The sequence below is a fragment of the Furipterus horrens genome, unplaced genomic scaffold, assembly GCF_987537825.1.
Source record: "Furipterus horrens unplaced genomic scaffold, mFurHor1.1.pri manual_scaffold_7, whole genome shotgun sequence".
NCBI classification, from domain to species: domain Eukaryota; kingdom Metazoa; phylum Chordata; class Mammalia; order Chiroptera; family Furipteridae; genus Furipterus; species Furipterus horrens.
The window spans coordinates 55,706,596-55,778,684 of NW_028327177.1; the positions used below are offsets into that span (position 1 = coordinate 55,706,596).

The following is a 72,089-nucleotide window of genomic DNA, read 5'->3' on the forward strand; positions in this document are numbered from 1 at the left end:
TTTTTTGATCCACTCATCTACAGATGGGCACTTAGGTTGTTTCCAGCACTTAGCTATTGTAAACAGTGCTGCTATGAACATAGGGGTGCATAAGTTCTTTTGAATTGGTGTTTCAAGATTCTTCGGGTATAATCCTAGTAGTGGAGTCGCTGGTTCAAACGGCAGTTCCATTTTTAATCTTTTGAGGTAATTCCATACTGTTCTCCATAGTGGCTGCACCAGTCTGCATTCCCACCAACAGTGCAGTAGGGTTCCCGTTTCTCCACATCCTCGCCAGCACTTGTTGCTTGTTGATTTGTTGATGATGGCCATTCTGACTGGTGTAAGGTGGTATCTCATTGTGGTTTTTATTTGCATCTCCCTGATGGCTAATGATGTTGAGCATTTTTTCATGTGTCTATGGACCTTCTGTATGTCCTCTTCGGAGAAGTGTTTGTTCAGGTCCCTTGCCCATTTTTTAATTGCGTTGTTTGTTTTCTTGATGTTGAGTCGTATCAGCTCTTTATATATTTTGGAAATCAGTCCCCTGTCTGTGATGTCATTGGCAAATATGTTTTCCCATATGGTTGGTTTCCTTTTCAATTTGCTGTTGTTTTCTTTTGCTGAGCAGAAACTCTTCAGTTTGATGTAATCCCATTTATTTATTTTTTCCTTTATTTCTCTTGCTTTAGGAGATGTATCCGTGAAGAGATTGTTACGTGAGATATCTGATATTTTCTTGCCTATGTTTTCCTCTAGGACTTTTATGGTGTCACGGCTTACATTTAAGTCTTTGATCCATCTTGAGTTTATTCTCGTGTGTGGTGTAAGTTGGTGGTCTAGTTTCATTTTTTTGCAGGTCCCTATCCAGTTCTCCCAGCACCATTTGTTAAAGAGGCTCTTCTCATTCCATTTTATGTTCCTTCCTCCTTTATCAAAGATTAGTTGACCATAGAGGCCTGGGTTTATTTCTGGACTCTCTATTCTGTTCCACTGATCTATATGTCTGTTCTTATGCCAGTACCAGACTGTTTTGATTACAGTGGCTTTGTAGTATTGTTTGATATCTGGTGTTGTGATTCCTCCTGCTGTGTTCTTCTGTCTCAAGATTGCTTTTGCTATTCGGGGTCTTTTTTGGTTCCATATGAATTTATGGAGTATTTGTTCTAGGTCTGTGAAATATGTCATTGGTATTTTAATAGGGATTGCATTGAATTTGTAAATTGCTTTGGGTAGTATGGCCATTTTGATGATGTTGATTCTTCCCATCCAAGAACATGGTATTTGCTTCCATTTATTTGTTTCTTCCTTAATTTCTTACTTCAATGTTATGTAATTTTCAGAGTACAGGTCTTTTATCTCTTTGGTTAAGTTTACTCCTAGGTACTTTATTTTTCTTGTTGCTATAGTAAATGGTATTTTCTTTTTTGTCTCTGTCTCTGCTATTTTATTGTTGGTGTACAGAAATGCCTTGGATTTCTGTATATTTATTTTGTACCCTGCGATTTTGCCAAATTCACTTATTATATTGAGTAGTCTTTTAGTGGAGTTTATAGGATTTTCTAGGTATACTATCATATCATCTGCATATAATGAAAGTTTCACTTCCTCTTTACCAATTTGGATTCCTTTTATTTCTTTTTCTTGTCTGATTGCTGTGGCTAGGACTTCCAACACTATGTTGAAAAGGATTGGAGAGAGTGGACAACCTTGTCTCGTTCCTGAGTTCAGGGGGAATGCTTTCAGTTTTTGTCCATTGAGTATGATGTTGGCCTCAGGCCTCTCATATATAGCCTTAATTATGTTAAGATATGCTCCCTTTATTCCCATTTTGCTGAGTGTTTTCATCATAAATGGGTGTTGAACTTTATCAAATGCTTTTTCTGCATCTATTGATATGATCATGTGATTTTTGTCTTTCATTCTGTTTAGGTGATGTATTACATTTATTGATTTGTGAATATTAAACCATCCTTGCATCCCTGGAATGAAGCCCACTTGATCATGATGTATGATCTTTTTGATGTGTTGCTGGATCCTGTTTGCCAATATTTTATTGAGGATTTTAGCATCGATGTTCATCAGTGATATTGGCCTGTAGTTTTCTTTCTTTGTTGTGTCTTGACCTGGTTTGGGGATTAGGATAATACTGGCTTCATAGAAAGAGTTTGGGATTTTCCCTTCTTCTTGGATTTTTTGGAACAGTTTGAGGAGGATAGGAGTTAGTTCTTCCCTGAATGTTTTGTAGAATTCGCCTGTGAAGCCATCCGGTCCAGGGCTTTTGTGTGCCGGGAGATTTTGGATTACTGTTTCAATTTCCTTCTTTGTTATTGGTCTGTTGAGACTTTCCACTTCTTCTTGATTCAGTTTTGGAAGGTTGTATGTTTCTAGAAATTTGTCCATTTCTTCTAGATTGTCAAATTTCTTGTCATACAGTTGTCTGAAGTAATTTCTAACTATCATTTGTATTTCTGAGGTATCAGTCGTGATTTCTCCTCTTTCATTTCTGATTTTGTTTATTTGGGTCTTCTCTCTTTTTTTCTTGATTAGACTGGCTAGAGGCTTGTCGATTTTGTTGATTTTTTCGAAGAACCAGCTCCTAGTTTCGTTGATCTTTTGGATTGTTTGTTTAGTCTCTATGTCATTTAGTTCTGCTCTGATCTTGATGATTTCATTCCTTCTTCTTGCCCTAGGCTTTGTTTGTTGTTGTTGTTCTAGTTCTTGTAGCATTGTGGTTAGGTTTTTTATTTGAGATTCTTCTAGCCTTTTCAGATATGCCTGTATTGCTATAAACTTCCCTCTCAGGACTGCTTTTGCTGTGTCCCACAGGTTTTGGGTTGTTGTGTGCTCATTATCATTAGTTTCTAGAAATTTCTTGATTGCTTCTTTGATGTCATTGTTAACCCATTCATTATTTAATAGCATGTTATTCAATCTCCATGAGTTTGGGTGTCTTTGATTTTTTCCTCTGAGGTTGATTTCTAGTTTCAAGGCATTGTGATCTGAAAAGATGCTTGATATGATTTCAATTTTCTTGAATTTGTTGAGGCTTGTTTTGTGACCTATCATGTGGTCTATCTTTGAAAATGTCCCATGTGCACTTGAAAAGAATGTATATTTTGCTTCTTTGGGGTGAAAAGTTCTATATATATCAGTTAGATCCATGTGGTTTAGTGTGTTTTTCAATGCCTGTATATCCTTGGTGTTTCTTTGCTTTGATGATCTGTCTATTGTTGATAATGGAGTGTTGAAGTCCCCTACTATGAGTGTGTTGTTGTTGATATCCTTTTTGTGGTCTTCTAGTATTTGCTTTATGTATTTGGGTGCTCCTATGTTGGGTGCATATATGTTTATCAAAGTCATATCTTCTTGATGGATTGTTCCTTTAAGTATTATGAAATGTCCTTCTTTGTCTCTTTTTATTGTCCTTGCTTTGAAATCCATTTTGTCTGATATGAGAACTGCTACCCCGGCTTTTTTTTCCGGTCCGTTTGCTTGGAATATTTTTTTATATCCCTTTACTTTCAGTCTGTGTAAATCTTTTGTTTTGAGGTGTGTTTCTTGTAGACAGCAAATATGTGGGTCCTGTTTTCTTATCCATTCCATTACCCTATGTCTTTTAATTGGAGCATTTAATCCATTTACATTTAAGGTTATTATTGACGTGTATTTATTCATTTCCCTTTGTACCTCTGTTCCTCTCCTCTCTTGTTTTTTCCTTCTTTTTTCTTAGAACAGTCCCTTTAGCATCTCTTGCAATGCTGGTTTGGTGGAGATGTATTCTTTCAGTCTTCCTTTGTCTGAGAAACTCCTTATTTCACCTTCTATTTTGAATGAGAGCCTTGCTGGGTAGAGTATTCTTGGTTGTAGGCCTTTGTTTTTCATTGCTTGAAATATTTTTGACCATTCCCTTCTGGCTTGTAATGTTTCTGTTGAGAAATCAGTTGATAGCCTTATCGGAGCTCCCTTGTATGTTATTTGCTGCTTTTCTCTTGCTGCTTTTAGGATTCTCTCTTTGTCTTGGAATGTTGCCATTTTAACTATGATGTGCCTTGGAGTGGGTTTTTGGGGGTTCCTCTTGATTGGAACTCTCAGTGCTTCTTGGACTTGCATAGCTTTTCCTCTCATCAGGTTCGGAAAATTTTCTGTCACTATTTCTCCTATCAGATTTTCAATTCCATGTTCCTTTTCTTCTTCCTCTCATATTCCGATGATCCTTAAATTATTTTTCCTAATGCTATCCTGTAATTCCCTTACATCTTGTTCATATTTTTTCAATCGTTTTTCATTTTGCTGTATTGTCTGGGAGTTTTTCTCTACATTATCTTCTAACTCACTAATCCGATCTTCTGCTTCGTTTAGTCTGCTTTTGACTGATTCTACTGTGTTTTTCAGTTCAGAGATTGTATTCTTAAGTTCTTCCTGGTTCTTGTTAACGATTTCTATGTCTTTTTTTATGCTGGTGTAGTTCTCTGCCAGTTCCCTGTAATTTTCTTGGAGCTGCTGGTAACTTCCTTGAAGGTTGTCATAGTTGATTTTAAGGATGTCGAGTAGATTGAGCTTCTTTACCACCATTGTTTTGAATTCCATGTCTGACATTTGGGCTATGTCTATTTCGTCTATCTCTCTTTCTGAGGATTCCTCTTTTCTTTTCATTGAGGGGTTATTTTTGCGTCTTACCATGTTGGATTCTTTTTGTTTTTGTTTATTTATTTATTTATTTATTTATTTATTGGGGGGGTAGTTTGCTTTGACTTCCCTCCTTTGTGGTGTAATATTCTTTATCGAAGGTCTGGGAGTTTCAGTGGTGCAGTCTCTTTGATATCCTGAGCCTGATGGTCTTGAGTTACCCTTTATGTCGTTTGTTTATGCTGTTCGGTTATATTTCAGATGTTCTTTGATAGGATCTTCCTTCTGGCTACTTGGTTCAGAGTCACTCTATCTGCTTTGTCTTGAGTTCTTTTGTGGATATGCTGTTAAAGACATAAACACACAGCCCAGGCAGGAGACCCACACCCTCAGAAAGTATCCCCCACTCTATCTTGCTATCGTTAGCCAACTAGCCCGTATTAATATAAATGTAAAGAGATTTGAGCTTTTATACTATAAGAAGAATAGATACGAGTTGTTTTTGGGGAGGAAAAATATAATTTTTGATAGAGGGGTTGATAGATTAATAATAGTTGAGACTGTGCAAGCCAGTTAGTAATAATTTACATTGTATGTTAAGAAAAATAGAAGAAAAGGATAGAAAAATACTTAGTATAGTAAGAAAGTGGGATTGTGTTGTATTTGGGTTTATATAGTAATTATATTGTATTATTTAAAGTAATAGGGGGGCTAAGCTAGACACACAAACGAATAAACCACTATTAAAGAGAAAGGATGAGAAGGAGAGGTTATATGCAACACGTTAGAGATAAAGTTTGTTATTATTGGAAGAGGTGGAGGAAAAACACTCCCCCAAAAAATCCCCAAGAAAATAGAAGAAAGAAAAGAAGAAAGAGAGAAAGAGAAGAAAATAAAAAATTTACCACAACCCCCCCAAAAAAACCCCAAAAGGTTAGCAAGAAAGGAACAAAGAAAGATAGAAAAGAAAGAATACAGAAGAAAGAAAAAAGAGAGAGAAAAAAAAATTGAACCAAAATATATATATATATATATATACCCCCCAAACCCCCCCCCCAAAAAAACCCCAGGAAAAGAATAAAGAAAGAAGGAAAGAAAAGAAATTATTAAGAAGAAAGAAAGAGCAAGGGAGAAAAAATTTGGGAGAAAAAATTTGGAGAAAAAAAAAAAAAAACGATGTTTTTACTCCGTTTTAGCCTTGGTGTGTTGCCTTCTTTTTCTGGGTCTGCAGCTGGTCTAGTGTGGCAGGTCAGAGGTTCTTGTTCTGTTGCCGGACTGGTGTGCGCACCCGGTTGCCGCTATGGTGCGCGCCCGCGGTTGCCGGCACGGCGCGCTACCTTGCTGCCCGCTGTAGCCAGTTGAGGTGCCCTTGCGCGCAAGCCCCTGCGCGCTCTGACGGCCCGAGAGTTTGCCCCGTGGTTGGAGCCCACTGCTGCCGGGCCGCGGTGGTTCCCCGTTCGTGCCAAGGTGTCTCTGTCCACGCGGGCGGCCCGAGCGCTTTCCCCGGGATTGGCTCCTTCTTTCGCTGGGGCGCGGCAGTTCCCCGTTCGCACTGAGGTGACCCTGCCCGCGCGGACGGCCCGAGCGCTTTCCCCGGGATTGGCTCCTTCTTTCGCTGGGGCGCGGCAGTTCCCCGTTCGCGCCGAGGTGACCCTGCCCGCGCGGACGGCCCGAGCGCTTTCCCCGGGATTGGCTGCTGCTTTCGCTGGGCCGCGGCGGTTCCCCGTTTGCGCCAAGGTGACCCTGCCCGCACAGGCGGCCCGAGAGCTCCCACTGACCCCGGGCTGAGGTGCTTTCACGCTCGCACGCTGCCCCGTGCCCTCAGTCCCGCTGAGCCGAGCTCCGGGAGTTGGTCTCTCGCCTCTTAGGGCAGGGCCAGGGACACTTGCGCTCAGTGGAATCGAGCGTCCGTGGGTCGCCGCCTCTCGCTGTTCCCGTGCTGCAGCCGCCTGCCTTCCCTCACCCGTCTGGGCGGGCACAAACAGAGCCTGCGCTAGTGGTCTGCTTTCCGGCCTGGGGCCCTGCGCCCACGGGAGCTGTCTAGGGGTGTCTGTGCACAGTCCTCTGCGTGTTCAGTGGGCCCTCCCTGTGCCCGTTGGGGCACTGATCTTATGTCCATTGGGGAATGTCCGAGGGACGCCTGGACTCACGGCCCCGCGCACCTGGGCCAGTGAATGAGAGCACTTCCCTATGTGCGCCCCCGCGACCCAATGGTAGGGTTGAGGAGTGGATTAGCGCGCCCCTGCGCCTGGGCTCCTCCAGAACGGCCTACCACACCCAAACTTTCCTCCCGTCTCCACCATCCACTAGAGAAAAATATAAAGGAGAATTATGTTCTCACTTGCCCGGCAGCACGCTGTCTCCTGTCCTTCAGCGCCAATGCCACTTGGTCGAGTCCCGTCTCTGCCAGTGGGCAGAGATCCGCTCTCCGCCTGACTCCTCTCTGGGGTAGCCTGTGGTCGCCAAAAATCCTTTGTGTGCTTCCCGCCACAGCTCGGGCAGCCGCCCCAGTCAGGAATCCCGTTTCGTCCCCTTTTTCTCCGCTATCCTCACTAAACAGGTTGTTCCCAGATGGATTTTCTCTAATCCAGCAGTGCCTTGGCTCAACTCCCGCCAATGTCCAGCTGCTCACTGAGATGTTCTGTCTGCAATTAGACCAAACTGTAGACGGGTCTCCGGAGCCTAAAACCGCAACCTCTCCTCACTCCTCCGCCATCTTACCTCTCCCTCCCTCATCTTCTTAAAGCAGGCTCTTTAGCATCTCTTGCAATGCTGGTTTGGTGGAGATACATTCTTTTAGCCTTCTTTTGTCTTGGAAACTCCTTATTTCACCATCCATTTTGAAAGAGAGCCTTTCTAGGTAGAATATTCTTGGTTGTGGGCCTTTGTTCTTCATTGCTTGGAATATTTTTTGTCATTCCCTTCTGGCTTGTAGTGTTTCTGTTGAGAAATCTGATGGTAGACTGATTGGCGCTCCCTTGTATGTTATTAGCTGTTTCTCTCTTGCTGCTTTTATGGTTTTCTCTTTTGTTTTTCAATGTTGCCATTTAATTATGATATGTCTTGAAGTGGGCCTGTTTTGGTTCATCTTCGTTGGGACCCTCTGTGCTTCCTGGACTTGCATGACTTTTTCTCTCATCAAGTTAGGGAAATTTTCTGTCATTACTTTTTCAAATAGGTTTTCTATCCGTCACTCCTCTTCTCCTTCTGGTACTCCTATGATATGGATATTATTATATTTCATACTGTCCTACAGCTCTCTTAAAACCTCTTCATTCTTTTTCAGTCTTTTTTGCTTTGTTGTACTGTCTGGAAATTTTTTTCTATGTTGTCCTCCAGCTGGCTGATTTGATATTCTGCTTCCTCTAGCCTCCTTTTAATTCCTTCTATTGCGTTCTTCAATTCAGAAATTTTATTCTTCATTTTCTCTTGGCTTTTATCAATAGCTTCTATGTCCTTTCTGATGCTGGTATAATTCTCAGTAAGTTCCTTGTAGTTTCCCGGGAATTCTTTGTAGTTTTCTTTGAGCTCTGAGCTCATTGAACTTCCCTATAATCCATGTTTTGATTTCCATATCTGATAGTTTGCTTTCCTCTATTTAATTTAGCACTCTTTCTGGGGATTCTTCCTTTCCTTTCGATGGGGGGTTGTTTCTCTGTCTCCCCATTATTGTGACTCTTCTTATTTTTTGCTACTTCTTAGATTGATCTGCACTTCCTGGATCTGCCCCTGGTGACATCAGACCATGTACCATTCTGGGCCTAGGCAGCCTGTTGGAGTCTACCAGAGATCTACTGCCTTTGTCTGTCTCCTTTAGTTGTTAATCTATTCAATCTGTGATTAGCCGTCAGGCTTAAGGACCAAGGGTGTGGCAGCTTAATTCCTTTAGGTGGGGCTTTTGCTTCCCCTCAGGGTGACACCACTTGGAGGGGAATTGTCTGCCTGTAGTATTGGGAATGAGTCAGCACTGGGACCCAGTCAGCTCCTCCCCCAGTTCTCCCCCAAAAGCCACTTCACCAAATTCTCCCCAAATGTCTCTAGTCCTCTCTGTCTTCCCTCTGCTTGAGCCCAGGGTAAGTGGGGGGAAAATATATTTTTACATGTTTTGTTTAGGAGTTCTTTGTCTCTAGCTGTTTCTTTCAGGTGAGCAAAAATCCCTGTGGCTTTTTGCTTTTCACAGCTGGATGGTATTTTACTTCCTGCTCTGTTGCTGTAGGCTGAGAAGCCCAGCTGGGGGTTTAGACACCCTTTATCAGGTGGAACCCCCAGCTGCTGCGATGTTTCTACATCCCTTCAGCTGCCATGCTTGGAAGTCCAGCCAATCCTCTCACGTCTCTGCACCTCCTATCAGTTGCATTGTGATGAGGCAGCCTTTTCTGTCTGTCCATAGTTCTAAGGCTTCTCTCCAGCTAATGTTCAGTTGGTTATTCCAGATGATTTCTCCACAATTAAGTTGTAATTCCAGATTTGTACTCGGAGGAGTTTAGTGTAGCTTTCACTTACTCCTCTCCCATCTTGAAAACTCATCCATATTCTTTATTAAGTTTAATCCTAGGTGTTATATTCTTTTTCTGTTGTTGTTGCAATTGCAAATAGAAATGGTTTGTTTTTCCTTTTTTTTTTTTTGCTGAAATTTCATTGGTAGTACATTGTAACAAAATGGGTATTTGTACATTGATACTGTATGCTGCAACTTTACTGTATTTGCTTATTGCTTCTAATAGTTTGTTGTTGTTGTTTTTGTATAGCCTTTACTGTTTTCTATATAAAAAATCATCTTATCTGCAAAAAGTGGTCATTTTACTTCTTCATTCCCAATTGACTGCCTTTTTTGCTTTCTCTTGCCTGATTGCTCTGGCTAGATATTCTCATACTGTGTTGAATAACATTAGAGAGAGTAGACTTCCTTTTGTTATTCCTGATCTTAGATGAAAGGCTTTCAACTTTTTACTATTGAATATATTAGCTACGGGTTTGTCCTATATGGCCTTTATTATGTTGAGGTACTTTCCTTCTATACACATTTTATTGAATGTTTTAATCATAAAGGGATGTTGTATCTTGTTAAATTCTTTTTCTGCATCTACTGATATGATCATATGATTTTTATTCTTTTTTTTTAAATGTGGTGTATCACATGGATTGATTTGCATATGTTGAACCACCTTTGTTACCCTGGAATGAGCCCCACTTGATCATGATGTATTATTTTTTAATGTATAGTATTTACTAGTATTTTATTTATATTTATAGAATCAGTGTTTATCAGTGATATTGATCTGTAATTTTTTTTTAGTGTGTTGACCTTGCCAGGTTTCTGTTTCAGGTTACTGTTGGCCTCATAAAGTGACTTAGAAATGACATCCAAGGTGGCGGAGGAGTAAGTGGAAGCTGCATTAACCTCCTCTCAGGAACAATCTGGAATTATACTTAATTGTAGAGAAATCATCTGAAATAACACACTGAACACTAGCTGGAGAGAAGCCTTATAACCAAGGACCGACAGAAAATACCACTTTATCACAACACAACTGGTAGGAAGTGCAGAGATGCAAAAGGACTGGCTGGGCTCCCATGGGTGTCAGCTGAAGGGAATAAGAAACAGCTCAGAAGTGGAGGGCTCCCCCTGAGAAGGGCATGGTCTAAATCCCTAGCTGGGCTTGGGGAGAATTGGGAATAGTGGCTTTGAGGAAAGAACTGAGGAGCAGCTGATCAGGTCCCAGTGCTGACTCATTCCCCATACTACAGGAGGACCATTACCTTCTAAGTGGCATCAGCCTGGGGAGAAGCAAAAGCCCTGCCCACAGGAACTTATCTGCCCAACTTCAGTGCTTAAACCTGATGGCTGATCACAGATTGAATAGATTAACAACTAAAGGAGACAGACAAAGGCAGTAGATCTCTGGTAGTCTCCAACAGACTGCCTAAGCCCAGACTGGTACATGATCTGATGTCACCAGGGGCAGATCCAGGAAGTGCAGATCAATCTAAGAAGTAGCAAAAAACAAGAAGAGTCACAAAAATGGGGAGACAAAGAAACAACGCCTCATTGAAAGGAAAGGAAGAATCCCCAGAAAGAGTGCTAAATGAAATAGAGGAAAGCAAACTATCAGACATGCAATTCAAAGTATGGATTATAGGTCGATTCCCAGTCAAGGCACATAACTAGGTTGCACAACAGGTCCCCAGTTGGGGGCGCATGAGAAGCAGCCACACAATGATGTTTCTCTCCCTCTCTTTCTCTTTTCCCCTCTCTCTATTAATTAATTAATTAATTAATTGTTTTTAAAAAGAATGTTTATAATGTTTTTTAAAAAAACATGGATTATAGGGAAGTTCCATGAGCTCAGTGAGCTCAAAGAAAACTACAGAAAACTCCCAGGAAACTACAAGGAACTTACTGAGAATTACACCAGCATCAGAGGAGACATAGAAGCTATCAATAAGAGCCAGGAAGAAATGAAGAATACAACTTATGAATTGAAGAACACAGTAGAAGGAATTAAAAAGAGACTAGAGGAAGCAGAATATCAAATCAGCCAGCTGGAGGACAACATAGAAAAAAATTTCCAGACAATGCAACAAAACGAAAAAAAAAACTGAAAAAGAATAAACAGGTTTTAAGAGAGCTGCGGGATAGCATGAAATATAATAATATCCATATCATAGGAGTACCAGAAGGAGAAGAGGAGTGACGGATAGAAAACCTATTTGAAAAAGTAATGACAGAAAATTTCCCTAACTTGATGAGAGAAAAAGTCATGCAAGTCCAGGAAGCACAGAGGGTCCCAACGAAGATGAACCAAAACAGGCCCACTTCAAGACATATCATAATTAAATGGCAACATTGAAAAACAAAAGAGAAAACCATAAAAGCAGCAAGAGAGAAACAGCTAATAACATACAAGGGAGCGCCAATCAGTCTACCATCAGATTTCTCAACAGAAACACTACAAGCCAGAAGGGAATGACAAAAAATATTCCAAGCAATGAAGAACAAAGGCCCACAACCAAGAATATTATACCCAGAAAGGCTCTCTTTCAAAATGGATGGTGAAATAAGGAGTTTCCAAGACAAAAGAAGGCTAAAAGAATGTATCTCCACCAAACCAGCATTGCAAGAGATGCTAAAGAGCCTGCTTTAAGAAGATGAGGGGACAAAGAGAGACAGAGAGGAACACAAGTACAAAGGGGAAAATGACAATGAATAAGTACCTATCACTAATAACCTTAAATGTAAGTGGATTAAATGCACCAATCAAAAGACATAGGATAGCTGAATGGATTAGAAAGCATGACCCACATATGGTAGTTCCTCTCTATATAATGGTTCACTTATCGCAGCCTCACTGTGTCACGGGATTTTTAAAAATATTATATTTAATTATTTATTGTGGCTTTCTTGCTTTATTGTGGGATTTTGCAGTACTGTATACATATGTTGTTAAAGTTGTGTATGTTTAAGAGTGTAGAGTAAATGTAAGGTTCCTACTTCGCAGGGGGGTCTAGAACATAATAACTGCAATAAGTGAGGGAATACTCTATATGCTGTCTACGAGAGACCCATCTCTGAACAAAAGATCTACATAGACTGAAAGTGAAGGAATGGAAAAAAATATTTCAAGCAAATGGACAAGAAAAAAAGATGAGGTAATAATACTTATATCAGACAAAACAGATTTCACAGCAAAAGCCATAAAAACAGACAAAGAAGGACATTTTATAATTCTTAAGGGAAAAATTCATCAAGATAACATAACTCTTGTAAATATATATGCACCCAACACAGAAGCACCAAAATCTGTAAGAAAATTTTTGAAAGACTTCAGAAAGGATATAGACAGCAACACATTCACAGTAGGGTACTTTAACACTCCAATGTCAACAATGGACAGATCTTAGAAGCAAAGAAACACCAAGGATATTAAAGTATTAAACAACATTCTAAGTCAAATGGACTTGGAAAAGACAGGTGCTTCCAGGCAAGGCTGAATAGCAGGTATGTTGCTCAGCTCCTGTGCCCTGAAGGGCAGACTGAGAGTCACCCTAAATGTTCCTTGTGTAAATTCCAGCAAAGCAGACTTAAAGATCATATGCGATTATTTGCTGCTCTTGTTGTATTTATGCAAACAAACAGGATAAATTAAAACTGGACTTAATGCAGTCCCTTTAATGACAAAATGAGTAATCTTAAGGAGAAAAATTGTGATTCAAGGAAAATCACAATGCTCAGTGGTAGACTATAAACTCGTGCAGCTAACTGTCTTTAAAGACTATTTTCACTTAAAGTTTGTTTTCATTTGAAAGTTAAACTAGGTCTGTGACATCATCAAAGATGCTTAATTTACAGGCAAGAAGAATGTCAAAGCCTTGCAACTGGTTGTCTCCCCAATAAGACAGTCTCACAGATTTAGAGACTGACTTTCGGGTTATGTTGTGTAAATTAACATATGTGTTCTGTTTTCATAGTGCATAAGCCTGTGATGTTATTACCTGAGTGATTGTCTGTATGTATAGGCTTCACTTAATCCTTCCTGCATCGCTGCCTCCTGAGACTCAATGGTTTGGCTAAACTAAGTGTTTGGATTGGTGAAAGATGGGGTGGTCTGTGGCCTTCACTTTAAAACTGAATTCTTTTTTCTATCCTAATGGCTTGGACCGAAAGGGCCCAGAGGTCTGAGAGGGGGGAAAACCTAAAATACTCCCCTCAGCCCAAACTAAGTATAGTGGGCAAAAGGGCTTTGGACAGGTGTGACATTTCTTGCACACCTTCCTCCAAGAAGCTTTTTTTTCCTAATGTGGGACATTGAAAAATTAATACCTGCCTTTTGTCATCTAGTAATTATGGTTTTAATGATGCCTTTTAATCCTGTTGCCAAATCTGTTGCCACCAGAATACAACAAGGATGCCAGCCTATTAAACCAAGCATGCCGTTGTCTGGGGACAGCCAACTAACCTGGAATCTATAAGATCCTTCCCCATGCGGGAAGGCCATCCTCCCCTCCACAGCCCCTCTCTTACTAGGGATTTCTGAACCCAAGGATAGGTAAGACAATGACCATGTCCAGCTTGAAGCAGCTAGAGGAGCACGAGACCTTCGCCCATTGTCCTTAATAAGATTATAAAGAGTCTTAAGTCTGAGAGGGGGGAATTGTTACAGAGCAGGGGTCCCCCCAAAAGGGGGCAGGGGGAGATTCAGACTGGTTGAAAGAAGGTAAAGGAGCTAGACAAATAACATATGTACCACCCATCGACAACAATGTGGGGATTGACCTGGGGAAAAAGGAAAAGGGAAAAAAAATGGAACAACTGTAACAGCATAAACAATAAAAAAATTTAAATAAAAAATGACTTAGAAAGTATTGCCTTTTTCAACTTTTTGGAAGAGTTCTGAGAATACAGGTATTAAATTTTTGAATGTTTTGTATAATTCACAAGGGAAGCCATCTGGCCCTAGACTTCTATTCTCTAAGAATTTTTAAATAATTATTTCAATTTCCTTATTGTAATCAGTCCACTTAGATTTTTCAGTTCTTCATGATTCATTCTAGGAAGGTTAATATATTTTTAAGAACTGTCCATTTCTTCTAGGTTATTGAATTTGGTGGCATATAGTCTATCATAATATTCTTTTACAGTCCTTTGTATTTCTTTGGTGTTTATTGTAATTTTCCTCTTTCACTTCTGATTTTGTTTTTTGCAGTCTTTTCTTTCCTTAGTGAGTCTAGCCAGAGTTGTGTGGATTTTACTAATCTTTTCAATGAACCATCTCTTTGTTGTATTAATTTTTTTATTGCCTTTTTGTTTTCTATTTCATTTAATTTTTGCTATAATTTTTCTTATCTTCTACTAATTTGGAGACTTGGTTCTTTCTTTCCCTACTTCTATTAGGTTAAATGTTAGGTTATTTGGATTTATCTTGTTTCTTGAAGTACGCCTGTAATGATATACTTCCCTCATAGTACCACTTTTGCTACACCATTAAAGTTTGATATGTGTATCATCACTCTCATTTGTCTCTATGTATCTTTTTATCTCTTTTATTTCTTCTTTAACCCAGTAGTTGTTTAGTAGCATGTTGTTTAACCTCCACATAGTTGTGGTTTTCCCCACTTTTTTTTTTTTTTTTTTGCTGTTGATTTTCATTCCAAAGCACTGTGTGCAGACATTATGCTTGATATAATTTTTATCTTCTTAAATTTGTTGAGGCTAGTTTTGTGTCCCAACATATGATCTGTTCTTGAGAATGTTCCATGTACTCTAGAGAAGCATGTATAATCTGGTGTATTAGGATGAAAAACTCAGTAAATATTTGATTGTGTTTATCTGATTCAATGTGTCATTTAAGGCCATTATTTCCTTATTAATTTTCTATTTGGATGTTCTATCCACCATCAATAGAGTGTTTAGGTCCCCTACTATATTTGTTTTTGTCAGTTTCTCCCTTTAGTTCTGTTGGGTAGTTGTATATATATTGATGCTTACAAATTGGGTATATATACATAAATGTTATGTCTTCTTAGTATATTGTCCCCTTCACCGTGATAAAATGTCCATTTTTGTCTTATGTTACTTTTTTATCTTAAAATCTATCTTGTCTTATGTAAGTATGGCTAAATCCACTTTTCTCTGAATGTCATTTACTTGGATTATCATTTTCCGCCCCTTCGTTTTGAGTCAATGTTTTCCTTAAAGCTGAAATGCATCTTCTGAAGGCAGCATATAGTTAGGTTTTGTTTTTGGATTCAACTCTGTGCTTGGTTTTTGATTTGTGATTTAGGTCCATTTATACTTAATGTGATTATTGACATAAGAGTATTTCCTATAGTTATTTATCTTTTGTTTTCTGGTAGTTCTATATCTCCACTGTTTTATTTTTCCCTTTAGTTTATGTTATTTTACTTTGGGGTGTTCTATAATTTTTTTCCTCTATTTCCTTTTTTATGTTATTTGTCTCAGCTCTAGATATTTTTTGTGGTTACCATTAAGTTTATATAAGAGAAAATTATTTTTCTTTTGATTGCATCTTATTTTCATTCTTCTGTGCAAATTTAGACCTTTACTTCCTTCTCTTTTATGTTTTGCTATCACAAATTTTCCCTTTTTATGCTGTGAGCTCACTTTCAAATTTCAATAATTATTGTCTTCTTTCTTAAATATGGTTACCTCTTTTAACCTTTATATTATATTTAGATGTATGTATTACCCTATTCTGAACAGGGGTTGCAATTTCATGCTTCTCTCTGTTAGGATAGTTTTACACATTTTGACCATTTTGTTTCAGATAGATAAACTCCCTTCAGTATTTCCTGTAATGCAGGTCTTGTGGTTGTAAGTTTCACAGCTTTTGTATGTCTGGAAAATCTTTGTTTCTCCTTCATATCTAAAGGATAACTTTGCTGGATGTATTATTCTTGGTTGGTGATTTTTCTCTTTCAGTAATTTGAATATTTGATTCCATTCTTTCTTAGCTTATAGGGTTTCTACTAATGAGATTTCCTTTATAGGTAACCATCTTCTTTTCCCTTAGTGCCTTGAGAATATTTTCTTTGTCATTAATGTTTGATAGATTTATACAATGTGTCTTGGATAAGGCCTTTTTGGATGGAGGTAAGTGTTCTGTTGGCTTCTCAGACTTGAAGATCCAGTTCTCCCATAGGCTTGGGAAGTTCTTTTTAATTATTTGTTTGTATGGGATCTCTGTTCCCTTTTTCTGCTCTCCTGCTTTTGGTACACCCATTATTCTTATGTTGTTTTTTCTAATGGAGTCAGTTCTCGTAGAGTTCTTCTGCTTTTCTTTATTCTCAATTCTTTCTCTTCTTCTATCTTTATAATTTCTAGATTTCTTTCTTCTATATCACTAATTTTTTCCTCTACCTATTTCCTTAGCTCACTGATTCATTCTTTATCACTTTCATTGAGTTCTTCAACTCCAGAATTTTTGTTTGGTTCTTTTTTATATTTTCAATCTCCTTGGTAAAGTACTCTTTGTTTGTTGATTTTATTTCTGAGTTCATTAAACTGCCTTTCTGAGTTTTCTTGTGTCTTGTTAAGTTTATTCAGAACAGCAATTTTAAATTCTCTTTGATTCAAACCACATATTTCTATGTGTTTAAGTTTATTTCCTGGAGATTGTTCCTTTTATTTCTGAACTACCTTGTTACCTTGGTTATTCATGGTATTTGATGGATTATTTCTCTTCCTAAGATTTTACAGGAATAAAATCCTTTTTTAGCAGATTGAAAAGAAGAGGTCTTTCTTTTGTTTGCCAGTAGGTGGCACTGAATTGCAAGTTTTTATTTTCTCTTATTTGCATTGCTGGGGTTCTGGAATATTGATGTGGTGGTGTAACCTCCACCATGAAAAACAACACATATTCCCTGGGGAGGTGAGTGTTCCCTCTGTGACCAGATCACCTTGGTCTCAGGGTACCATTCCCTGGGGAAATGTGGTGGGTAATGTGGTTCCAACCCAAGAGACCCCAGTGCTGCCTCCTGCAGCTAGATGCTGCCAGCAATGCTGTATTCTCTGAGGTTTCCCTAGTGACTTGCTAGGCTCTTCTGTAATGGGTGGGGGTAGGCTGGGCTGGGCTGGGCTAGGAGAGGCAAGATCATGCATTTGTGGCTTTGTTCTCCTTCCAGTAATGGCACTGCCAGACTTTAGCTGCTACACCTCTGTATCTCTGCCTGTCATTGGGTTTAGCCAGTGTATGCCTGCTGCTCAGGAAGAAATGTTTCTGTATCTCCAGTCCTCAGACTTTTGTATAGTATGCTATATAACCTGATACTTGCACCTACAACCATTTCTGCTGGGACCCTCTGGGTTCAGCTGCAATATGTGCTGACCACTGGGGCAGTAATGTTGATTCTACCCCTCTACTCTTATGGGCTCCACAGCATGAACACTATAACCTGACTTCTCCCCTACTACTGAGTTCCACAGTAAGCTCCTACTGCACCTATGGCATCCTTCTGTGTCTTTCCCCCTTTTCTCCTCCCCTGTTCACTCCAATAAGCCCACTTCTGATATTGTAATGCAAGGATCTCTCATACACGTGTGTTTGTTGAGTAGGGAATCCATTGTTGAATTATAGATGTCCAACTTGTTGTAACTTTAAGGGGAGAGACCTGAAGGACTTTTAACACTACCACACTGCTTATGTCACTCTCCAGTCATAGATTTTTTAATAGAGCACCTCAAATGGAGATCCATAAAATGTGGATGCCACCTCCCAATGCTGCAACTTGCTAAAGCCGAGACTATCACTTCCATTCCTTGTTTCCTTCTACTTCCAGATTCAGAATTGATCTTGTAATAAACTGTATATATGTAAAGGGACAGGCAAAATTGATCTTGAATTAAGGGAAGAATCACTTCAAAATGATGCTAACCAGGATGAGGTTTACAAAAAAAAATAAAAAAACATCATTAATAAAGGCAGTAACCTCTTAAGTAGCCCTTACATAAACCAGTCTCTGCTAACTGCTTTAAGTATCATGACAACTCTCTGAACTGAACTCCACCATCTTATAAATTAGGAAACTGAAACACAAAGAGGTCCAACATTGTGCTCAAGGCCACACAGAGATTAAGAAGAAAAAGGAAGACAAATCCTGTCTGGTCAATGTAGTTTAGTTCTGACAGCTTTAGAATACTTTTTGGGTTTGTTTTTGTTGTTTTATGCCCATTTTTCTATGCTCCTGCTCTATTACTAATCTTAGGAAAAGATCTAATACTGGTCATTTATATTTCAGTGTGATTTTTAATCAATATTTTCAACTGAACATATAATATGTGTATTGTTTTCTATAATTATAAAAATAGAGAATCATAACATTGTGAGACCGAAATAGATTTAAGCACTTGTATGGTACAATTGCTTCCTCTTAAAAAAGTGTGATTTGAGGTGCAGAAATATTATGATGACTTCCTCAGATTTCACAGCTAAATAAGTTTATAAAAGCCTCTTCATCTTTAAAAATTGCTTTCTAGAACATAATTAATGACTTTTTCATAATTTTTAGGTTGACAAAAATTTTTTTCCTTTTGTATAGAATTTTTATTTTGTTTTCACTTACAGTTGTCCCATTTTCCCCCATTGCTCCCACCCACCCGCCCCACCCCTTCTCCCACAATTAATCCCCCCTCCATTTTCCATATCTATGAGTCATTTATACATGATCCTTGACTAAATCCTTCCCTTACTTATCTCCCCAATAACTATTATTCTGTTACTTGTTCTATTTAGTTCATTTGATTGTGTTGTTCCTTGGTCTCCTGTATTAGATGATATTATATGATATTTTTCTTTCTTTGCCTGGCTTATTTCACTAAGCATAATTCTCTCTAGTTCCATCCATGTTGTCGCAAATGGCAGGAGTTCCTTCTTTCTTTCTCCTGCATAGTATTCCATTGTGTAAATGTACCACAGTTTTTTGATCCACTCATCTACAGATGGGCACTTAGGCTGTTTCCAGCACTTAGCTATTGTAAACAGTGCTGCTATGAACACAGGGGTGCATAAATTCTTTTGAATTGGGGTTTTAGGAGTTTTTGGGTATAATCCTAGCAGTGGAATCGCTAGTTCAAAAGGCAGTTCCATTTTTAGTTTTTTGAGTACATTCCATAGTGTTTTCCATAGTGGCTGCACCAGTCTGCATTCCCACCAACAGTGCAGTAGGGTTTCCCTTTCTCCACATCCTCGCCAGAACTTGTTGTTTGTTGATTTGTTGATGATGGCCATTCTGACTGGTATAAAGTGGTATCTCATTGTGGTTTTTACTTGCATCTCTCTGATGGCCAATGATGTTGAGCATTTTTTCATGTGTCTATGGACCTTCTGTATGTCCTCTTCGGAGAAGTATTTGTTCAGGTCCTTTGCCTATTTTTTAATTCGGTTGTCTGTCTTCTTGGTGTTGAGTCGTATAAGTTCTTTATATATTTTGGAGATCAGTCCCTTGTCTGAGGTATCATTGGCAATTATGTTTTCCCATATGGTTGGTTCCTTTTCATCTTGTTGATGTTTTCTTTTGATGAGCAGAAACTCTTTAGTTTGATGTAGTCCCAATTGTTTATTTTTTCCTTTATTTCTCTTGCTTTAGAGATGTATCCGTGAAAATATTGTTCCATGGTATAACTAAAATTTTCCTTCCTATGTTTTCCTCTAGGACTTTAATAGTGTCACTGCTTACATTTAAATCTTTGATCCATCTTGAGTTTATTCTGGTGTGTGGTGTAAGTTAATGGTCTAGTTTCATTTTATTGCATATCCCTGTCCAGTTTTCCCACCACCATTTGCTGAAGAGGCTCTTCTCACTCCATTTTGTGTTCCTTCCTCCTTTATCAAATATTAGTTGACCATAGAGGCCTGGGTTTATTTCTGGACTCTATATTCTGTTCCATTGATCTATATGTCTGTTCTTATGCCAGTACCAGACTGTTTTGATCACAGTGGCTTTGTAGTATTGTTTGATGTCTTGTATTTTGATTCCTCCTGCTGTGTTCTTCTGTCTCAAGATTGCTTTTGCTATTCGGGGTCTTTTTTGGTTCCATATAAATTTTTGGAGTATTTGTTCTATGTCTGTGAAATATGTCATTGGTATTTTAATAAGGATTGCATTGAATCTGTAAATTGCTTTGGGTAGTATGGCCATTTTGATGATGTTGATTCTTCCCATCCAAGAACATGGTATTTGCTTTCATTTATTTGTATCTTCCTTAATTTCTTTCTTCAGTGTTACGTAATTTTCAGAGTACAGGTCTTTTATCTCTTTGCTTAAGTTTATTTCTAGGTACTTTATTTTTCTTGTTGCTATAGTAAATGGTATTTTTGTTTGTTTCTGTCTCTGATATTTTATTGTTCGTGTACAGAAATGACTTAGATTTTCAAATATTTATTTTGTACCCTACTATTTTGCCAAATTCGCTTATTATATTGAGTAGTTTTTTAGTGGAGTCTATAGCGTTTCTATGTATACTATCATGTCATCTGCATATAATGACAGTTTTACTTCCTCTTTACCAATTTGGATGCTTTTTATTTCTTTTTCTTGTCTGATTGCTGTAGCTAGGACTTCTAACACTATATTGAATAGGAGTGGTGAGAGTGGTCATCCTTGTTTTGTTCCTGATCTCAGGGGGAATGCTTTCAGTTTTTGTCCATTGAGTATGATGTTGGCTTCCAATTTCTCGTATATAGCCTTAATTATGTTAAGGTATGTTCCCTGTATTCCCATTTTGCTAAGTGCTTTCATCATAAATTGGTTGTTGTACTTTATCAAATGCTTTTTCTGCATCTATTGATATGATCATGTGATTTTTGTCTTTCATTTTGTTTAGGTGATGTATTATATTTATTGATTTGCGAATATTAAACCATCCTTGCATCCCTGGGATGAATCCCACTTGATCGTGGTGTATGATCTTTTTGATGTATTGCTGGATCCAGTTTGCCAATATTTTGTTGAGGATTTTAGCATCTATGTTCATCAGTGATATTGGCCTGTAGTTTTCTTTCTTTGTTGTGTCTTTGCCTGGTTTTGGGATTAGGGTAATACTGGTTTCAATGAAAGAGTTTGGAATTTTTATTTCTTCTTGGATTTTTTGGAATAGTTTGAGGATGATAGGAGTTAGTTCTTCCCTAAATGTTTTGTAAAATTCGCCTGTGAAGCCATCCAGTCCAGGGCTTTCGTGTGCAGGGAGATTTTTGATTACTGTTTCAATTTCCTTCTTTGTTATTGGTCTGTTGAGACTTTCTACTTCTTCTTGATTCAGTTTTGGAAGGTTATATGTTTCTAGAAATTTGTCCATTTCTTCTAGGTTGTCAAATTTCTTGCCATACTGTTGTTTGTAGTAATTTCTTACGATTCTTTGTATTTCTGTGGTATTAGTCATGATTTCTCCTTTTTTGTTTCTGATTTTGTTTATTTGGGTTCTCTCTCCTTTTTTCTTTATGAACCTGGCTAAATGGTTGTCGATTTTGTTGATTTTTTCAAAGAACCAGCTCCTACTTTTGTTGATCTTTTGAAATCTTTCTTTAGTCTCTATGTCATTTAATTCTGCTCTGACCTTAATGATTTCCTTCCTTCATCTTGCCCTAGGTTTTGTTTGTTGTTGTTGTTCTAGTTCTTATAGCTTTAGGGTTAGATTTTTTTATTTGAGATTGTTCTATCCTTTTCAGGTAGGCCTGTATTGCTATAAACTTCCCTCTTAGGACTGCTTTTTCTGTGTCCCATCGGTTTTGAGCAGTTGTATGTTCATTATCATTGGTTTCCAGAAACATCTTGATTTCTTCTTTGATATCATTGTTAACCCATTCATTATTTAATAGAATGTTATTCATTCTCCATGAGTTTGGGTGTCTTTGGTTTTTTTCTCTGAGGTTGATTTTTAGTTTCAAGGCATTGTGGTCTGAAAAGATGCTTGATATAATTTCAATTTTCTTTAATTTGTTGAGGCTTGTTTGTGTCCTATCATGTGGTCTCTCTGTGAAAATGTCCCATGTGCACTTGAAAAGAATGTATATTTTGTTTCTTTAGGGTGAAAAGTTCTATATATATCAGTTAAGTCCATGTGGTTTAGTGTATTGTTCAATGCCTCGATATCCTTGGTGTTTCTTTGCTTTGAAGATCTGTCTGTTGTTGATAATGGAGTGTTAAAGTGCCCTACTATGAGTGTGTTGCTGTTAATATCCTTATTAAGGTCTTCAAGTATTTTCTTTATGTATTTGGGTGCTCCTATGTTGGGTGCATATATGTTTACCAGTGTTATATCCTCTTGATGGATTGCTCCCTTAAGTATTATGAAATGTCCTTCTTTGTCTCTTTTTCTGGCCCTTGCTTTGAAATCCGTTTTGTCTGATATGAGTATTGCTAACCCAGCTTTTTTTTTTCGTGTCTGTTTGCTTGGAATAATTTTTTCCATTCCTTCACTTTCAGTCTGTGTGAGTGTTTTGTTTTGAGGTGTGTTTCTCATAGACAGCAAATATGTGGGTCCTGTTTTTGTATCCATTCTGCTACCCTACGTCTTTTAATTGGAGCATTTAATCCATTTACATTTAAGGTTATTATTGACAGGTATTTGTTCATTTTGCTTTGTACCTGTGTTTCTCTCCCTCTCTTTTTTTCTTCTTCTTCTTAAAGCATTCCCTTTAGCATCTCTTGCAATGCTGGTTTGGTGGAGATGTATTCTTTTAGTCTTCCTTTGTCTGAGAAACTTCTTATTTCACCTTCCATTTTGAAGGAGAGCCTTGTTGGGTAGAGTATTCTTGGTTGTAGGCCTTTGTTTTTTATTGCTTGAAATATTTTTGACCATTCTCTTCTGGCTTGTAGTGTTTCTGTTGAGAAATCGGTCAGTAGACTTTTCATAGCTCCCTTGTATGTTATTTGCTGTTTTTCTCTTGCTGCTTTTAGGATTCTCTCTTTGTCTTTGAATGTTGCCATTTTAATTATGATGTGCCTTGGAGTGGGCCTTTTGGGGTTCCTCTTCATTGGGACTCTCTGTGCTTCTTGAACTTGCATGACTTTTTCTCTCATCAGGTTAGCAAAATTTTCTGTCATTACTTTTCCTATCAGCTTTTCTATCCCTTGTTCTTCTTCTTCTCCTTCTTTTACTCCTTTGATCCAGATATTATTTTGTCTCAGGTTGTCCTGTAATTTCCTTAGACCATCTTCATACTTTTTCAATCTTTTTTTATTTTGTTGTACTGTCTGAGAATTTTTTTCTGCATTGTCCTCTAACTCACTAATCCGATCCTCAGCTTCGTTTAGCCTGCTTTTCATTGATTCTACTGTGTTTTTCAGTTCAGAGATTGTATTCTTCATTTCTTCCTGGTTCTTGGTAATAGTTTCTATGTCCTTTTTTATGCTGGTGTAGTTCTCCGTAAGTTCCCTGTAATTTTCTTGGAGCTGTTGGTAATTTCCTTGGAGATTGTCATAGTTATCTTTGAGGTTGTGGAGTATATTGAGCTTCTTTATCACTATTATTTTGAATTCCGTGTCTGACATTTGGGTTATGTCTATTTCATCTACCTCTCTTTCTAGTTATGTGCCCTGACTGGGAATCAAACCTGCGACACTTGGTTCGCCGGCCGACGCTCTAGTATTAGATTTATATAGTAGTTATATGCTATATGTTTAGTGTGAAAAGGAGGCTAAACAAAACAGAAAAATGAACAAACGAAAATCAAAAATGAAGGATAGGAAGGAGATATGGTATGAAACAGATTAAAGAGATAGTTTAAAGAGAAAAAAATTTATTTAAAAAATTAAAATTAAAAAGAAAGTTTTTACTCAGTTCAGCCTTTGTGTGCAGTCTTCTTTTTCTGGATCCACACCTGGTCAAAATTCCATGAGTTTCATTTTTCTTTTCTGGTTGGCTGGCTGTGAAGAGTTCTTGCTGGTTTCTGTGGCTGCTTTTCTCTCCCTCAGGGGCCTGTTGTAGCTATCTGCTGTGAGCTGCAGAGTTTGGTCTCTCCCCACTTGTCCTGCAGCACCCTCCAGCAGTCCTCAAGCTTCTCTAGTAACGCTGTTCTGTTGGCAAGCCAGTATGCATGATCCTAGTCCCCACCCTACCTTGGATCCTGCCTTCGCTCCTCCTCCCACGAAGTCTCTGTGTTCCAAGCTGCAGCACTGGGCTGTGACTGTCCCTGGCTGGCAGTGTCTCACCGTTCGCCTGCACGCTCTGCCCGCCCACTTTGGGCCTAACCAAGGTTGTGTTTCTAATGCAGCTTTCCCAGCCCAATACCACTTTTTTCTGATCAGTGGCGCTGCGATGGATGCACACGCCCCATATGTGGTGCCACCAGCACCAGACTCAGTTCACACACTTCCCATAGTGTGGGTCGTTCGCCATTTCACTGTTCGCCTGTGCACCCTGCCCTCTGGCCTGGAGCTCTGACCCAGACCATGTTTCTAATGCAGCTCTCCCGGCCCAGTTCAGCTCCTCTCTTTTAAGTGGCACCATGATGCATGCACCCAGAGCATGGGGTCACCAGCCCAGACCTGCCTATTTGGGGGATATCCACCCAGATTCAGATCATACAGCTTCCCACAGTCTGGGCCACTCACCGTCCTCCCACACCTCTGGCCACTTCACGGAAACCTTTCTATTGTTTCCCTATAGGACTCCGCTGTTCCCCGCACTCACAGTAGGCAGCAATCTCCAAGCAGATTCTGGGCGGTGAGCCGGTCAGCAGCTGTCCCTCTGGGGTGCAGTCCGGTAGGAGCGCAGGGCTTGGTGGGTCCAGCAACTCCTCCCGAGAGCACTGGCAAGCCTTCTGTTCTCACTCTCCCTTCCCCACTTGAGCTGTCCATAGTTTGTACTCACTCACTCATCTCTCTGTCCGTATCCCAAGCTTTCCACGACAGGAGCAAGCAAACAATACTGCTTCTTATTCCGTTGCCATCTTTCTCCCCCCTCAAAATATTTTTATTAACATTCAAAATCCCTGAGTAGGCCATACCCAATGACAAATTTCTCAAATTGTCAATAGAAATGTGAGGACTTGAAACTTGACTCCTTTGGAAGAATTATTCTTCTCCTGTTAAAGGAATTTCAAACCACAGTGACCAAGTGGGAGGAAGACCTCAACTTTGAAGTTCTTTTCCTCAGAGCTGTCTAATCACCCATTTTTCTGGCAGCCTTTGTGCTCACTGGACCTAGAGCTCAGCTCTTGCCCTTCCAGATAGTCTAAGAACCATCTGCAGAGAGCAAAGCTGGCCACTAGGCAGAAAGAAACCTAAGCACTCCCCTCAGGTAGTCCTCTCCAGAACAGCACACCCAGGCCAGACACAGGGTGTGACCCCTCCTGCCATGTACCCACGTAGGGCATGTCTCCTTGTCATTGGGCAGGAACACCAGAGTTTGTTCTGACCCTGTGGCAGGCCCTGCAGGCTCATCACTCTTCTGCACAGTTGAGCTTCTTGCTGGTTTTGGCTGTGGATAGGACAATCTTATGGTGAAGAGGCCACATATGTACATAGTACTATAATCAATAGCTATTGAAAGGCAGATGCTGGACTTCCGGCCAAGATGGAGGCTTAGACGGACATGCTAGGTCTCCCTCTACAACTAGAGAGGAATACAACTACTTCAAAACAAAGGATAACTAGAAATTCCAGAAAATAAAACTACACGGAAGTCCAACATATGAAGTTATAAACCAGCGGTGCCATTTGGGCAGGTAAGAGTTAAAGAGGGCAGTGCTGTTTGCGGTCGCACCTGGACAACTGCGGGCCGTGAGGAATCCCGGCTGCGGCCAAGCCCCTGCTGGTGCGCGACTCCGGCGCTGGGGAAAGCGGCCGCCGCATCGCCTTGAACAGTGAGGCCCAGGGGGGCGGGAGGACGGACCCCGGTCTCCTAGCTGAATAACTGTGTGAATCCATCTTGGACCCCCGCCCCCAAAGAAAGCACCACAGGGCTGCGAAATAGGTCGCGGACAGGCAGGCGCCGGCCGGTCGCTGATTTGTGACGCGTACACAGGCACTGCCCCCGACAGCCGGCCCAAGAAAACAAAACGCATCTGTCAAAATGAGGCAGACAACTATAGAAATCCTGGTGGCGCAGCTCACCAGACAGCAGATAGAGAACCTGACAGATGAACAGATAAGAAACCTGTCAGAGGCTCAGTTCTGGGCCATTGTTATCAGGTGGCTTACAGAATTCACAAAAGAGCAGGAAAAAGATATGAAAGAAGCGAAAAACTTTCATAACGAAAGGAACAAAACCGCATACGAGACAGAAGGAAAGGAAATAAAATCCAGAGTTCATTTCAACAAACTGGAATATGGAGAAGGAACAAGCAGTCAACCAATGCAGCGAGAGGAAATGGGAAGCAACAATGAGAGGATCAGAAACCTCTGGGACAGCTATAAAAGGCCCAACATAAGAATCATTGGTTTGCCAGAGAATGAGGAAGATGAACTAGAACTTGAAAAATTGAGTGAAAATATAATAAAGGAGAACTTCCCAGACTTGGGGAAGGGAATAGACTTGCAGGTCCAGGAAGCAAGGAGAGTTCCCAAGAGACTGGACCCAGGGAGAACCACTCCAAGACACATTATAATCAAAATGTCAAAAATTAAAGATAAAGAGAGAATCTTAAAAGCAGCAAGAGAGAAGAAAAGAATTATGTACAAAGGGGTCCCAATTAGACTATCAGCTGACTTCTCAAGGGAAACCCTACAGGCAAGAAGGGACTGGCAAGAAATATTCAAAGTAATGAAAATCCAAAACCTACAACCACGAATACTCTATCCAGCGAAATTGTCATTCAGAATAGAAGGACAGAGAAAGTGTTTCCAGGACAAAATAAAACTGAAAGACTTCATTAGATCCAAACCACTGTTATATGAGATGTTAAAGGGACTGGTTTAAAAAAAACAGAAGCTAGGGAGATGAAACAAAGGCAAACTAAATAGGCAACGAGAGTGGAAAAGGAACTGTGGGTACGGGAAGCATATTGGGGGGAGGTCAACAGGGAGGGGGAATGGGGAAAGGGAGGAAGATGATATAGGAATTGGGGATCAAGGTAGGAGGGAATGGAATAGACGGAGAGAGGTTGGGAGGAACTGTATGCACAACTAATGGACATAATCTAAAAGGGGGGGACAACTGGAGGGAGGGGGGCCACTGGGTGGAGGGGAGCAGAGGGAAGGGAAATTGGCACAAATGTAATATTTTAATCAATAAAACACATTAAATCTGAAAAAAAAATATGTTAATAAAAAAAAAAGAAAAAAGAAAGGCAGATGCTGAAAAATCAAGCTTGTGATTTCACTGAGAGCCTATGGATGGGCCCCCATTCACCCCTGGGATGGCAGAGGGCCTAGACCCTAACTCCAGATAGCCCACCTGGATTTAGCCTCCTGGGTCTCAGTTTAAAGGATGCTTTGTCGCACCTCATTCCACCATTTCCTTATTTGTTGGAAAAGAACATTTCCCCATTTGGTAGAAAAGAGTCAAGAAGACCTCCAAATAAGCTTTCCTCGAAGAGCCAGGCATTTTTTATTCAGTTAATATTAATGAAGTATAAATTTTAATCTGAAAACACTTATGTGTTGGTCAGAACTATATATGTGTAAAGGAACAGGCAGAATCAAATACTCTCCCCTCAAAAGCAATGTGAAACTCTGTCATGAAACTCTTCCTTACAATGACTTAAACACTTTACTAAATTACCATTAATTGCTTTCCTTCTCTCTTGGGTAGAAGTCAAATTGTAAGGGCTTTATATGAGAAAACAAGCATGTATAGGCAAGGGGGAAATCAGTATTTGAAAGGTTGGAAAGCTGACACTCCCGGGAAGATTGTGTAGTGGCCTAGGTAGACTTCCCGTGGCATATTCATCATTGTTGTCCTCCCAACTATTGTCCTCCCACCTCCAGGAGCTGGACCCCAGCACCAGCTAGGACCAATGAGCTGCACACCTGCTACCCACCTGCACACTGTCTGAGAGCCTCCAGGTCAGTGTCTTCTCTCAGCTAACTTCTGTCACACAGCCTCCTGCACTGCTCCAGCCCTTGCAGTCCACATTCCAGATCTCAGTACTTGAACTGGACTGTACTGGTACTACCTAATCCCAGGTCTCCAAGGCCAAGATCCCCAACACATCCCTGCCCTCTGAGGCTGGCAATTTCCCGAAGCTTTATCTAGCACTTGACCAAGAAGTGAGGCAATTTTCTCAGTCTGAGGTTGTGTCCTTTACATTTCAAATGCATAGTTCATGTGGACTGTAAAATTAGGAGCTTGAGTTGTAGAAACTCACATAAGAGCAGTTCTTCAAAGTAATTAGATTGAAAATACTATGTAAATTCATAAAGGCTTAGAAAATTCAGGCCAAGTGATTGGTGATTTATGTAAATAAAAGAATTCATGAGTTCTATAATTCTATTCTAAACAAGTCCTTTCTACATATCTGTAAATATGTATATACACACACATATACATAAATATATGCAAACACACATGCATACATACATACATATGCATTTTTCTTGGAAATAATTTGTTTGGAATGAAATATATATCATATATTTACTTACGTATACTTATTTGTGAGGATACAAGAAGTCTTCAATCTGGAAGAAGCCCTCACTGAACCATGCTTGCACCCTGATCTCACACTTTCAGCCTACAAACTGTGAGAAATAAATTGATGTTGTTTATAAGGCACCTGTACATGGTACTTTCTTATAGTAGTATGAACACACTAGAACACATAAGGCACCCTAGCCAAGTACCTTCTCATGAAATATTTAGAAAAGCATAAGGCAAAGCAAGCCAGCTCAGTCAATGCTGTCTACTGCATACAGAATAAAATATGTATCCAACATTTGTTTAATGTGTCTTCAATCTTGCTTTTCTCTCTCCTCTTAGGAAAAATCTGTTCCTGCCCCCAACAGAAGTCCAATGTCATTATCACATAAGGGAGGCACACACCTATTGTGGTAGACTCACTCACTTCAGGGTTAGAGTAAACCCCTCCTACAGGCAGTCCTCCAAGCCACCTCTTTTCCAGGGAGCCCACCCTGCCTTGGGTTTTACCTTCTGGTTCAGCTCTTTCTTCAAATCTTCCCTTTGAGCCCTCCCAGACTCTGGCCCAGCATTTTCTTCTGACCTCTGAGTTTGCTTCTTCCTCGGAACAACTGACCAGCTTCTGTTCCTTAGGGACAAGGCTGCCTGAACTGCACTGCCAACCTGCCTCACTTGGTACTGTCTCCTTACACCAGTTCTGCTCTGATGGTTTCTTTCTGTCTGTGTTTATCATTACTTTTACAATTTCTCTGGCATACTACTTCATTCTATCTCCTAAATTTGGCTTCAGTGTTTCCTACTTTCTCTTTTTCTGACCCACAATTTTACTTGGAGTAAAATAACTTAGCTCCTTAAAATCCTACCCTCCACACTATTCAGCTTCCTGCTATCACTGATGCTCTTTATTGCAAGAATTGCCAATTACTCTTCTTAAGAAGTACTAAATTTGTACATATTACAAGCACATATCCAGGTTAAAAATAGCTGCCATCGTATTCAGGGAGGGCCCTTTAAATATATAATACCTAGAGTCATCACTTTATACCGTTTCACACTCACCTGTCCTTCCACTTGGAATCACCCCTTCATCTGTAGTCTCTTTGAAGAAGAGTACTTTCAGGCATGATTTTTGTAATTAACGTTGCTTTTATTCAAAATCTGATTCTAATTCTACACCAAGAATTACTAGATAACTCTAAATTTAAAACCTCCATTTATCTAAAAGAGCATTGAATATGATCAAGTGTTAAATATGTTCAAGAAATAATTGTTCAAAATATAAATGGATGAATGGATGGATTATCCAATTTAAAAATTTATGGAGATGCCAGAGTTTCTTCACTTGGGGTACAGTTCCAAAGAGAGAGGTAAGAAATGAAGGGCTTCTCCTGATTCAGCAAGAGCTGCTTTATCTCCATGAGATCCTCATTCATTTCCTGAGGGTCTATGCTATAGAGCTTTGCACAACACAGGGGCTCAGTAAACTTAAACTGATTGGAGTTAAATAACTAATCAAAATAAATAATAACATTATAATACACTAGCCACATGGCAGGTGCTCAATAGTCACATGTGGTTAGTGACCAGCATAATGAAATATTTTATCATCACAGAAATGTGATTAGTGCTGATATAGAGGTTATGCTCCATGAGACAAGCTAACGTGAGGAAGCCATTTAAGATCCCCTGAACTCCTTCCATAAGCAGTGACATGCTCACAACAGTACTCTGGTTTCATTCCAAAGTGACCAGTACTGGTCAAATGAAACACTGTCATTTATGTGGTATATTTGGTCTTTGCCCCTGGTCCCTGGCATGGAACTCCTAAAACCCTAGGAATTTCCTGAGCAATAGAAACTTCATTTGTTGTTCATAACAAACACCTTTACACCATACCTAACTTTATGCCAATGAGGTGACTCTTGTGAGTCCCTAGATAACTCCAAGACCAGCTGGTCACTGGAAAAACCAAGGTATAATTAATGGGTTGGCACTTTCAACCCCACCCTCCTCACAACCTCTGGGATGGGAAGAGGAGCTGGCAATTGAGTTCAATCACCAATATCCAATGATTTAATCAACCATGCCTCTGTAATGAAATCTCCATAAAAATTCCTAAACAGTAGGGTTCAGAGACCTCCAAGGTGATGAATACATGAAGATGCTGGGAAGGTGAACCTAAGAGAGCATGGAAGCTCCATGGGTGCCTCCCCCATACAATGCCCCAAGCATCTCTTCCATTTAGCTCCTCCTATATTGTATTTTTTTTTATAATAAGTGAGTAATAATAAGTTAAGTGCTTTTCTGAGTTCTATGAGTCATTCTAATAAATTATTGGACCAGGGAGAAAATCTGGATACCTCCAAATTTGTAGCCAGACAGAAATGTGGATAGTTGCGCACAGTTGGAGCTAATGTCTGATATGGGGGCAGTCTGGTGGAACTGAGCCTGTGAGGTCTGTGGTAACTCCAGGAATTAGTGTCAGAACTGAATTGTTGGACACTCAGTTGATGTCAGAGAATTAGAGAATTGATTGGCATGAAGAAAAAACTCTCAGTCTGAAACTGAGAAAACAGTCTTTAATTTTCTCTTTCAACAAAAAGACTGTAGGGTGGTGTTTTGGTCGCATATGTTGTGTCTGTAAGAAAGCTGCCCTTGGTGGTGAGGAGAGGTGTTTTAATTTATACACTGTCTGCCTAGCACTTTGCAATCCTTTAGCATAAAACATTCTGTATAAGTTCAAGGTGTTATTGCAAGGTGTTAATAGTTCAAAATTAACTTTTTTATTTAAGTGTGTTAACTTGTAAATTAGCCAGTCTTAACTCAATAGATCGTGGAGTGGCCAAACTAATGAGTTTTTGTTTAGAATATTTATATGTCTGACCTGAGAATTATGAAAGATATTTTTTTTCAATTTGATCCAGTGATAGTTTCATTATTTTGCCAAAAACATATATATATCATTGAACACTTTTCCCCACTTTCTTTAAATATATGTAGAATGAGATCCAGAAATAATGATGGCAATAATTCTAAGTATTTCTCCAGTTTTTTTTTTTTTTTTCAAAAACCTTGAGAATGTATGCATTGATTAGCTTGCTTATCCTCGCAACATCCCTGGGTACTGGGGAAGTGTGGATACTGGGGAAGAATTTTGCACTCTCCCATAGCTCTGAGAAGGAGGAGAGAAGTCTGGGTCTGTGCAGCATCACAGGATCTCCAGAATCTCTCAGCATTTCCACAGTACAATTCAAACTCCTGATTTTGACCCATGCAATCAGTTCTTCTCACAGCTCATTTTCTTAGCCGAAGCTTGAAAATACTTCCTGAGCTTTCTATACACACTGCTTCACATAGATAAATATACATCAATATCAATAGATGATGGATTGATGATAGCTACATAGATGGAAAGATAAATGAGATAGATGACAGATAGATAGATGACAGATAGATGATAGATAGATAGATAGATAGATAATTAGAGGTTTATTTATTATAAGTAATTAGCTCATGTAATTATAAAGTCTGGCAAGCTCAAAATCTTCAATAGCTAACGTCCCAGTTCAAGTCCAAAGTCTAGAAACTAATGTAGAACCAGAAAGATCTGATGCCCCAGTTTGAAAGCAACTAAGAAAGAGAATTCTTTCTTTCTTGGGAGAGGTTAATCTTTTGTTTTATGTGGGTCTTCTACTAACTGGAAAAGGCCCATCCTCACTGAGGAGAGCAATCTGCCTTACTCAAAGGATTAAAATGTTAATCTCATCCAAAACACCCTCACAGGAAGACCCAGAATAATGTTTGCTCAAATGTCTTGGCACCCCCATGGTCCAGTCATGTTGCCACATAAAACTGACCATCACACTTTGTATGCATTGTAATGAGAAGGGCTCCTCAGAAGGAGCACAAAGAGGGATATGGCACAGTTCACAAGCACCCAGTTTGCTGGAACTCAGTTTTCTCAATCCTTCCATAAACCTCAGAGGAGCCAACATTTTGGAGGAGCCCAAGCCAGTGAAACCCTTACAGGGCTTAAATCTCCATTTAGAGGAGCTGAGAATCTCTACATGAGAATGATGGAGCTACTGTCAATACCATCTGGTAACCAGCTCCTTGCTGACTGCAGAGCGGAGCCATCTCCATTGTCATAGCTGATCCCCACCTGGAAGACACTCCTGCCCTTGAGACTCACTCAGAGTCAGCTCCTTAGGAAGTGGCACCTGCCCACCTGTCCCACAGAGAGGAATTCTTTACCCTCTATCCTGTCTCCACTAAGAAAACACAAAGGGCCAGGCCTCAGGATCATCTCTATCTTTTGGTTTTACAGAAGACATGGAGGCCTGGAGAGGGTAAGTGACTTGACCAATTGTACTCAGAGAGCTAATGAGATCAGATTTAAACACCACCCCCTACTCCCACTCGAAGGCTCTATCCAAAATAAGCATTCTGCAAACTCGGCATGAGGTTTCCAGGCATTCTTCAGTCTTTATTCCTCTGTGTAGCATTATAGCTACATGCAGTGCACAATTCAGAGATTCTATGTCTTTTGTACCTTCCCACTGTAGCCCTTACTCCTGCTGAATGCAGTAGCAGGTACTACCTCACATTACCCCATGGGGCATACTGGCATTTTGAGCAGGGCAAGTTTGCCTCCTGGGTCTACCCCTTAATAACAGACAGTAGCACCCATCAGACTTCAGGAAAATCAAGAGTCCCAAACACTCCTCACGAGAGGAGGAGCAGCAGCTACGGTTCCCCACAAAGGTAGTACATTGACCCACAGTAGCAAATCCCCACAAGCCCTTAGAGAGGCTGAGTCCACCATGGCTTTTCCTGTCCAAAAGAGTGAGTCAAGGCCAGACGGGGATGGTGCCAGGACTTCATGGCTCCAGCCTGGACGCCTGGCTCACCACAGCCCTCACTGTAGATTTGCAGCTCTGTGCTCCCTGCTCCCAGCTGGAACCACTCATACTGATGGACATGGGCTGTCAGTGCCAGACCACGTAGTAGGTGAAAGTTCTGGAAGCTTTACAGAAAAGTCCGTTTTTGTAAAATTTCCACTGTTTTTTGTCAGCCCAAAAGGGAGATCTGTGTGCTTTGAATTGCTCTAGTTCTGCCCATTCTAAAGGGCAGCACAGCTTTTCCTGGATGCTAATGAATACCCACCATATATAACCTGGGTCAGGGCTAAATTCTTACTTAAATTTAACCTCATGTGTTCCCGATAACACAGAGGATTTTTTTTTTTAATTTTTTAAATTTACTGATTTTAGAGAGAGAAGGGAGAAGGCCACTTAGAAAGAGAAACATTGATTTGTTGTTCCACTTATTGATGCATTCATTGGTTGATTTTTGTATGTGCCCCAATCAGGGATTGAATCCACAGCCTTGGTGTATCCGAACAATGTTCTAACCAAATGAGCTACCCCCGAGGGCCAAGGTCAAAATTCATAGATAATGCCGAATTCATTCTTACTGAACTTTGAGGTAAACTGTATTATATTTTTCAAAATATTGGGGAACACAGTATTTAGTTCATCAATGTCCTCAGGGGGTACAGATTTTGAAAGGAAGAGAGGCAATTTGAGAACGTTCCAGGAGAAGAAGGTTCAAATGGATATATTTTATCCAAAAGAGCTCTTAGAAATACCCTCTAGTGGGGCAATGGACTCAGGCTCCTCTGACATGATTGTACAGAACTATGACCCAGCTCTCATCATTTTAAGAAGAAAGAATGTGGACCTGAAATATGTGATAACTTTTAATCAAGTACACTTTGCATACCTAGTACCTTCTGAAGAGACACAAAATGGATATAATAGCCAAGCAGAAATTGAGCAGCTGTCCCTAAGCCTGTGAGCTTGTATAACCTTCTACCTCCAGCAACTGAAGGTCCCAGGCTGGTCATCTACCTCTCCTCTCCATCCTGCATGCTGAGCAACTGGCTATTCAAAAGAAAAGTCTTCACTTGTAGTGTTTGCTAATTTCTGTTGTATTAATTCTCCTACTATGGCCCATTTCAGGCCACAAAAGTTTTAACCACCAGGTGACAGAGTTCCTGAATGTTTAACAGTTCTAGCCAGTCCAGTACAAGGCTGTGTCTCATGTCACATTCAATCCAAAAATATCCAGATAATAATCACTTCTCAGTACCACCCACTACGTCTCAGATTTAACCATCTCTTACCTTAATAAATGCAATAGCAGCCATATAAGTATCCTTTCAGACTTTGCCTCCTTTTGTCTATTCTCAATAAAGCTTTTACTTTTGAAAACAGATGTCAGAGCATGGCACATCTTTGCTTGCACTCACCTACCAGCTCACAGCAATCTGGACCTGACCCCTCCTATCCATCTGAGCACTCTCCCTGGTCACTTACTCCCACAGCGTGGCCTCCTGGCTATGTGGGTATTCCTCAAGTACACCAGCAGACTCTTGCTCAGGATCTGGGCACTACCAGTCCCAAGGCATAGACATTGCCTCCCTGCCATCTCTGTTACTAACTCCCTCACATCCTGCAAACATTTGCTCAAAAGCCACCTTCTCAGGAAGACCTTTCCTCACCTTTCTATCCTATATTCCCAATTCCCCTTCTCAGCTTTATTTTCTACTTGGCACTTCTTATTGTATTCACATACTATATAACCGATTTCTTTAATTTATATTGTGTCTTCCCACTAAAAGACACATTCCACAGAGGTATATAACTTTCATTTGTTTTATTCACTAATAGATCCCCAGCCTAAAACAGCATATAGCATCTTGTCAATGGCCAATATTTACTAATCAAATAAACCCCAAATTTGAGTATTTGGTAAACAATAATTTTGTTTTTCTGTCTTTTTATCTTTTGGCTCCTCCCCATATTATGAACTACTCTAGCACATTGCACTCCATCAGCTTTGTTTTAGGCTGGGGCACCCAGCTGAGGCCTGCCTTTGCACCTGTGGGATCCTCACTAACCTGTTCCACTTAGAACCATCTCAGCCATAGCCCAAACACCTGCTGTAGACAAAAATTTTGAATCTTGTCATGCAACTAATTCCTTCAAGCAGGAGCAGAAAAAATGAAATCTGTTCAAATGTGTTCATAGAAAAAAGAATTCTCACTAGCCCAGGGGGCTGCTAGTTCTAGCGTGGCTTGGCAAAATGGCTTATTCACAAGGGCAATTGCCACACTGTGCCGCATACCATGCTGACAGGTATTTCCTCACCATCTGAAGTTCAGAAAGAGGAAATCAACCCCCTCAGATCTCAAACACAGGGAGTCTCCTTCAGTAACAGGTGTTCCTTAATTTATTCATATGAATAAAAATGCAGAACCTGCTATCTTGTATCCTATTTCTTCTAGAGTCTTACAATACTGAAAGCCTTCTAACTGTAGTTAGATTGTAATAGATAGACTAATTTGGATTTTATCTCAACTACACAAATTGTTATTTCTACTACGAACTGCAGATGAAATTGTTTATACACACAAAAAAATTAATATTAAAATTGTATAACACTACAAAAAGAAAATGAATAATTTAATCACAAAATATAGAAATAGTACCAGGAAAATAAATTTAAGCCCAGGCCATGCCACCCCTGCAACAACCTAGGGAAACATAACTTTTCCCCTGAAGTGTGATCTTTGCCCCAAAGAAACATTTCCAAATATTTGATTATTCCAGATGTTACTCCTAAGTCTTTTCCTGTGGGTCAAGTGCCTCCTATAGTTGTGTGACATTAGTTATGTATTCTAAAGCTCCCCTGCTCTACTTGCACCCATTCCCCATTCAGAGCCCAGTGGAGCCCTGCCCAGGAGCACAGTGAATAAGGTTCCCCAACCTGATGTAGAGGACAAGCTCATGTGCCAGCACATGTGGAGACTCGAGGCCATGCACCTGCTTCTCGCCCCAGTCACCACTGTTCCACTCACCCCTGTTTCAACTTGCCCAAGGATTACCAGGAGTGGTGCTAACCCATGCACGCCCTTGCACTCCTCTGTACAGCCCTCCATGTTAGGCTCCTCTCCCACTGAAATGTTCACTGGCTCCTGCACAACTCAGCGAGCGGCAGGAAGTAGAACAGATTGAAGGGAGTGACACCTAGTGGCTCTAGGTGCTACCTAATTCAATAAATAAATATTTATTAAATTATTAATTAGTAATAAATTAATTTAAAAATATATATTTTAATGGGGAGAATGTAGGGAAAGAATTTTTAAAAGCACATTACATGTAATCTCAGCAAACTGAGTATTAGAAACAGGCACTGATAGGCTTTATCTGTTCTTGCTTTTGTCTTTCATGCTGGAGGGCCTGGTTTGGTTTGGCACTTTTCTCCATCTTCTTCCTTGCCAAAATAGCTTAGCCAGAGGCAGTGAACCTTCCACTAAAGCAGGTGGGTGTCAGCTCAGGATCAGGTTCAAGGGGTGAGAGTCAATGCACAGGAACGGGTATGCCAAAGACAACCACACAGGATGCAGTCTGCCTTTAAAAAAAAAACACGTGTGGGGATGATTAGAGATCAGTCATCAAGTCGCTTGTCAGGGAGGGGAGCTTCATTGTTCTTAAATGACAAGCACTGGATTTTGTAATTATGGGGACTCCTCCCACACTGACCAGCATTTCCAAGTGCAATTGCAACTGCCAAGAATCTGGCGAAGATAAGGAGGGTGTACCTTCAGCCAGGACAAAGTCACAATATTGAATTTAAAAATGCAGAAATACAATTGGAACCTTAAGTTCAATCTTTATGCCAGAAACTTTAGATACATATACCCAGTTAAAACATGGAGAATCCTTGATATTTATCCATATATTTAAGAAAATTTATTACATAGCTTATAATTCAAACGTACAAAATTCAAGAAATGTAGAAAACTCATTTTTTACTACCAACTCATTAATGTAACTTCTGTATACTTGGCAAATTAAAATAAGACTGAAAATCACTCAGTGAACAATAAAATTCTTATATCCATACACAGCTAAGTAATGTCACAGGAAATGCTTATATTCAATATTTGCATCTATGGACTTACAGTCAAGATGGAGATGTAGATAGACATGCTTTGCCTCCTTGCACAACCATAGAAGGATCATAACTAACCTCAAAACAAAAAACACCCAGAACTGACAGAAAAATGAACTGTATGGAAGTCTAACAGCCAAGGATTTATAGAAGCCACATTTATCCAAGCGGGTAGGAGGGGCGGAAATGAGGAGCCAGGGCAGAGTAGATGCAGTGTGGCGGCACGAAGGTGGCAGCTGGCAGAATGTGCAATCCCACCTTCGCGTGTGGCGGGTAAAAATTGGGAGGATTCCTGGGGAGCAAGCGATCCCAGCCCCAGGCCAGACCATGCAGCCCAGGATTCCAGCACTGGAAAAATAAAGCCTCATAACTTCTGGTGTCAAAAATCAGTGGGGGGTAGCAAATGGAAGAAACAGCTGGTATCTCAGAAGAGTCTGTTTAAAGGGTCCACATGATCCTAGAACATACACAAACCCACCCACTCTGGAAATCACCACCAGGGCAACAGCTAGAGGGGTGCCAGGAACATATGGGAAGTGTATGAAGTGATTGGAAATGGGGCAAGTGCTGAGCAACCCTCCAGCAGCCAGACAGCAGCCTTATTCCCTCTCTGACCCCTTCCCCAAATGTAGAACTACAAAGGAGTGAAGTTGGTTGCCAGACCCTAGCGATCACCTAAGGCTCTGTCCCATAAACTTAACAGGTGCACCAAGACAGGGAGTCAAAGCAGCTCTACCTAATACACAGAAACGGACACAGGGTGGCTGCCAAATTGAATAGACAAAGAAATAAAGTATACTTTATAAAAGAAGAAAAGAAAAAAGCCAGGTCAAAAAAAATTTGCATCTATGAACTTACCTATTTATACTTTAATATAACTGGTATTCTTAAGCCTTGAGTTTTCTTTATCTCAGTTTTAAGGGCTGTTGATCTTAAAGAAGGAAAGAGAATCACCATAAAAAACAGGATACATTCTTATATTTACCCCATCATCTACCACATCCTATGTGCAAGTATCTAAAATTATTTTTTTAATCATTCTAAAAATTACTGTTGGCCTGTGTGTCTTAATTACAAACCTATCAATAATAAGTACATTAAACTATTTTGTAATAAAATATCAAAAATATGTCCTTATTTAAGGGAGGAAAAAGACAAAAATAACTCAAGAAAATCTAGCTGACTGAAGGCATGACCAATAAAAAAAATTCCATTTAAAGCTTTACCTTGAGATTAACAGTGAATAAAGAGAATAAAGTCTACCTGTTGCTTTCTTGATCACGTTCTTATAGATTTCACCCCACTCCCACCCAGTCATCCAACGGCTGATAACAAATTGCTAACTAGGCTCATTGCCTGAGTGGGGACTGAGTGCACACACACCCTGCTGGGCTTCCAGAAGCTGCTTGTCCAGAATAGAAATCATGGCAACTAAGCCCAGAGGAAAGAACAGTTTGATTAAGGAGTACATATAGTTTTCTTAATGCAACCACTATCACTTTCACCAGACTAATTAAGAAATACCTTTATTTAAGAAAGGGGATGAGCTTCAACAATGTGCTTCAGATTTGATCTGGGTTAACAGAGGCAGAAACAGTACAGGAGACAAAGAGATGTTTTAGAGCAAACAGTCACACCCCACACAGCAACCTTTAACAGGGCACTTCCCACTGCCTCCACTCCAGGTGACCTCCTCCTGGCACAAAGGCTCATACTTTCAAGGGGAGACCTGGATCCTTGGGCCCAAAGACCCTACCGTGGACAGCTGGACACCTCCACTTTGTTCAGAAGAGTTTCATTTGTAAAGAAGCCTCCCACTGCCCTTAACTTCAACCCTCTGAAAGGTATCTTACACCAGAGAAATATCTGTGTGTGTATTTCCTGTTGATACAAAAACAGCCAACATTATCTCAGAACAAGAGTCCCAAAGATAACTTCAAGGAAAGCAAGCAATGGAAATAATCTTGCCAGAGGGAAGCAGATGAGCAGAAAGAAAACCCCGCAGCTCAGACCCCAGGAGGGTGTTGTCCATCAGAACCCTCTGAGGATGAGATAGACTCAGTTCTCTGCTTATCTATATGCTCTCACAATAAAACACACATAATCTCTCTCTCTCTCTCTCTCTCACACACACACACACACACACACACACACACACTGTCCTGGAACATTGATTCAGGAATGACTTAGAAAAAAGATTTAACACTGAATGAATCACGAGCATCAATCCCTGTGTGTTCCTGGAAGGTCTTCCTTATAAATTCTGGCCAGGCCTGGCCCTGCTTGGCTAATGAGATCATCTCCCAGGGTATGCATCCATATCACCATCTATGTAACTACAAGGACCCATAACTCCTCCCATCCCATGCCTTTATGTTATTGGACTTCTGCATCAACTCTTGCTATTCCTTCTGCCTGTAATGCCCCTTGCCCTTCTTCCAACCAATGAAAATCCTACTGCCCCAAGACTCCTTCTGCATAGCCCCATTTGGCATCTTAGACATGTAGTCAAACTGTATCCTCTGGTTGTTGGATCTGTTGTCCAAACTTCATGGGGTTCTTGAAGACGGGGGTATACATCATTCTGTGTAGTTCTGACTCCATTTAGAGGAGCGAGTTTCAAATGGGGGGCACTCAGGGAGGCAGCTACTCCAAGTTAGTTGAATCTCCACTCTCTTTCAGCAGAAAATGTGAGAGAGAGTGAGCTGTTTTAATCTACCTTAGACTTGTCACCTCAAAATAAGAAAGGAAAAGGAAAGTGTCAACCTTCTTAGTGTCCAACATCAAAAATTCCCTAAATTAAGCAGAGGTTTCGCTCCAAGATAAATGCAATTCAATTTAACCTGTACACAAGGCACTGGACTAGGTGCCATGTGGCCACATCTGGACACACTCACAATGCTCTCCACCTAGGCCCTGCAGAGGAATGATGTAAGGGCTACCATCATCTCACACATTATTATATCCAAAGGACATTTATCAAGCACTAACTATGTCTCAGACACTGCACTGAGAATACAGCAGGAAATGGAATGAAAGCCTTGACTCATTCTAGTTGGGGAGACAGATAAAAATGGAATACAAGTTTAGATAGGTTCATGCTATAATAAAATGGGGACACATAAGGGGGCTGGTTATACCTAGAGGCAGAAGCTGGGAGAGGGGGTCGTGGGGTCAGGGAAGTCTCTGTTGAGCTAACATTTGGCCAATGACCTGGGTGAACTGAGGGAGTGAATTATGGGGCAAGAATAATTCTAAACAGAGAACAGAATGCAACATCCTAGAGCAGGCTAAACATGAGTTGAAAAAAACAGCAGAAAGGCCATGTGTCCAAAGTAAAGGAGCAAGGGGAGGTAGCATGAGGTGGGGTCCCCTGCCAATTCCTCCTCGCCACCCCATGTCTGTGCAGCAGCTCACAGTGGCTAGTGGACTGGGCCAGAATGTTTGGCTTCCAATCCTTATCTGAGAAATTGAAGAAAAACAATTTCTTCTAAGTTGGTTGATTGGGGTGTTGCAAATGCTTAAGGACAACAAAAAAGTCTGTCAAGCATTTTGCTCAGCTTTACCAGCTGATCTGAAGTCATGCTGCTGTAGCTCCCACGGCCAGTAAACAGAAGTCCGTTTTCCTCCTGGGAAGTTTACGTGGTACTTTGGAATCCTTCTGGACTTGACGTGTTATGTAAATTTAAGTGCATTACCATTAATCTCAGCATAGATTTATCTTTTTTTTCAGGCATCAGGTTAGTTTAATGATGCAGCTGCTGCAGAACAGGGAGAGAAACTATGAATGCAGGGAAAATCTCAGCCCCAGAAAAGGATAGACTTCCCAAGGCAGGCCCTGTGTGAGTCTCAGAGCCACAGGAAGCTAGCTGTGTTTCTTTGGCATTGCCCAAGCTAGGACCAACCTTCACTCTGTAGGAAAAAAAAGAAAAGTTTCTTATGTGCCCAAAGTCTTTGGAATTTTTTTATATCTAAAATACACCCAGGTGATCAATCAGTAAGATTGCTCTTTGAACCACTATCATACTTTCTGCATTTTGGTTAAATATATATATTTATCCCATATATACATATACGTTTTTAAATTCTTCACATCTTAACATACATCATGCATTTCAACCATTTTGTAGCCTGGTATAACTTCCATCTCCCACCCCCTCCCACCCTACTGCAACTCTGTATAAATACATACCACACACACACGCACATGCGCACATATACACCATATACACATGTGTACCACATACACATGTGCCCACACACTCAAATGCCGTGTACATGTGTGCATGTATACACACGTGCCATGTGCTTGTGAGCACATGTGTGCACCTATGTGCCACACATGCATGTGTGCATGCATACATATACATGCATTCATGCTCACCATAGGCACATGTACACACAGTTATATGCACATATTCCATCAGTTAGCAAACTGGACACTTCCCTCACTCTTTTCTACCTCCCTTCTTCCCCTCTGAAATTTATCAGTCTCATTCTCTCAGATCATTCTAGAGTAGGCTAATGTGATCATCTATATTAAAATGTTAATAATTTTATTTGTCATATCTCTAACATAAATTGATAATATGTGTTGACAGAGTTCTTGAAAGCTTGACTTCAAAGTCTTAACTAAAATGGGAAAATCCGGCCCAAAGGGGGCATTTGAGGGCAAGATGTCCTGAGATGTTCCGCACATCAATATCATGCTGTGGAGGTGGCAGCGGGGAGGGCCTGTGTGTGAGCCTGACCCTATCTTTGTCCTATAAAATTAATTCATTCAAGTTTTAGGGAGGGTAATGTGTGAACATAAAATGAAATGAGAATTTTTGAGTCTTTATTTCACCCCCACTAGCACTCTTGGGGAACATGTGTGTTTCATGCCTGTCAGTAACCCAGCTTTAGATGGAAAAAGAAGACTTCCCTCAAGTGGAAAAACCTACCTGTAGCCTTAGAGATTTAGTAGGTGACAGTCTAACATGAAATAATAAATACCATTATGATGTCACTGTCTCACTGCTCATTTTTAGAGACTCTGGACCTTTCTTCCAAAAACACAAGCTCATGAATAGGACTCTGTGGTACCTGACATGTTGTTTATGGGTCAGTGTAGTCGTGGTGGCTGAGCCTGTACTGACAGGTTTTCCCAGACCCTCCCAAGCATGTATCATGATAGCCAGTTGGCCCTCCGGTCTCTGAACCAACCCAATTCAGATTGCAAAGTGCCAAAGCTGAAATTCAGACTTGCCATAGTGAGTTATATAACTGCTTCTAGAGCCAGTCTTGGTGTACAATCTGGAAAAAAAAACCTCTTGGGCCCTGACGTGTTGTGCAACTTAAAATGATTTAATTTGCTTCCACCTCCATTTTTGTGAATGTCACAACATTTTGCATATGTGTTTTATGGAAAATAACTAGAATTAAAATATGAAAGCCAGATTTCTGATACATAATTGTAATGGGGTGTAGAGCAAGGGGACCCCTAAATAAGAAATATTCCCCCAGTCCTTGGTTGAAGGATGGTGTAAGGGGATGATATGGTTTAAGATTCTTTGCATTACCATGATAAGTGGATAGCCTTTCCTGAAGGGAAGTGGGTTGCTGCCCCAGGGTAAAAGGCAGATGTGACTTACAGGGCATATCCTGACTCATGACATAGCTAGTAGAGGCAGGGGCCCCTGCATCACTGACTCACTCTGGCCCTGATTAAACATGGCAGCCAAGAGAATGTAAATGATACAAGGTTACTGGCAAATGTAGCACATTGTGGAAGGAACAGGAGATGTGGTGAAATATGAAGCTCTGGGTCAGGGTTTAAAATAAGGGTGGTCTGAAAGAGAAGGAGATTCTGCCATGCTGCCTGTAGTAAAGGAGGAGCTACATCTGCTCCTCTGAAGATTCGGTCATGCAGCCTGGGATAATAAGAAAAAGGTAGCTGGTTCACCATGGGAGAGAAAAGGAGAGGTAGAAGCCATGCCAAGCCATGATGAGGAAGGGGCATCCATGAGGGATTCAGCCATGAGATCTGAGAGAGAAAGCAACTATGCAGTTTATAATCAGGTTTCCACAGGGTAGCTGGGTGTGTTACAGAAACAGGGGAGTCCAAAAATCCCCAGAGTTTTGCGGCTGGGGGATGGGGAGAAGGAAGCAGCTTTTGGAATGCCTCCACATGCCTGAGGCTGGTGGCTAGTGTCTTTTTTATGCAAAATGGCTATAATGCATCCAAAGCCTCAGGTAGATGGGAGGAGTCTTGAACCAGGGGACGGTATGGAAAAGGCACACAGAGCCTGCGTGGGGTTCTGTGAATGGTCAGAACTGTTTGCAATGCCCACTGCATCAGAGGACGCAGTCAGGGATATATAAGCAGCTGCAGACATTTTGGCTCTCTCACTCTCGCTTGCACGCTCTCTCGCACTCTCGCTCGCGCGCCAGCTCTCTCTCACGTGTGGGCTCGCTCTCGGGCTCTCGCTCTCTCATGTGCTCCCTCCACGTGGCTTGGAGAAGGGGCCTTCTCCATGTGGCTTGGAGAAGGGGTCTCCAGGCTGCTTTAAGAGGCTCTCCCCATGTGGTTTTGAGAAGGAGAGGAGATCCGCATGGTTTGCAGGAAGAAGGCAGTTTGCAAGGAGGCTGAGAATCCAGGCGGTTCTGCATTGAGAGCTGGAGGGCACCACAGCACAGAAAGGACCTCCCCAATCAGAACTGAGTGATTGGCAGCTGCTGGTAAAGCTGAACTGTGTTTGGAAAGTAGGGAAACAGTTTCTCTAACTTTACTAAAACTAGCCTGGTTTGGTAGGGGGGAGGCAAGGATATGTGTTTAAGGGTGTTTTAAAGAACATAAGACTTAACAACAGAAATCTGCAAATAACTAAATCTATATAACTGTTAAATAAACAATTCTTTTTCTTTTCACCAAACTCTGGTATTGAGAGTTATAATTTTGGCGGCGGGCAATCGGGCCCCTAACTAAAGAGCCTGTGGGTTTGTTTTCAACTGGAGCAGCCCAGGGGTTCTGTAACAGGTGCAGTAAGGAAACAGCAGCCAAGAGGGAGAGAACAGCATGCTGCTGCTCTGATTGTGCCTACTCTAGCTGACTCTGAACCCACCAAGGACTCTGTCTTGCAAGATGCTGACCTGCTGCCTTAAAGACTGAGAGTTTGTCTTCACTCTTGGGACTCAGGATGTACAGAGAAGTCACTCTCTTGGGACTTGGACCTTCCTTGATTTCACCATGATCCAGTGTAACACAGCACATGTTTTCCTGGACTACGACATAAGGGCTGAAGACAACGTACCCCAGATCCTGAAGGAGAGAGCTGCTGTGAGAGCATGTCAACTTTGAAAGCCATGAGTGTACTTTCCAGAGGGAAGAGAGAACTGTTTGCACAATTGGCTTTAGAACAGATAAGGAAATGGGGAACTTCTGGCCTTGGTTTTGGTGTTTTTGGCTTATAGCTTTGTGGGGAGCAAGGGAAGTGCTAGGTCTTGTGGGAGAACAGAGCTCCACGCAGGAGTGCTCTCAGCCCCACAAGGTTGGAATCCTGTAAATAAAAACCTGTTTCCCTCAATACTGATTGTTGGATCATCCACCAAGACACCATGTGCATGAGCCCCAGTTTGCTCAGTTACACAGTTACCACATTCAAGGAAACCAAAAATAGGAAGAGTGAAAAATGTCAGAAATTATTAAGGCAAAGAGGTGGAGAGAAAAACAATCTAATCTCACATAACTTTAACTCACTCAGGAGGAGTAGCTGAAAGGAAATGGCTAGTTCAAGGTTCACATTGTGAGCTGGATCGATCTGTGTACACTGAGCTGAAAGTCCAGGAGAGCAGCTACACCTTCCTCTTTAACCTGAGGTGGGAGAGCGCCTAGTACTGCACAGTCAGCATGGTTATTACTTAATGTGTTTGCAGAATACTTTATTTTCCTCATCACTGTCCCAGCCATGATTTTTTGAGAGGACTCTCAAGCCCTGAGAGAGGTGACTCCCTGGCCCATTGGCCTTCACATCTAAGCTGCACTTTCTCTGGGTGCTCCTTATGAAACCAGTATCAGCCTCCCTGGACCTTCCAATAATTCATTTCTTAACTCTACCCATTGTTGAGCAGCCCAGGGACAAAGACACCTCATTACTCTTGTTGGTGGCTATACTGCTCATTTCTTGACTGGGCCACCAACCTTGCCCCAGGGTTTCCTAGGGTTTGTAGACTGAAACCAGCCACTCTTTCAGATATCCTCCAGCCTTACCTGCATAAATTAAATAAGAAACTATGCAACCAGCTTCAGAATTTTGCATTTGTCTTAGAAACTCTACATCTTAAATTTGCGATTGAATTTGTAAAGTATTTAAAGCATCCCTTTAACTGATGGGATTAAGAAAAAACAGATACAAATAATAATATGGTGATTGCTAGGGGGAAAGAGGGAAATTAAAAAGAAAAGACCATAGGGGCGATGATTGTGGAAGAGTTAACATAAACGCAGGCTTAATTTCAACCCGATGAGTACTGATGAGAGAATAATTTAAAGAGGCTGAAGTTTGAGTTCAGGACAGAGGAGTGCTAATGTTGGAACAGCTAGGAAAGGCCCTGTATTACATATCTCTACCAGTGAGATGTTGATGTGGAAAATCAGAAGTACCTGGATGGTGTAAGAGTTAACAGAAACCTAGTTTCAAGATCATTCAAGACAGAGTTTATTTTAAATTTTTTAGTTTGGTATTGTTAGAAATAAGGACATAGTGACTCCCAAACCAGTAAAAAGTCATTAGTAACAAAGGGCAAATGTAATTAAAGGGTCTTAAAGGCAAATGTAATTAGAGGATCCCTGAGAAGGGAGCTGACAGCACTGGCACATCTACAAACCACAGCAGGGGCATTTAGATAACTGTGTTAGATTGTAACTCCAGAGTAACCAGTAATGGAGAAACGGGGAAGAAGGAGAGGGGAGGGGGAGCTAGTTGCGTTAGGGCGGGGAAGCTAATTGCTCTCACTTTAGGGCAAGGAAGAAAATCACTTCAGGGTAGCAATTTTAGGGTGGAGAATATAATCACTTTAGGGTGGCAATTTCAGGGTGGGGAAGCTAAGACTATAAAACCAGTTTCCTTTGTCTACTTGGCGTGCACATTCTTCTGGCTGTGAGGGTGCACCCGGCTCTGCAGACTCATGAATAAAGGCCTCGCTTTACTGCTCAAGTCCTGTGTCCCAGTTTTTATTGTGAGCATTTCTCACAGTATCCAGAATATATAAAGAACTCATAATCTAACAACAAAAAGACAAAAACCCATTTAAAAACAGGCAAAAGATTTGAAAAGACATTTTTATAAAGAAGATATACACATAGCCAATAAGTTCATGAAAAGATTCTCATCATCATCAATCATCAGGGAAATGTAAATCAAAACCATACTGAGATATCACTTCACACTTACTAGGATGACGATAATAAAAACAAACAGAAAGTGAAAAGTGTTTGGGAGGATATAGAAAAATTGGAACACTTCTACATTGCTGCTTGGAATGTAAAATAGTACAGCCACAGTAGAAAGTATTTTGGTGGCTCCTCAAAATGTTTTTAGACATAACACCTGGGTTCTAGGTATCCAGGCCTCGTTTTAGCAAGCCCCCACAGTAACTGCCGGTGTCAGGGGCTACCTAACCCCCAATAAATCCGTTGCGCCTAGCTGCTCTAGACTCAGGCAACTATCAGGAGGTAGCAACTGTCCAACCGCCAACAAGCTGGCTGTACAAGGGAGCAACTTAGCCTATCCTGTACTGCTTACATATTCCAAGCCTCAGAACTCCTTAAAAACTCATTCTGCCCTGACCCTACCTGCTGGTGTCTGCCCCAACCCCAACCTGCCATGTTGCATACTCAATAAACCATCTTGTTCAACATTTGGCTTCTGGCCTTCTCTACCTCCACCAACCCCCTGAAACCTAACAAAAGTTATAAATAGAAATGTCATATGATCTAGCAATTCTACTCCTAGGTATATACTCAATATAATTATAAACATGTGTTGAAACAAAAAATGTGTACACACATGTTCATTATTCACAATAGCTAAAAGGAGAAACAACCAAAATATCTATCAACTGATGAATAGATTAACCAAATGTAATATATCCATGAATTAGAGTATTATTAAGCCATAAATAGGAATTAATACTCATACATGCTACCATATAGATGAATCTTAAAGACATTGTGCTAAGTGAAGGAAGCCAGATACAAAAGGCCACATACAGAGGGTAGGAGGCAAAAAACAAAAACAAAAAAAACCACAGAATTTATTTATTAAAAATTGTGTATTTACTCTTACATGTTTAAACTTCAGTCACCTTCAAAGTACTCTCCATTTGATCAAATACACTTATTGAGACATTTTTTCCACTGCTTAAAATAGTTTTTGATGCCTTTTAGAGCTTCTGCCATTTTTTGTTTTACCTCTCCTGTATTGACAAAATATTTCCCTTTGGGAATTTTTTTTTCATCCAGGGAAACAAAAAAAGGTGCTCAGGGGAATAAGGAGGGTGGAGCATGAGGGTTATGCTGTTTTTCATCAAGAACAGCTGAACATTAATGCAGTGTGGGCAGGTACACTCATAAATTACCCATCAAGAGATGGGCAAACACGTTGAAAGAGTTTTCAAAAAAAAATCCACTGAAGTCAAATGCAGCCTCTCACAACAATACCAACTGGTACACTGACAGAGATAAGTTCTTAGTAAACTCATATAGGAGAGAAACAAGATGGCGGAAGAGTAAGTGGAAGCTACACTAACCTTCTCCCAAAACTAGTCTGGATTTACAACTTAATTTTGGATAAATCATCTGGAATAACCAAACGAACACTAGCTGCAAAGAAGTTTTATAACCATGGAGAGAGAGAAAAGGCCACTACATCACAACGTGACCGGTACGGAGTGACAAGACGCAGAAGACCTGGGTGGGCTCACACGAGTGGCAGCTGAAGGGACTGAGAAACAGCTCAGCAGCCAGGGGTTCCCCATGAGAAGGGCAGGGTCTAAACCCCCAGCCAAGCTTCCCAGCCTACAGCAACAGAGTGGAAAGTAAAATAGTATCCAGCTGTGAAAACTGAAAAGCCACAGGGTTTCTTGATAGCCAGAGAGAAACAACTGGAGAAAAAGAGCTCTTAAGTGGATCACATACGAAAATATTTTGGCCCCCACTTACCCTGGGCTCAAGCAGAGGGAAGGCAGAGAGGACTACAGATGCTTGGGGAGAGGTTGGTGTGGTGGCTTTGAGGGGAAAAATGGGGAGGCAGCTGAATGGGTCCCAGTGCTGACTCATCTCCAGTACTACAGGAAGACCATTCCCCCCTCTCCAAGTGGAGTCAGCCTGAGGGGAAGCAAAAGCCCTGCCTACAGGTATTAAGCTGCCACACCCACAGCACTTAAGTCTGACAACTAATCACAGATTGAATAGACTAACTAAAGAAGACAGACAAAGGCAGTAGATCTCCAGAAGTCTCCAACAGGCTGCCTAGGCCCACACTGGTACAGGATCTGACGCCACCAGGGGCAGATACAGGAAGTGCAGATAATTCTAAGAAGAACCAACTAACAATAGGAGTCACAAAAATGGGGAGACAGAGAAACAACCCCCCATTGAAAGGAAAGGTAGAATCCCCAGAAAGAGTGCTAAATGAAATAGAGGGAAGCACACGATCAGATATGGAATTCAAAACATGGATTATGGAGAAGCTCAATGAGCTCAGCTGAAACTACAAAGAACTCCAGGGAAACTACAAGGAACTCCAGAAACACTACAAGGAACTTACTGAGAGTTACACTAGCATGAAAAAGGACATAGAAACTATCAATAAGAGCCAGGAGGAAGTGAAGAATACGATCTCTAAATTGCAGAACACAGTAGAAGGAGTTAAAAGCAGGCTAGAGGAAGCAGAAGATCGGATTAGCAAGCTGGAAGACAATGTAGACAAAAACTCCCAGACAGTGCACCAAAATGAAAAAAGACTGAACAAGACTGAAGAGGTTCTAAGACAGCTGCAGGACAACATGAAACGTAATAATATCTATATCATAGAAATTCCAGAAAGAGAAGAAGAGCAAGGGATAGAAAACCTCTTTGAAAAACTAATGACAGAAAACTTCCCTAACATGAGGAGAGAAAGAGTCACGCAAGTCCAGGAAGCAGAGAGGGTCCCAATGAAGATGAACCCCAACAGGCCCACTTCAAGACACATCATAATTAAAATGCCAACATTCAAAGACAAAGAGATAATCCTAAAAGCAGCAAGAGAGAAACAACTAATAACATACAAGGCAGCTCCAATAAGGTTATCATCAGATTTCTCAGCAGAAACACTACAAGCCAGAAGGGAATGGCAAAAAATATTCCAATCAATGAAAAACAGAGGCCTACAACCAAAAATACTCTACCCAACAAAGCTCTCATTCAAAATGGAAGGTGAAAAAAGGAGTTTCCAAGACAAAAGAAGGCTAAAAGAATACATCTCCACCAAACCAGCATTGCAAAAGATGCTAAAGGGTCTGCTTTAAGAAGATGAAGAAACGAAGAGAAACAGAGAGGAACACGAGTACAAAGAGGAAAAAATGGCAATGAATAAGTACTTGTCGGTAATAACCTTAAATGTAAATGGATTAAACCTCCAAACAAAAGACATAGGGTAGCTGAATGGATTAGAAAGAATGACCCACATATATGCTGTCTACCTTAGAACATAAGATCTACACAGAATGAAAGTGAAGGGATGGAAAAAAGTATTTCAAGCAAATGGACATGAAAAAAAAAGCTGAGGTAGCAATACTTATATCAGACAAAACAGATTTCACAGCAAAGCCCATAAAAAGAGACAAAGAAGGACATTTCATAATACTTAAGACAAAAATCCATCAAGAAGATATAACCCTTTTAAATATATATGCACCCAACTTAGGAGCACCCAAATATGTATGTAAAACTTTAAAAGACTCCAAGAAAGATATAGACAGCAACACACTCATAGTAGGGGACTTTAACACCCCATTGTGAACAATGGACAGATCTTCAAAGAAAAGTACCACCAAAGATATTGAGGCACTGAACAACACTCTAGATCAAATGGACTTAGTCGATATATATAGAAATTTTCACCCCAAAGAAGCAAAATATACATTCTTCTCAGTGCACATGAAACATTTTCAAAGATAGACCACATGGTAGGACACAAAACAAGCCTCAACAAATTCAAGAAAATTGAAATTATATCAAGCATCTTCTCAGATCACAATGGCTTAAAATTGGAAATCAACCTCAAGGAAAAAACTCAAAAACATTTAAACTCATGGAGAATGAATAACATGCTATTAAATAATGAATGGGTTAACAATGACATCAAAGAAGAAATCAAAAAGTTTCTGGAAACTAATGACAATGAACATACAACAACCCAAAACCTATGGGATAAAGCAAAAGCAGTCCTGAGAGGAAAGTTCATAGCAATATAGGCCTACCTAAAAATATAGAAGAATCTCTAATAAAATATTTAACCCCACAGCTACAAGAACTAGAGGAAGGACAACAAGCAAAGCCCAGATCAAGTAGAAGAAAGAAAATCATCAAGATCAGAGCAGAATTAAATGACATACAGACTAAACTAACAACTCAAAAGATCAACATAAGTAGGAGCTGGTTCTTTGAAAAGATAAACAAAATAGACAAGCCTTTAACCAGGCTAATCAAGAAAAAAAGAGAGAAGACCCAAATAAATAAAATCAGAAACGAAAGAGGAGAAATCACAACCGATACAACAGAAATACAAAGAATTGTAAGAAATTATTACACACTACTGTATGGCAAAAAATTAAACAACCTAGAGGAAATGGACAAATTACTGGAAACTTATAGTCTTCCGAAACTGAATCAAGAAGAAGCAGAAAGCCTGAATAGACCAATAACAACTAGTGAAATTGAAGCAGTAATCAAAAACCTCTCACAGCACAAAAGCCCTGGACCGGATGACTCCACAGGTGAATTCTACAAAACATTTAGGAAAGAACTAACTCCTATCCTCCTCAGATTATTCCAAAAGATCCAAGAAGAGGGAAGACTCCCAAACTTGTTCTATGAAGCCAGTATAACCCTAATTCTAAAACCAGGTCAAGACACAACAAAGAAAGAAAACTACAGGTCAATATCACTGATGAACATAAATGCTAAAATCCTAAAGAAAATATTGGCAAACAGGATCCAGCAATACATTAGAAAGATCATACACCATGATCAAGTGGAATTCATCCCAGGGATGCAAGGATGATTTAATATTCGCAAATCAATAAACATAATACACCACATAAACAAAAATGAAAAACAAAAACCACATGATCATATCAATAGATGCAGAAAAAGCATTTGATAAAGTACAACACCCATTTATGATAAAAACTCTCAGCAAAATGGGAATAGAGGGAGCATACCTCAACATAATAAAGGTCATATATGAGAAACCTGAAGCCAACATCATACTCAATGGTCAAAAACTGAGAGCATTCCCCCTGAGGTCAGGAACAAGACAAGGATGTCCACTCTCTCCACTCCTATTCAACAGAGTCTTGGAAGTTCTAGCCACAGAAGTCAGACAAGAAAGCGAAATAAAAGGCATCCAAATTGGAAAAGAGGAAGTAAAACTGTCATTATTTTCAGATGACATGATAGTGTACATAGAAAACCTTACAGACTCCACAAAAAAACTTCTCGAACTAATAAGTGAATTTGGCAAAATAGCAGGGTACAAAGGCAATATTCAGATTTCGAAGGCATTTCTGTATACCAACAATAAAATAACAGAGATAGAAACTGAAAAAGAATCCCATTAACCATAGCAACAAAAAAAAATAAAGTACCTAGGAATAAACTTAACCAAGAAGGTAAAAGACCTGTACTCAGAAAACTACAGAACACTGAATAAACAAATTAAGGAAGATACAAATAAATGGAAGCATATACCATGCTCATGGATGGGAAGAATCAACATTATAAAAATGTCCAACCAAAATAAAAAAATTAAAAAAAAAATGTCCATACTACCCAAAGCAATTTACAGATTCAATGCAATCCCTATTAAAACACCAATGACATTTTTCATAGACCTAGAGCAAATACTTCAAAAATTTAAATGGAACCAAAGAAGAGCCCGATTAGCCACAGCAATTTTAAGGAAGAAGAACACAGTAGGTGAAATCACAATACCTGATATCAAACTATGCTACAAGGCTACGGTAATCAAAACAGTCTGTTACTGGCATAAGAACAGACCTATAGATCAATGGAACAGAATAAAGAGCCCAAAAATAAACCCAGGTCTATATGGTCAACTAATACTTGGCAAAGGAGAAAGGAACATCAAATGGAGTGAAAAGAGCCTCTGCAACAAATGGTGCTGGGAGAACTGGACAGGGACATGCAAAAAAATGAAACTAGACCACCAACTTACACCATACACCAGAATAAACTCAAAATGGATCAAAGACTTAAATGTAAGCCGTGACACCATAAAAGTCCTAGAGGAAAACATAGGCAGGAAAATTTCAGATATCCCACTTAGCAATATTTTTGCTCATATATCTCCTAAGGCAAGGGAAACAAAGGAAAGAATAAACAAATGGAACTACATCAAACTAAAATGTTTCTGCTCAGCTAAAGAAAACATCAGCAAGATGAAAAGGAAACCAACCATATGGGAAAATATATTTGCCAATGATACCTCAGACAAGTGATTGATCTCCAGAATATATAAAGAACTCATACGACTCAACACCAAGAAGACAGACAACCCAATTAGAAAATGGTCAAAGGACCTGAACAAACACTTCTCCAAAGAGGACATACAGAGGTTCCATAGACATATGAAAGAATGCTCAACATCACTAGCCATCAGAGAGATGCAAATAAAAACCACGATGAGATACCACCTCACACCCTCAGAATGGCCATCATCAACAAATCAACAAATAACTTGTGCTGGAGAGGATGCGGAGAAATGGCAACCCTGGTGCATTGCTGGTGGGAATGCAGACTGGTGCCACCACTATAGAAAACAGTTTGGAATTTCCTCAAAAAACAAAAAATGGAACGGCCTTTTGAACCAGCGATTCCACTGCTAGGATTATACCCGAAAAATCCTAAAACACTAATTCAAGAGAACCTCTGCACACCAATGTTCATAGCAGCACTATTTACAATAGCCAAGTGCTGGAAACAACCTAAGTGCCCATCTGTAGATGAGTGAATCAAAAAACTGTACACAATGGAGTACTACGTAGCAGAAAGAAAGATGGAACTTCTACCATTTGCAACAACATGGATTGAACTAGAGAGAATTATGCTTAGTGAAATAAGCAGGCAACAAAAGAAAAATACCTTATGCTGTCACCTATTACAGGAAACTAATGAACAACAGAAACAAATGAGCAAAATGAACCAGAGGTATGTAAACAAGGAGTAGACTAACAGTAACAAGCAGGGAGACAGGAGGGAAAGAAGGGTGTAAGAAGGAAAAGGGTCTATTCAAAGAACATGTATAAATGACCCACTGACATGGACAACTGAATGGGGACTGAATGTGAGAGAAGGGAGGAACAGGGTGCAGGGAAGCAAGAGGGAGAAAAAAGTGGGACAACGATAATGGAAAATAAAACAAAAAATTTTTTAGTGGGGGAAAAATGAAAGTATGAAGAATGGAAATGCCAGTTCAGTGAATATTAGGACAAGGATTTTCCTTCACGCTGTATATTTTTCTCCCTATCTGATCCCTCCAGAGTTTGGCATTCTAAAGAACTAAGTAATGACATAGGTTTCTTTGCATAAAACTAATAAGACCAGTTGTTAATAGAGGTGTTTTTTTTTTTTGACCAGGTCTTTGACTGGAATGTCATGCCTAAAGAAGACAAGCTTGGGATCTGGTTGTTACCAAAAAGCCCTGAGGAACTGGGAATGACTTTCGAAGGTAATAAAAGCCCACAAGATTAAAGGCATGCTACCGTGGTTAGTTGTGCGGTCCACAGAAATCTTTCCAGGGAAGGAATGAAGGTTATTTTCCTGAAAGATGGCTAGAGGGGACCTAAAGGCCCAATGGAAAACCAGAAGGACTTGGAAAAGACAGGTGTATACAGGCAAGGCTGAATGTCAGGTGTGTGCCTCAGCTTCTGTGTCTTGAAGGGCAGACTGAAGGTCACCCTAAATGTTCCTTGCATAACTTCCAGCAAAGCAGAGCTAAAGATCATAAGTGATCATTTGCTGCTCTTGTTGTGTTTATGCAAATGAACAGAATAAATTAAAAATGGACTTAATGCAGTCCCTTTAATGACAAGGAGGGTAATCTTAGGGAGAAAAATCATTATTCAAGGAAAATCACAATGATCAGTGGTAGACTATAAAGTAGTGCAGCCAAAAGTCTTTAAAGTTTCTTTCCGTTTAAAATATGTTTTCACGTGAAAGTTAAACTATGTGTTATCATCAAAGATATTTAAGTTACAGGCAAGAAAATGTCAAATGCCTTGCAACTGGATGTCTTTTCGATAAGACAGTCATACAGATTTAGAGACTTGTTTGTGGATTATGTTACATAAATTAACATGTGTTTTCTGTTTTCAAAGGGCATAAGACTATCATCTCATTACCTGAGTGATTGTACGTATAGGCCTCACTTAATCCTCTCTGCATCGCTGCCTCCTGAGACTCAAGGGTTTGGCTGAACTAAGTGGCTGGGTTGGTGAAGAATGGGGTGGTCTGTGGGCTTCACTATAAAACTGGTTTCTCTTTTCTATCCTAATGGCTTGGACCAAAAGGGCCCAGAGGTCTGAGAGGGGGGAAACCTAAACTCTTTCCCTCAGCCCAAACTAAGTATAATGGGCAAAAGGGTTTTGGACAGGTGAGATGTGCCTGAGACACCTTCCTCCAAAGAAGCCCTTTATTTTTTCCCCTAATGTGGAACATTGAAAAATTAATCCCTGCCTTTTGTCATCTAGTAGTTATGGAGTGAATGATGTCCTTTAACCCTTTTGCCAAATCTGTTGCCCCCGGAATACAACAAGGATGCCAGCCTGTTAAACCAAGCATGCCGTTGTCTGGGGACAGCCAACTGACCTGGAGTCTGCACGATCCTTCTCCATGTGGAAAGGCCACCCTCCCCTCCACACCCCAACTATTAATAGGGATTTCTGGACCCAAGAGTAGGTAGGACGATGACCATGTCCAGCTTGAAGCATCTAGAGGAGCTTGAGACCTTCGCTCATTGTCCTTTATAAGATTATAAAGGGTCTTAATATCTGAGAGGGAGGGATTGTTATTTTTTATTGTTAAAATAATTAATCATTTATTTATTTAAAAAAAGAAGAAGAAGAATATATGAAAGGGTGAAGCGGGAGAGCTTGTATATACAAACCATGGGCATGGATTTGGAGGGGGCATTGCTGGGGGAGGGGGGTTGCTGGGTGGAGGGTAGCAAAGGGGAAAAATTGGAACTATTGTAACAATATAATCAATAAAATATACTTTAAAAAAAAGAAAAGACATCATACTGAATGATAGAAAATATTTGTCAATAATACATCAAATAAGGGGTTAATATAAAAAATGTATTAAAAACTCAGACAACTGAACACCAGAAAAACAACTCATTTATAAAAGGAACAGAAGACCTGAGTACACAGTTCTCCAAAGAAGATATACATATATAGCCAATAGACATATAAAAAGTTGCTTAGCATCACCAATCAACAAAAAATGCAAATCAAGACCACAATGAGTTACCACCTCACAGCTGTCAGAATGGCTGTCATCAATAAATCAACAAATAAGTGTTGGTGAGAATGTGAAGAAAAGTGAACCCTGGTGCACTGTTAGTAGGAATGCAGATTGGTGTAACCAATATGGAAACAGTGCAAAGGTTCCTCAAAAGATGGAGTTGCATTATGACCTAGTTATTCCACTTCTGGGAGTATATCTGAAGAAACCCAAAACACTAATTCAAAAGAATATATGCACCCCATGTTTACTGCAGCATTATTTGCAATAGCCAGGATATAGAAGCAACCCAAGTGCCCATCAATAGACAAGTGTATTAAAAAGCCATGGTTCGCATACACAATGAAATACTACTTGGCCATAAAGAGTAATGAAATCTTACCTTTGAGACAGCATGGATGTACCTAGAGTATATTATGATAAGTCAGGGAAAGACTAATGCCATGTAACTTCAATTATATGTGGAATCTATAAAGAAAAGAAACAGACTCATAATTTCATAAATAAGAGAAGAGACTGACAGTTGACACAGGGTTTCAGGAGCTGGGTGAAAAAGGTGAAGGGATTAAGAAGTCCAAATTGGTAGTTAAATAATAATCACAGAAATGTAAATTACAACATAGGGCATATAGTCAATATCATAATAATTATGTATGGGGCCAGGTGCTACTTGAAATATTAGGGGATCACTCCATAAAGTACAATTGTCTTACCACTATGATGTACATTTGAAACTAATACAGAATAATATTGAATGTAAACTATAATTAAAAATTATCTTCACATGACTTATAAAGAGATTATATATTATTAGAAATAGCCAATTTCAACAAATGTTTTTAATTCATTAATCATTAAGAGTTTCAACTGTGGCTGATCTCTTAATCCATCTCATTTCAAATGAAAGATATAAAGTAGTCCCTCTCTATATCGTGGTTCACTTATTGCGGCTCCACTGTATCGTGGGATTTTTTTAAATATTATATTTAATTATTTATTGTGAATTTTTTGCTATATCATGGGATTTTGCAGTACTGTATATGTATGTTGTTAAAGTTACATAGGTTTAAAACTGTAGAATATGTTTAAGAACATAAGTAGTGTTTATAAAAGTCTGGAAAGGTTACAGGAGTAGGAAAGGTTAATAAGGGACTAGGAATGGTTTATAAAGCCTTAAAATATATATATAAATACTAAAACAAATGTAACTTTCCTACTTCACAGATTTTCACCTATCGCGGGGGGGTCTAGAACGTAATACCCGTGATAAGTGAGGGAATACTGTAGTAGTTGAAAATGGAAGAGAGATAGTTGGTGCATGTAGTAATTTTTTTCATTATGGAATTAGATGTGGATTGTTACAATTGAACTTTAATAGATATCTGAGATGGAGTATGAGACCAGTTACTTGGTATCTTGTTCCTTTGGGTTTAAATGTTTATACAGTGGGATAGTCTATATAAGCCCAGAAAAAAATGTAAAAAGGAAAAGAAGTTAAATGTAAGGAGTGAAAATAGGATGACAATACAGAAAAATAAAAAAGCATCAAGGGCTTCAAAATTGCTTTTTTGAGTGGAAACACCAGCCCCTCAGCATGTTCTGTTAAATAATTTGGAATAGCTTATTTTCAAATAGCTTTCCACAATAGTGGTCATAAGGCTCCTACACACTCTTGGGACAAGTTAATGATCACTCTAGCCTAGAATTTCTGTAGCCAACAAGACTCCAGGAGCTACATCATTGTAGAACATAGTTATTCCTAGGTAGTTCACATTTTATCCTATGTGGGTAGTGATGCAACATTTAGTATTTCTTGTTTCTCTAAGACTATTACTATGACCTTTTTTTCCCAGTCTGACATTGTATACAACTGTTCAAACAAATTAATATTCCCATCTTGGTTAACTCATTTGTCCATAAAAGCAAATTCACCAAGAAACTAGAATAAATGACCCATGGACATGGACAACAGGGTAATGGGATGGGAATAGACTGTGGGAGAATGGGCGGGTGGGATGGGAGGAGAGCAAAGGGCAGAAAAGTGGGACAACTGTAATAGAAAAACAATAAATAAATTAAAAATAAATAGTTTTTTAAAAAGCAAATTCACAGGTGTTCCACACCATTCCTATACATTCCTGTTATATAACATTCTTGAAATGTCAAAATTACAAAAATGGAGTATAAATTAGTGATTGCCCACCTTCAGGTTGGTGCACAGGAAAAGGGTGGTAGGTAGGCTATAAAAGGGAAAATGGGAGGATCTTTGTAGTGACTAAAATGTTCTGTACTTTGTATCTATGTCAATAACCTGGTTGTGATATTGTTCTATCACAATCTTTCTAACAGAGAAAGATTGCATGAGATCTCTGTTTACAACTTCCTGGGAACAAACAATTATCTCAAAATGAAAGATTCAGTTTTCAAAAAGATAATGACAGTTCATTGGTAACCAAAACCTAATTAGAATACAGAAAAAAATAATTTTTGTCCCTTTTACTGTGTTCTATCTACTCTTTCCTGAAGCAGGGAGTTGTTCATTCTTTATGAACATTGTGCAAAACTATTGAACAAATTACTTACTTGGAAATTGTATACCATGTTCTTTCCTCTCCACAGCAAAATGGGCTCCATGGTTTAGAGTTCATATAAAGACTGACTAAAAAAGGCCATGTCTGGCATACATTTGAAGATGTCAACAAAATTTATGGACAAGTCACTTAGCCTCTTTGGTTTTTATTTCTTTATCTACGAAGACCTAAATATTGCCATTACATCAAATTCCAAATTTTGGAGAGTTAACATATTATATCACTACAAATAAATACTGTCCATGCCTCCTTCTTAATGAGTCTTTAGTCAAGAAGTACTTAATTCTGTTTCCTTTTCCTTTATCTTTATGTCAAAGTTTCCATATCTAAGTGATGGTCTCTGGCCCTAGATTGAGACCCATTCCTTCTGTCAGCTGAAAGACTTAAGATGTATGCTGCGATTGATTCCCACATTCTGATTGTGCTGATCCACAAGTGATAAAAGCCTATGTAAATTACCTTTTGTGAGAAATGGAGCCAATAAGCTAAAAACAAAAACAAATGCAGCAACAATAATAATAGCTACCATTTATAAGATTTTCATTATGTGATAAGCTCTATTTTAAGAGCTTTATAGAGTTTAATTTTTAAAGCAACATAATGTAATAAATAGTAATATTCCCACTTCAAATCTAAGACCCAAAGTGACAGCCTACTTCCAATAAAAAGTCATGTCTGAACATGGAATGCAAAGCCAGCAACTCCAGGCATCAGAGGCCTTTCATGAATCCTTGAACGCCTGCCCTGAACTCACTGAAGACTGGCTGAGTTCCCACTTACCGTTCTTGCACTGAGGTTCTGATCCAGTTATAAATAGTTCTTGGACCAAACAATTCTTAGGGATGCTGAGGCAACCTAGGAAGGACTGGAACTGCACTATGTGGGTCTCACACCCCCCAGGGGCACCAGCCCAGAGTCGCTCTGGGTCCTATAGCATTCACAATAATTCCAAGGACTTTTCTTTGAATTCAAGTGTTTAGTTAAAGGTAAAGATGCAATTTTCCATTTTATTTCTTCCCATGAATCTTAATAATCAAAGTCTCACTGTTAACATTCAAAGACTATTATGTCATCTCTTACTATAGAAGAATTTAACCCTACTGCCCACTCTAATCTGATTTTAAATGACTCAATGACAAGATTTTGCCAATTCCCTGGTAGCCAATATAAAGTATAAGGAACTGATCAAATTCTTGTCCACTATTATCTCCTTATTTGCAATCACACCCTCTTGGACTATGACACCTGATCCCAGAATCACCTTAATGAAAGGTTCCAAATTAATAATTTGGCCCGTTGGGGCAAGACTATGGCCCAGCTCTGGGCCCTGGGAGCCCTGTCCCATGAACCAGCATGGTTCATAGAAAGGGCAAGGTGCATACCCTCCCAGAGTTATGTGTCTCCAAAACAACAATGTCCAGGACTGAGGTTGTGACACAGTAGCAGCACAGCATGTATAAAAATAAACAACTAAATAAGTGATGGAGGAGCAAAAACTATAGAGCTGGTTCAATTACAAATGCATATATATGTACCATCTTGTACATTTTTGGTCTGGAATCTGCAAAAGTTTGAATCTAGCTCATTTTATAGTTCTGTAGGAGCCAAATATGACATTTAAATGATCCACTCCATTCATACTGTAACATTTTGTCAATCTGGAATGCATTTTAATCAAAATCACCCCTTGAAATGGTTTCCTTTATAGCATTTTCTTGTTGGCTCATTTTATCAACATCTTCAATGTTTAGAAAATATAAATTAAAACTGAGGAATGCTGTTTGTACTCAGCTACTTTTATTGAGAGTGTAACATCCCAAGATTGGCAGTGTTTATGTAAATCAGTGTGGCTGACACAGCCATCATAAACAAATGAGGAAAACATAACAAACACATTGTTCATCCAGGAAATGTTTGTTTTGAGAGTTGGCTTTGGTCTCACCAGATTGATGAGGAGTTGCTGATGTTGCAAATCTGTGCTGCACTATATACTTCCACCAGAAGGCTGGGAGACTCCCCCACTCCCCCCACCCCATCATGACCTACAGGCAGAACACAGGCCCTAAGCCTCATGGCCCACAGAGGAAGTAGCTGAGCTTGAGGTCCACCATCTGAAGCCTGACTGGCTAGATAAATTTGGGCATCATGTGGAGCCACTTAGGTGTACTCAACAGCTCCAGAACCTTAGCCAGCTGCACAGCATCACATGGCACTTAGAATGGGAAAGGTGTCAGCAAGGCCCTTCTAACCATAGGTCTTAATTCTGATTCAGAAAATAAGGACAATAGGGAAATTACACACATTTGCAAGACATATACATAGATGTTGTTCATGGCAGCATTTTTTAATATAAACAAAAAGGCTATAAACCACCTACAAGTCTATCAGTAGGGTACTGCTTAAACAGATGTCAGTACATCCAAACCATGCCATACCACATAATCATAAAAAAAAGTATAAGTCTGTAAGATACTACTGTACAGTACTTACTTTATTATATTGTGGTATAGGGTGCTCTACTATACTGTACTGTACTACATTATACTGTATTATATTTAGTGTACTGTACTCTACTACCATACCATACCATACCATACTGTGCTATACTATGCTATTGTACTACACTGTATATACTATACTTTGTTATCTCTGTTGTACTCTACTACACTTTATGCTAGACTGTAATGTGCTATAGTGTACCACATTGAACTGCAAGTACTATATTGTACTAGACTATACTGTTATACTGCACTACACTGTATTTACTATGTTGTACTATACTGTACTATATTATATTGCACTTTATCGCTCTTTCTATACTGTACTTCACTACACTGTACTATACTTTTCTGTAATGTTCTATACTGTGCTGTACTTTATTACTCTGTATGTTACACTCTACTGTGCCATATTCTACTATACTGTACAAGTACTATATTATACTAGACTATACTATTATGTACTACATCATATCCTATACCGTGCTATACTATACTAAAATGTACTGTACTATAGTGTACTGTACAATACTACATTATATTGTGCTGTGCTATACTGTATCACACTGTTCTATATGATACTGTACTGTATTATATTATACTATATTATGCTATGTTACAGTATGCTAGACTATACCAGACTATAATATATACTATACTGTATCACACTGTACTATACTATAGCACAATGTATTATGCTATATTGTACTATACCATACTATACTGTCCTGTAGTATACTATACTATACGGTGCACTATGCTGTACTATCTATCCTTATTGTATTACACTATACTGTAAAGATTGTACTATGCTATGCTATAGTATACTGTGCTGTGTTATACTGTATTGTACTGTACTACAATACACTGCACCACAGCATAGTATAGACTGAGCTGAAACTAACACATTTCACTAATGTATTTATTCAATGAGCATCTGTCTCCTAGGTGTACATCTTATGCTCTGCTAGCACTGGGATATCCAATAAAATTAGCTGAGATTCACTTCCTCAATGAACTCACAGTCTTGCCTGCTAACATACCTTGATTGACCACTGCCACAAATTAGAGTCCATAAACACTACCATCTACAGCTAAGGCTTTGACCTAAACTTACATTGCAGAAAATTTCTCCAACTTTGAAATAGTCTTTCAATGTTCTCCCTCAAGCCCATCTCCTATGTTCCTGTTTCTTCCTGCAGTTGTGCAAAGAAAGACCCAGCCACTGCAGATGGTATGCAGAGTAAATTCCAGCCCCACTGTGGATGGACTTTTTTGTATTCAGCAGAATGGGATATGGAGAAATCTAGGTGAAAGAAGCACCCACCAGTGCAGAAAACACTGCTCGGTTACTGTCGGCTAATAGGCTAGATGTCAGGAACCTTGAGTACTGGAGTCTACAATTTATCTAAATAATAAAAGCTTAGATTCAATGAATTCTGCAGGCTAATTGCTACCCTTAAGTTCCTTGTGCCCCATACATCTCCCTTAAACAATCCCTTTAGAAGGCCAATTTTCAACTTCTGGCCAAGATGGAAGCATAGGTAGACACACTCTACCTCCTTCTACAACTGTAAGAAGTACTACATCTACCTCAAGACAAAAATTAGCCAGAACTACCAGAAAATTAAACTTCATGGAAGTCCAACGAACAAAGATATAAAGAAGCAATACTCATCCAGATGGGTAGGAGAGGTGGAGATAGGGAGCCAGGGCAGAGAAAATGTGGTGTGGTGGCTGGAGCTGGCCAGCAGAAAGAACATTCATACATTATAAAAGTCAGGATGGACACCTGGGGAGCAATCCTAGTCCCAGGACAGATCGTGCAGCTCATGGTTCCAGTGCCAGAAAAATAAAGCCTCATTGCTTTTGGCTGTGAAAACTGGTGGAGGTTGGGGAGACAGAAGAAGCTGCTTATCTCTCAGGAGAGTCTGTTTACAGGGCCCCCATGAACCTAGAATGTACACAAACCCACCCACTCTGGGAACCATCGCCAGGGCAACAGATAGAGGGGTGCCAGTAGCATATAGGAAGTGAGTGAAGTGACTGGAAAAGGAGCAAGTGCTGAGCAGGTGTCATTGTTTCCTCTCTGACCCCTCCCCCACATACAGTGCCACAAGATGGTGAAACAAGTTGTTCGGCACTGACCATTACCTAAGGCTCTGCCCCTTACAATATAACAGTGACAGCTCTACCTAAGGCACAGAGGCAAACACACAGGTGCCTGTTATGTTGAGGAGACAGATAAGTATGACCCAAAACAGGGAACAGATGATGGTTCCAGTGGGAGAACTAAGCAATGAGGAGATAGCCAACCTAACAGATGAAGAGTTCAAAACACTGGTAATAATGATGCTCACAGACATGATTGAGTACAGCAAATGCATAAAGTAAGAAATGAAGGCTATACTAAGTAAAATGAAGAAAAATCCACATGAAACCAATGGTGAAGGAAAGGAAGCCGGTGTTCATATCAACGATTGGAACATAAGGAAGAAATAAACAGTCAACCAATACAGAATGAAAAAACAAGAATTGAAAAAAAATGAGGAGAGACTTAGGAACATCTGGGACAACTTTAAACATGCCAACATCCAAATCATAGGGATGCCAGAAGGAGAAGAGAAAGAGCAAGGAATTCAAAACTTATTTGAAAAAATAATGAAGAAAAACTTCCTTAATTTGGCAAAGAAAATATATATACAAGCCCAGGAAGCACAGAGAGTCCCAAACAAGCTAGACCCAAAGAGGACCACACCAAAACACAACATAATTAAAATGCTAAAGGTTAAAGATAAAGAAAGAACCTTAAAAGTAGCAAGAGGAAAGAAGAGAGTTACCTACAAAGGAGTTCCCATAGGACTGTCAGCTTATTTCTCAGAAGGAACTTTGCACACAAGAAGGAGCTGACAAGAAGTATCCAAAGTAATGAAAAGCAGGGACCTACAGCCAAGATTACTCTATCCAGCAAAACCATAATTTAGAATGGAAGGGAAGATAAAGTGCTTCCCAGACAAGGTAAAGCTAAAGGAGTTTATCATCACCAAGCCCTTATTATATGAAATTTTAAAGGAACACATTCAAGAAAAAGCAGATCAAAACTATGAACAGTTAAATGACAACAAGCTCACAACTATCAGCAAATGAATCTAAAAAACAAAAACAATCTAAGCAAACAACTAGGATGGGAACAGAACCATAGATATGGAGATCATATGGAGGGTTGTCAATGGGGAGGAGCAAGGGGAACAATGGGGGAAAAGGTGCAGGGATCAAGAAGTATAACTCGTAGGTACAAAATAAACAGGAAGATGTTAAGAATAGTATAGAAATGGAGAAGCCAAATAACTTATATGTATGACCCATGGACATGAATAAAGGGGGGGGGTTGCTGTAGGGAAGGGAGGTAATGGGCAGAGGGGGCAAACAGGAAAACCTGGGACAACTGTAATAGCATAATCAATAAAATATACTTTTAAAAAAAGGAAGAACAATTATCCCCTAATCTCATGTCCCACAGACTCTGTACCAATAATTATAAAAGATGCAATGATCTGTCCTGCAGGCTCTATGGTTTGAATTCCTATGAAAGCCAATAAGCAAAATGAAAATAGCACCTGCAAATGATGCAGGCCTGTCTGCACTCAAAAGCAGCAATCAGAGCTGTCAAGTGGCCCTGTGCTAGAGATCACTTTGAAGGAAATTTGTCATTAAGCTTCTATTTTAAGGCTGTTCTCTTTCCCTAGCCAGCATAGACCTGTTCTCTCCACTCTTTCCATCCACCCTTCATCCAAACTTCCTTCTTGAGCAACAGTGTGACTTCCACATGAGCAATAAGTTACAGTGACTCCACTATATAATTTTTATTTCAACCAAGAAATAAACCAAAATAATATATCTAACGAATGAATACCTACTCTCTATTGGGGGAGCATATAGCAGAGTGTTGTACCTAAATGCCTAAAATTTCCACTGAGTAAGCAGTGAGCTGATCCTCTGAAGCATAAAACTGGAGCCACAGTGAAATTGGACTTGAAACTCCAATTGTCTCTCTGGGAATCCAGACTCTCAACTGTGTAACTGCTACTCCATTGCTTTGCATCCAGCAGGTCTATGCATGTCCAAGACTTCTTCACATTAATACTCCTGTGACCATCATATCTCACCACATGGTAGCCATCCATTCACCTCCCCCCACCACCACCACTTTCCTCTGTCTCCACCTTTGCATCTCAAGAGCCTACTGCACTATCAGGCACAGAGAAGACACTTCATAAGTGTTTAGTCTGCAGAGAAATGGATTGATGAATGAATGTAGAAAAAATCCAAGGGTGGGAAACTACATGAGGATCAAAGGTCAACGTTAGCTGCAGCACTGGTTCTTCACATTTAGTCTTCTGAGAGACTTACGATTATATTACCCCAAGAGCATAAAGGCTGGAATGCATATTTTTGACTAGTAACCACTGCTCTGGGTCTTTAGGACATACGATAACCTTTTGTGGCATGCAGAGGAGGAGACACTTCCACTTGCCCTCTTTTTCTGCCTTCCTAGGTATCTACTCTTTTGCTGTTTACTTATTCTCCTTATGTATAGTTTCTGCCTTAACCCAATTTTCTAGAATCAAAACTAACAAAGAATGGCCACTTTCTATAGACGACAGAATGGAGGAGGTTAAAAGTAGAATGTGAATTTCTTTGGGGTGCTTACCTGGCAGGAACCACTTGATGGAGCCAAGGCACAGAGCAGGTGCTTTTCTAATAGCCCACCCAGTTAGGAAACGATTGTGATCAAAGGTATTTCAGCACCACTAGTGGTTTCTCTGATGGTAAGAAGAAAATTATGCACAGAAATATGATGTCAGGAAAATTCCTGAGATTATTATAACACCAGGTCATGAAATATCTACCATAAATATAGGGAATGCATCATCATTTTAAAGCTTCTTTGGAAGCAAAATAAGATGCTTTGTTTACTTAGCACACAAGTTGATAAAATTTTTGAAATTCAAATCTACTGAGCACGTTCTCAGGAAATATGACTCATTTGAATGATCTGGAGCTTAAAAGTGAAGGACGTATCCTATGTCTTTTACTATGAGGTTATGAATATATCAGAGACATATTTATAGGGTTAGCAAAATCAACAGAGAAAAATAAAGCACCATGCAGCAGTAGTCTTATGTCTTATTCATCTTTCTAACACAGTAGTGAGTCCTGAAAAAAAAGTAAGCACTCAAAAAATAGTTATAGGGAGAATTCAAGATAGCAGTGGAGTAGGTGGAAGTTATACTCAGCTACTTCCAGGACCAAATTGGGATTACAACTAAATTATAGAACAATCATCCTAAATAACCAATTGAAGACTAGCTGAATAGAAGCTTTATAAACAATGATTTACAGAAGCTACAAGAGTTTCCCTTAAGATCAGGAACAAGAAAGGGATATCTGCTTTCACCACTCTTATTCAACATAAATAGTACTGGAAGTCCTAACCTCAACAATTAGACAAGAAGAAGAAATAAAAGGCATTTAAATTTGAAAGGAAAAAATAAAATGGTCATTATTTGCAGATGATATGATACTGCATACAGAGAACCATAAAGCTTTCATGAAAAACTATTAGAACTGATAAGTTAATTCAGTAAAGCAGTAGGATACAAAATAAATATCCATAAATTAGTTGAATTTTTTTTGGGGGGGGGGTGGTTGGCCAAAAGTTTAACTTCTCATTTTTTATTTTTTATTATTGTTTTTCAATTAGAATTGTCCCATTTTCTCCCCATTGCTATCCACCACCCAGCCCACCCCTTCTCCCGCTGTCAAATTCCCCTCCCCGTTATCCATGTCCATGAGTCATTAATACATGTTCTCTGACTAAACCCTTCCCTTATTTATTCCCCTTCTCAGCCTTTGCCCTCCTCCCTGATAACTGTTATTCTGTTCCTTGTTCAGTTTACTTCATTTGTTTGTGTTGTTCCTTAGTCTCCTGTATTAAGTGATATCATATGGTACTTTCCTTCCATTACCATTACCTGGCTTATTTCACTAAGCATAATACTCTCTAGTTCCATCCATGTTGTTGCAAATGGCAGGAGTTCCTTCTTTCTTTCTGCTGCATAGTACTCCGTTGTGTAAATGTACCACAGTATTTTAATCCATTCATCTACAGATGGGCACTTGGGTTGTTTCCAGCACTTAGCTATTGTAAACAGCGCTGCTATGAACATAGGGGTGCATAAGTTTTTTGAATTGGGGTTTCATAATTTTTCAGGTATAATCCTAGCAGTGGAATCACTGGTTCAGAAGGCAGTTTAATTTTTAGTTTTTTGAGAAAATTTCATACTTTTTTCCGAGTGACTTCACCAGTCTGCATTCCCACCAACAGTGCAGTAGAGTTCCCATTCCTCCACATCCTCGCCAGCACGTTTGTTGATTTGATGATGGCCATTCTGATAGGTGTAAAGTGGTATCACACTGTGGTTTTTATTTGCATTTCTTTGATGGTTAGTGATGTTGAGCATTCTTTCATGTGTTTATGGACCTTCTGTGTGTCCTCCTTGGAGAATTGTTTGTTCAGGTCTTTTCACCATTTTTTAATTGGGCTGTCTTGGTGTTGAGATGCGTAAGTTCTTTATATATTTTGGAGATCAATCCCTTGTCTGAGGTATCATTGGCAAATATATTTTCCCATACAGTTGGTTTCCTTTTCATCTTGTTAATGTTTTCTTTTGCTGAGCATAAACTCTTTAGTTTGATGTAGTACCATTTTTTAATTCTTTCCATTATTTCCCTTGCCTTAGGAGATGTATTGGTGAAAATATTGCTACATGGGATATCTGAAATTTTTCTGCCTCTGTTTTCCTCTAGGACTTTTATGGAGTCATGGCTTACATTTAAATCTTTGATCCATCTTGAGTTTATTCTGGTGTGTGGTATAAGTTGGTGGTCTAGTTTCATTTTTTTGAACGTTCCTATCCAGTTCTCCTGGCACCATTTGTTGAGGAGGCTCTTTTCACTCCATTTTATGTTCCTTCCCTCTTTGTCAAGTATTAGTTGACCATATAGTCCTGGGTTTATTTCTGGGCTCTCTATTCTGTTCCATTGATCTATATGTCTGTTCTTATGCCAGTACCAGACTGTTATGATCACAGTGGCTTTGCAGTATAGTTTGATGTCTGGTATTTTGATTCCTCCTACTGTGCTCTTCTATCTCAAGATTGCTGTGGCTATTCAGGGTCTTTTTTGGTCCATATAAATTTTTGAAGTATTTGTTCTAGGTCTGTCAAATATGTTATTGGTATATTAATAGGGACTGTGTTGAATCTGTACATTTCTTTGGGTAGTATGAACATTTTAATAACATGGATTCTTCCCATCCATGAACATGGTATTTGCTTTTATTTATTTGTATCTTCCTTAATTTCTTTCTTCAGTGTTATGTAATTTTCAGAGTACAGGTCTTTTATCTCTTCAGTTAAGTTTATTTCTAGGTACTTTATTTTTCTAGCGCCATAGTAAATGGGATTATTTTTTCAGTTTCTATCTCTGATATTTTATTGTTGGTATACAGAAATGCCTTAGATTTCTGTGTATTAACTTTGTACCCTGCTATTTTGTCAAATTTGCTTATTATGTCGAGTAGTTTTTTAGTGGAGTCTATAGGGTTTTCTATGTACACTATCATGTCATCTTAAAATAATGACAGTTTTACTTCCTCTTTTCTAATTTGGGTACCTTTTATTTCTTTTTCTTGTGTGATTGCTTTTCTAGAACTTCCAACACTCTGTTGAATAGGAGTGGAGATAGTGGAAATCCTTCTCTTGTTCCTGATCTCAGTGGGAATGCTTTCAGTTTTTGTCCATTGAGAATGATGTTGGCTTCAGCTTTCTCGTATATAGCCTTAATTATGTTCAGGTTTGCTCCCTCTATTCCCATTTTGCTGAGTGTCTTCATCATTAATGGGTGTTGTACTTTAACGAATGCTTTTTCTGCATCTATTGATATGATCATGTGGTTTTTGTCTTTCATTTTGTTTAGGTGGTGTATTATATTTATTGATTTGCAATTATTAAACCACCTTTGCATCCTTGGGATGAATCTCACTTGATCACGGTGTATGATCTTTTTAATGTGTTGCTGGATCCTGTTTGCCAATATTTTGTTGAGGATTTCTGTGATATCAGTCATGATTTCTCCTCTTTCATGTCTGATTTTGTTGATTTGGGTCCTCTCCATTTTTTTTTTTTTTTGATGTGCCTGTCTAAAGGCTTGTCTATTTTGTTTATTTTTTTCAAAGTACCAGCTCCTACTTTTGTTGATCTTTTGAATTGTTTGTTTAGTCTCTATGTCATTTAATTCTGCTCTGATCCTGATGATTTCCTTCCTTCTACTCACTCTGGGCTTTGTTTGTTGGTGTTGTACTAGTTCTTGTAGCTGTAGGATTAGATTTTTCATTTGAGATTCTTCTAGCTTTGTTAGGTAAGCCTGTATTGCTATGAACTTTCCTCTCAGGACAGCTTTTGCTGTGTCCCATAGGTTTTGAGCTGTTGTGCGTTCATTATCATTAGTTTCCAGAAACTTCTTGATTTCTTCCTTGATGTCATTGTTAACCCTTTTATTATTTAATAGCGTGTTATTCATTCTCCATGAGTTTGGATGTCTTTGATATTTTTCTTGAGGTTGATTTCTAGTTTCAAGTCATTATGGTGAAAAGATGCTTGATATAATTTCAATTTTTTTGAATTTGTTGAGGCTTGTTTTGTGTCCTATCATGTGGTCTATCTTTGAAAATGCCCCATGTGCATTTGAAAAGAATGTATATTTTGCTTCTCTGGCGTGAAAAGTTCTATATACATCAGTTAAGTCCATGTGGTTTAGTGTGTTGTTCAATGCCTCAGTATCCTTGGTGTTTCTTTGCTTTGAAGATCTGTCTATTGTTGATAATGGAGTGTTAAAGTCCCCTACTATGAGTGTGTTGCTGTTGATATCCTTCTTGTAGTCTTCCAAGATTTTCCTTATATATTTGGGTGCTCCTATGTTGGGTGCATATATGCTTACCAGGGCCACATCTTCTTGATGGATCATTCCCTTAAGTATTATGAAATGCCCTTCTTTGTCTCTTTTTATGGCCCTTGATTTGAAATTCGTTTTGTCTGAAATAAGTATTGCTACCCCAAGTTTTTTCATGTCCTTTTGCTTGGAATTTTTTTTCCATCCCTTTACTTTCATTCTGTGTAAATCTTTTGTTTTGAGGTGTGTTTCTTGTAGACAGCAAATATGTCGGTCATTTTTTTTGTATCCATTCCGTTACCCTATGTCTTTTAATTGGAGCATTTAATCCATTTACATTTAAGGTTATTATTGACAGGTATTTATTCATTTCCCTTTGTACCTGTGTTCCTCTTCCTCTTTTTTTTCTTCTTCTTCTTAAAGCATTTCCTTTAGTATGTCTTACAATGCTGGTTTGGTGGAGATGTATTCTTTTAGTCTTCCTTTCTCTGAGAAACTCCTTATTTCACCTTCCATTTTGAATGAAAGCCTTGCTGGGTAGAGTATTCTTGGTTGTAGGCTTTTGTTTTTCATTGATTGAAATATTTTTGACCATTCCCTTCTGGCTTGTAGTGTCTCTGCTGAGAAATTGGTTGATAGCCTTATCGGAGCTCCCTTGTATGTTATTTGCTGTTTTTCTCTTGCTGCTTTTAGGATTCTCTCTTTGTCTTTCTATGTTGCCATTTTAATTATGATGTGCCTTGGGGTGGGCCTTTTGGGTTCATCTTCATTGGGACCCTCTGTGCTTTCTGGACTTGCATAACTTTTTCTATCATCAAGTTTGGAAAATTTTCTGTAATTACTTTTCCTATCAGGTTTTCTATTCCTTGCTCCTCTTCTACTCCTTCTTGTATCCGTATTATTCTAATGTTGTTTAGTTTCATGTTTTTCTGCAGGCCTCTCAAACCCTCTTCATTATTTTTAAATATTTTTTCATTTTGTTGTATTGTCTGGGAATTTTTTTCTACATTGTCCTCTAACTCACTGATCTGATCCTCTGCTTCGTTTAGCCTGCTTTGATTGATTCTACTGTGTTCTTCAGTTCAGAAATTGTATTCTTCATTTCTTCCTGGTTCTTGTTAATAGTTCCTATGTCCCTTTTTATGCTGCTGTATGTCTCTGTAAGTTCCTTGTAGCTTCCCTGCGATTCTTTGTCGTTTCCTTGGAGTTCCTTGTGATTTCCCTGAAGTTTATTGTAGTTTTCATTGAGATTGTCAAGTACATAGAGCTTCTTTATCACCATTTTTTTGAATTCCATATCTGATAGTTGGCTTATGTCTATTCCATCTATTTCTCTTTCTGGGGATTCCTCTTTTCCTTTCTTTGGAAGGTTGTTTCTGTGTCTTCCCATGTTGGATTCTTCTTGTTTGTTTTTGTTTATTAGATGTCTGTTTTGATTTCTCACCTTTGTGGTATGAGAGTCTTTATAGGAGACCTGGGGGATTCAGTGGTGCAATCTTTTTGATCTCCTGAGCCTGACGCTCTTAGGATGC

General features: G+C 39.5%; 1 long non-coding RNA gene across 1 annotated transcript; it reads right to left on the reverse strand.

Annotated features, from left to right (window-relative positions):
• Window positions 1-36,841: 36,841 nt before the first annotated feature.
• On the reverse strand, window positions 36,842-39,237 carry LOC150004479 (uncharacterized). The gene is made up of 3 exons (XR_016512296.1): window positions 39,188-39,237; window positions 38,522-38,594; window positions 36,842-37,120 (listed from the first exon to the last, which is right to left on the reverse strand). It is a non-coding gene; the product is annotated as an uncharacterized LOC150004479 (long non-coding RNA).
• Between the last annotated feature and the right edge of the window lie 32,852 nt (window positions 39,238-72,089).